This window comes from Capsicum annuum, chromosome 12 (genome assembly GCF_002878395.1).
Source record: "Capsicum annuum cultivar UCD-10X-F1 chromosome 12, UCD10Xv1.1, whole genome shotgun sequence".
Taxonomy (NCBI): Eukaryota; Viridiplantae; Streptophyta; class Magnoliopsida; order Solanales; family Solanaceae; genus Capsicum; species Capsicum annuum.
Window position 1 is genome coordinate 59,442,546 of NC_061122.1, and position 66,014 is coordinate 59,508,559.

Sequence of the window (66,014 nt, forward strand, 5' to 3'; positions counted from 1 at the left end):
AGCTCAGCTATTATGGCATATTTGGGGCATGTCGGTTAGATACTACTTCCCACAGTTTCATGTTACAGAATCAGGACTGTTAGATACAGTCAATCAATCTCAGTAAAAGAACTCAGATAGTTCTTTAGATTTTAAGACTGTCAGATACAGTCAACTCAGATATAGTACGGAACTCAGATAGTTCCATTAGATTCAAAAATGTCAGATACAGTCACCCATGTTATCAGTATTATTCAGATATAGTCCTTCATTTTATCAGTCATATCAGTTACTAGCATGTCACGTTATCAGTATACAGACTCAGAAATCACAAAATCACGTTGTCAATTACAGTTATGTATTTTCGCGTGTATTCTCACGTTCATGTTAGACAGTCAATTAGCATTATTCATGCATGTGAACCATTGCATATAGACTACCTCACATGTACACTCGGTAAATATGTACTGATGCATTCGCACTATGGTGCTTTCTTTTTATGTTACACCATAGGTTCAGAGACACGAGTTCCAGATCAGCGGTAGATTCCAATTTCAGCAATCAGAGTAGAAGTGAGTCCTCATCCTTCGAGGACATAATGGTTTTCAACAAGATAATAAAAAGAATATTCAAATTATATAACTCCTACCCGACCCCACCCCCATATGATCTGACCCGACCCGACCTAAAATATTTCCTAAAGTCGACCTAAACACCTAAACACACACAAATATACAAAAATGCCCTAAACACACCCAAATTAACTTTTCCAATCGCAAAACCCTCTTCTCCAGTGAGTGCTCCGGTGACTGCTCCGGCCACAGCTCAGCTCAGGTATGAATTATGTTGTATTTTTAGAAATTTGTGCTTTTTGAGGTAGATTTATAGATGTGCTAGTTTATAAAATTGTAAAATTTATAATGGTGAAGATTAGGTTAGTTTGAACTAGTTTTTTTAAGCTCGTTTGAAGCTCGAATTTTGTTTAGTTATTTGCAAAAATTTTGAGCTATACACATAATTGTTTGGACTAGTTTTGCTTGTTTAGCTTCTTATTTTAGATATGACTTTTTCTTGATTGAAGTTAGTGATTGTATAAATCTTCAAAGTTGGAATCTTTAATTGTGATTTTGTAAGATTCTTGAATGGATTTTATGGTTTAGCTTGTTGTTTTTTATTAGGATTTAACTTATTGTCTTTAAAGTGAATGGATTTACTTTTATGGTTTAGCACTTTAGCTTGTTGTTTTTTATATGAGTTTTGCTAAATAACTCAAAATTGGAATGTTTTATCTTGATTTTTCTAGTTTCCTGATTCGGTGACCAGTTAACTCTTTCACTTTAATTAGGCCAAGCAAAGGTAAGTTATTTTCTCTCGATTCACTATTGTTGTTATCTTCTTGTTATTGTTCATATTGAAGTCTAGTGAAGCCGTGTGTGGCCTCTTTTGATTCACTAGCGTTGTTATTATTTTCTTGTTATTTTTATATTGAAGTCTAGTGAAGCCGTGTGTGGCCTTATTCAATTCACTAGCATTGTTGTAGACATCTTATAGGTCTTGTTATTGCTTGTTTCTTGAATATGATTTTATTCTGATACTTAGTCACTTGAAAATGGTTAAGTGTAGGAACTTTAAAGGGGATTTTTTTGTTTTGAATATTGTTTGGTTGGTGACTTAGTTGGTTGAAAATGGTTAAGTGTAGGAACTTTAAAGGGAATTTTTTATTTTTGAATGTGGTTTGGTAGGTGACTTAGTTGGTTGAAAATGGTTAAGTGTAGGAACTTTAAAGGAGATTTTTTTTGTTTTGAATGTGGTTTGGTAGGTGACTTAGTTGCTTGAAAATTGTTAAGTCTAGGGACTTTAAAGGGGATTTTTTTGTTTTGAATGTTGTTTGTTTGGTAACTTAGTCACTTGAATATGGTTAAGTGTAGGAACCTTAAAGGGAATTTTTTTTGTTATAAATGTGGTTTTGTTTTGATACTTAGTCACTTGAAAATGATTAAGTGTAGGAACTTTAAGGGGGGTTTTTTGTTTTGAATGTGGTTTGGTAGGTGACTTAGTTGCTTGAAAATGGTTAAGTCTAGGGACTTTAAAGGGAATTTTTTTGTTTTGAATGTCGTTTGTTTGGTGACTTAGTCACTGAATATGGTTAAGTGTAAGAACTTTAAATGAATTTTTTTTGTTTTGAATGTGGCTTGGTAGGTGACTTAGTTGGTTGAAAACGGTTATGTGTAGGGACTTTAAAGGAGATTTTTTTATTTTGAATGTGGTTTAGTAGGTGACTTAGTTGGCTGAAAATGGTTAAGTGTAGGAACTTTAAAGGGAATTTTTTTGTTTTGAATGTGGTTTGGTAGGTGACTTAGTTGCTTGAAAATGGTTAAGTTTAGGGACTTTAAAGGGAATTTTTTGTTTTGAATGTCGTTTGTTTGGTGACTTAGTCAGTTGAATATGGTTAAGTGTAGGAACTTTCAAGGAAATTTTTTCGTTTTGAATGTGGTTTTGTTTTGATAGTCACTTGAAAATGGTTGAGTGTAGGAACTTTAAAGGGGACTTTTTTTGTTTTGAATGTGGTTCGGTTGGTGACTTAGTCACTTGAAAATGGTTAAGTGTAGGAACTTTAAAGGGGATTTTTTTGTTTTGAATGTGGTTTGGTAGGTGACTTAGTTGGTTGAAAACGGTTAAGTGTAGGAACTTTAAAGGAGATTTTTTATTTTGAATGTGGCTATGTTTGGTAATAATTAAATTTTTGTGACTTGATCTAATTAGTTGAATCTAATTGATTTCATAGATGGAACCTGATTATAAATTGATATATCAGCGAAACAATGATAATAAAATAGGTATTAGGGAGGAATTTGTTGAAGGTGTCAAAAGATTTGTTGAACATGCTAAGACACTTGATATTTGGACACATTTTAGGGCTATTCATTGTCCTTGTGTTAGATGTAATGGGTATAAATCTTGTAAGTGAAGAAGTTGCAAGGAACATCTTTATGGAAAAGGGTTTCACGAGGACTTTTTAAGATTACATGGTATTCATGGTGATGTTGCGCAAAATAACTTTATTATTGGAGAAAGTAGTAGGTCTTCAGGGCATAATGAATATCAAGATACTAGGATAACATAAATGGCGCACGATGCTTTTGGGATACAACACGGGGGCAACAATTACATGTTGCTGGTCATTCTTTGTTTGAAGGGTGTTAGCACTCTTGTTTGTCTGTTGCTGTTAGATTATTATGTATTAAGTCTGACTGGAATATTGCTGAAGGAGGAATGGACTCTATGATAGACCTAATTAAAGAGTTAGTTGACCCCGGCTTGGAGGTTCTTGATTCTTTCTATAAGGCAAAAAGATTGGTGTCAAAGTTAGGTCTCTCCTCGGTTAGAATTGATTGTTATGAAAATGGCTGCATATTATACTTTAAGGAAGATGCTAACCTAGAGTCCTATATGTTTTGTCAGCACCCTTGATATAAACGTGGTTCTAGTGAAAATCAAATTGTTATTAAGGCGATTCATTATTTACCTCTAATACCAAGGTTGAAGAGGTTGTATACTTCAAACAGCTCAGCTCCTAATATGAGATGGCACAGTGAAAATAGAAGGCCCACTGGTGCTATGTGTCATCCATCTGATGGAGAGGCTTAGAAGCATTTTGATGTAATTTATCCAGATTTTGCAGTTGAGCCACGAAACATTCGTTTGGGATTATGTGCGGATGGGTTATCTCCTTTTTCAGTTGGTGTTTCGTCATATTCATGTTGGCCTATATTTATCACTCTTTATAATCTTCCTCCTGAAATGTTGATGACTAGTCCATACATATTTCTGAATTGTGTTATTCCTAGCCCGCGTAATCCAAAAAGAGGAATAGATGTCTACTTGCAACCTTTGATCGATGAACTTCAAATTTTATGGCATAAGGGGGTTTAAACTTGGGATATCTCTCTTAAACAGAATTTCAATCTGTGTGGATATCTAATGTGGACTGTTAATGATTTTCCCGCTAATGAAATGTTATTTGGGTGGATGACAGCTGGAAAATTAGCTTGTCCATACTGCATGGAAAAAATAAAGTCTTTCACATTGAGACATGGCAGGAAAAAATCATGGTTTGATTATCATCGTTGTTTCTTGCCACCTGATCATAAATTTAGGAGACTCAAGAATGCATTCAGAAGGAATAGAAGGGAATATGATGGTCCACCTCCAAGGCTGTCTGGTCATGACCTCTGGGAGATAGTTCAGGATTTGCCTAAGGCCAGCGAAGAACCATTGTACAGGCTTAATGGATATGGTGTTTCGTATAACTGGACTAAGCAGAGTATATTTTGGGAGTTAGAATATTGGCCAGATAATTTACTTAGAAATAATGTTGATGTCATGCATACTAAGAAGAACTACTTTAACAACCTGTTCAACACAGTTATGGATGTCACCGGCAAAACAAAGGATAATTCTAAGGCCAGACTTGACTTACCAGAAGATTGCAAACACAAAAAATTACACTTACAGAAGGGGCCCAATAGGAATGTTCTTAAACCTAAGGCTAGTTTTACATTCAATTTGGACCAAAAATGTCAAAATGTGAGTGGATCCAAAGTTTGAAGATGTCCGATGGATATGCCTCAAATTTAGAAAAGATGGTTGATATGGTGCAAAGAATCTTGCATGGAATGAAGAGCCATGATTGTCATGTTTTCATGGAACAATTACTTTTATTGGTTTACCTAAAAATATATGAAAATCAATAGCAGAGATCAGTTTGTTCTTCAAAGACTTTTGTGCCACCACATTAAATGAAGAAATCTGGCGCGAATGGAAAGTAATATTGTTGTTATCCCCAACAAGCTGGAGAAGATTTTTTTGCCAACGTTCTTCGATGTGATGGAAAATCTTCCCATTCACCTTATGCACGAAGCTCGGCTAGGAGGTCCAGTTTAAACTAGGTGAATGTATCCATTCAAACGGTAAGAATTTGCAACATATTCAAATTCATACTTATCTTTTTAAAATATAGTAAACATCTAACCTTAAGATCATACAAGGCAATTGGAAAATTGAAAAGGGGTCCTAAAAATAGGCATAGGGTGGAAGGCTCTATAGTTGAGGCATATCTTGCAAGAGAAACTTCTCAATTTTGTTCATACTACTTTATTGATGAAGTTGCTTATTCAAGAAAACGACCGAATCGTCATTAGGACGATGTGAATGAGCCTTATTTGCAATCGATATCAATTATCAATCAATGTGGTTGTAAGGCTAAAAAGACCATATCTCGCCGGCTCACTCCTATGGAGCGCAAATTAGCAACTTTGCATGTCTTGCTAAATTACCCAGAAGTTGAGCCCTTTCTGAAATAAGGAGATTAAAATTTTAACATATCTTATTTGTTTACTCATTCCCTTAAAGAAACTAGTTGTGTTTCGCATGTTAGATGTTTAGTTTATTTAAGACTCAATTCCATGAAACCAAATGTATGCATCATTTGTAACATGGTTTAAAAATGAGGTTCGTAAGTGTATTAATATTTCTACAAAGTTTAAAAATTTACACATTGCTCAACTAAAATATATATATGTATAATATTTTCAGGTACACCACTCACCAAATGCAGCCGCATACGATCAACTCTTGAGAGATATTTCTTTGGGTCCAGTTGAAGCTCATGCAATGTCTCATTATACAATAAATGGGTTCAAATTTTCCACCGAACAACACTCCAGAACAAAAAAAACACTAGTGGTGTTTGGGTTAAGGGTGATGATGATGTTGATTGCTTTGGCATCATACATGAGATCTTAGACTAGAGTATGCTGGTTTTCCAATAAAAAAAATTGTCCTCTTTCGATATAAGTGGTTTGATCCAAGCGCAATAGGCACAATAGTACATAAGAAGCATAACATCATTGAAGTGAATCACAATAGGTCGTATCCTATTTACGATCTATTTGCTCTAGTGCAAAATGCTAAACAAGTGTATTATGCTCCTTATCTGTAGCGCAATAACAAGTCTGATTGGTGGGCTGTAATCAAAACAAAACCTATAGGCCGGGTGAAAGTTAAGAATGTGCTAGAGACTGCGTATCAAAATAAAATGCATATTGATCACCAGCCAGTGGACGTTGAATTAGTGGACGGTTTGAATTACCTAGAAAATATATTTAAAGAAGTTAATATTGTGGAAGAAGAGGCTGAGTAGGTACGAGATGAGTAAACCTCCGAAGAGGGTGAATGGTTTAGTGGAGAGTCTTCTGAAGAGAAGGATTAGTTGTGTAGGTTGTATTTATTATGTATTAATGTCTTTATGCTTTGTACTATATATTTACCTTTATGTTTCTTGTTTAAGAGTGATATGTAATATACTGTTTAAGATCGTTGTTTTCACTTTTCCGTGATTTAATAGTAATAAAAATATTCTTGTCTATAGCTCGTTTTGTTGGAGCGATTTGAAATGTGAATTAGTAACTTGAAATTAGTTACTTGGAATTTTTCTTATATATTCATTTTGTAGGGACTAACTACTTGTTAACTTAACATAATTTAGATGTCAGGCAGAGGTGACAAGGGTAAGGGAAAAGTTGATACTACAAAACAAAAAAAAAAGACAACCTCCACCTTATAGAAGACCGACAAGTATTCATATATCTGAGGATCGGTTTACTGACGCGACAGCACGACCCTCATATTCCAGGTTATCCGAAGATTTGATACCTACTCCTACACATGTGGGGCTACTACATGGATCTACACCGACTCATTCTACTCCTATGACCGTGCCCCCGCCAGCACGGTACTATCGGACGAACGCTGGCCCATCTAGACATCTACCATTATCGATACCCTCCTGCAGCAGTCACGCAGCCTTGCACAGTGATTTTGCTGGATCTATTAGGTTGTCGGATCTTCAGCTTGGAGGCACTCCATCTGGTGCTTCAGATCCGCCCACGCCAGTGCATCCACATCACTAATTAGGCAGCCAGGAGACAGAGACGATTATGGGAGGATTTATCTTGTTCTATTTACAAGAGGGTAAGATTTCTAAATATAATAACGTTATTCATTTTTTCATTACTGTATTATTATACTCTATGAAATTACTGTTTGATATTGTGTTGTAGGTTTAGGCCAGATGCTGGGGTTAGAAAAAAGGCGCGAATATGCACTTCTCGGCACTTCAATGACTACTGGACCATCTGGCAAAAGGTTCCAGAAATTGAAAGGGAAGGAATGTTTGAAGAATTTAAGGTAAGGATTTAACTTATCAACTACTTATTAATACTTTGTTAGAACAAAAGATTGAATATTATATTTTTATTTTAGAAATTTTACTGGTGGGATGATGCAAATGCATTTCTTATAAAAGGAAATTTTTTCATAAGATGTAGAGCCAAATTTAACGGTCTCTTGGCTTATGCCCGAACTAAATTGGTGAAACCTAAGTGGATTCCTGAAGCCGCATGGCAACTTTATCTTCGACATTGTAGTAGCCAAGAATACCAATTGTTGAGGGAAAAGAAAAGAAAGCCCGGGCATCATCCAAGGGTGGCTCCCTACATACTGCGGGTGCCAAAAGTACTCTTGTTGTGCTGGAAAAAATGGTATGTAACTTTTACAGTTTTAATTGTTTGTTTCTATTTAAATTTTTTTTATTATTTGAACATTGATAATTTTTTCATATGCAGGAAAAAGAAAAGGGTAGGGAAATACCAACTGATGAGCTATTCGAGGAGACTCATCTAAGAAAGAAAAAGAACTCGACTGGTGAAGATGTCTAGGTTGAAGCTCGTGCAAAAGTTGTCCACGTAAGAAAAAAATTTTGAATTTATGAATCTTTTTCTCAAAGTTAATATTATTCAATTATAACTACTTTAATATTTTTTAACTTTTAGTATTAACTTTACTTTGAATATAGGACGAATATACGCGTCTTGTTGGTGAGTATCGTAGTAGTTAGCTTCCTGAAAGTCAGGGTGACCCATACCCCAACATGTAGAGGAGGAGTTATGGGCAAAATTTATGGGTCCTGCAGATAGAGGTCATTTCTACGGATACCACAAAAAAAAATTGGCGATAATATTAGGTGTTCGTCCGGCACTGCATACTCTAGCTCTTCAGTTGTTAGAGAAACCATTGAAAGACTAGAAATATGATTTCTAAACTCACTGAAGAGTTTGTTGTATAGAGAGAGAGGTTTGATAAACAGAGAGAGAGGCAGAAGAAGACGGAGGAGGCAACAACATCACAAATCAGGATGCTGCAGCAGCAGTTCAGCTCTTTCATTCAGACTGCGGGGGTTATTCCTCCGTGTCCTGGTGATGCAGTTTGGGCTGCAAAAGGTCTAGGCCCCCTTGATGATTTCAGCACAGATGAGGATATGAAAGTCGAGGATGAATTCGATGATGATGACTTTTAGTATTTTGATTTTTGTATGTGTTGTACTTTGAATTTAGACATTTTGTTGTTTGAAACTATTGTTGTAGTTTTTTTATACTCACTTTTGTTGGACATTTTGTATGTGTTGTACACTTTTGAAAGTATTTAAATTTGATTTTAGTTGTTGTTGTTGCTGTATTTACATTTGGTTACTGTTGTATTGCATTGTTGTTGTTGCATGCTGTATTTGGATTTTGATTTTTATTTTTTAAAAAAAAATTTTTGCAGAAAACCGACCATAATTTATATTAAATTTAATTAATTAATTTAATAAAAACTGACCACTTGTGGTTAGTTTTCTAATAAATTAATTAATTAATTTATTAGTAAACCGACTACTTGTGGTCGGTTTAATATTAAAATTAATTATTTAATTTAATAAAAAATCAACCACTTGTGGTCGATTTTTTTTTACTAAAATTATTTTTTAAAATTTTAATAAAATAATAATGAATTTAAAATATATATATATATATATATATATATTTAAAAAAATGAACACTTGTGGTCGGTTTTTAAAAAACTACTACTACTTTACCGATCACACACTTTGGTCGATTTTGTGGTCGGAGATTGGAGAAAACCAACCACTTATGGTCGATTTTTGTGGCCAATTTTTCCCTTTTTTTTTTAGTAGTTTGTGTGCATTTATAATTAATATTTTTAAATGATAACATTTTAAAAAAATAAAAAAAAAGACTCTTTTTTGACAAACAAGGTGGAAAAAAATTTCATCTACAATAATTGTCTTTCTTTTAAAATTCATAACAAATAAACAAACGAAAAAATTATTTACATTAATTGTCTAAATAGTATATACTTACTTATTGATATTATCTTATAGGAAGTGTATAACATAGAATTTTCATAATACGAAAGGTGTAGGTGATTTGATTTAAAATACATATAGTATATTATAAAGGTATTTATTTTTGTTAATCTTAAAAAAATTTGAAATATATGAATATTAATTCCTCTGTTACTAAATATTTGTCACGTTTTTTATTTGTATGCCCTTTAAGAAAGGCACAATTTAGAGGGTAATTTGACTAAATTAACCTTATTTACTATTCATCTCTATTTAATATTTCTTTCTTTTGCTTCATATTAATATCTCTCTATTTTTATGACTAAGGGTTAAAAGTGTAAATAAACAACTAATAATATCTTGATTTTCTAAAATCATGAGAATTATGCAATATTTATTTTTAATAAGTATGACAATTAAAAAGAAAAGGAGAGTGTAGAACAATGTTTAAATTAGCAAGAGAGAATTTCGTGGATTTTATTGGTATCTTTGTACCACATCAATTGAAAATGTGAAGAAATTGGCATTTATGATTGAATGTGCAAGAAAATGGGTTGAATTGGTGTCACGATCCAAATGGTCATGAGTGACACTGTTTAAGATATCCAAAATAAAGTAAATAATCAACATAATAACAATAATCCAGGACTAATCATTATTAATGCAGAAGTTAAACGAACTACTAACAAAGATCGTGTTTAAGATATCCAAAAATAAAGTAAATAATCAACATAATAACAATAATCCAGGAATAATCATTATTAATGCGGAAGTCAAACAAACTAATTAAAATTCTCATGACCCGAAAATCATCGTATAAGAACTACTAACAAAGATAGTGTCTAATGAGATATCCAAAAATAAAGTAAATAAAGAATGAACTCTAGAGGTGAGGTCATATCTGAGCCTCTAAAACACTTTATGCACTTAACAATAGAAAAGTACAGGGTAGTATCAGTATAAACCACTATGTACTGATAGGTATCATAGGCCAACTCAATTTAATAGCATGTACACAACATAAATCAAATAACAAGTAGACAGGCATCGTCACATAACAATATTCAATGAATTAACAATACAGTCACATAACAATATTCAATGAATCAACATTACAGCAACAACAGATCAAACAGTGCTCACAAACAGCCAGATAACCATCAAGAGTATCAACCATACTGTAAACATCCATAGACTCAATACAAATATGTACACACATGCTATGGGACATATTTTTGCCTAGATAGTCATGACCTGCAGGGAACAATCTATGTTCATGTACCATATCAGCGTTGTACCCGATCCACCATATACATATTCGTACCGGAGTGGTACCCGATCCAACATATACATACTCGTACCGGTATTGTACCCGATCCAACATATACATATTTATACTGGTGTGGTACCCGATTTAACATATACATATCCGTACCGACGTGGTACCTGATCTAATATATACATATCCGTACCAGTGTAGTACCCGATTTAACATATACATATCCGTACCGACGTGGTACCTGATCCAATATATACATATCCGTACCAGTGTAGTATCCGATCTAACATATACATATCCGTACCGGCGTGGTATCCAATCCAACATATACATATCCATACCGGCGTGGTACCCGATCCAATTTATACATATCCATACCGGTGTGGTACCCGATCCAACATATACATATACGTACCGGTGTGGTACACGATCCAACATAAATAAATAATATCAATATCAAATTTACACTACCTCATAGTATACAATATGATGTACCAGTTTTATAAGTACACTTAAAGTCATAAGACAATTCCATCTAGTAAAATTTCAATAATCATTTAAACACGCCTCAACAATCCAAACATCATCAATTTCAAGTATGTCCGAATACCAATCAACACGTGTTCAATTTAGGAGCATATACACAATTAAATCGAGTTTAAACTCTAATTAAATCATAACTTACCTCAATCGAAGAGTCCGAATGTAGCTAGTCCATAAGCATCTAGCCTTTTCTCAGTGTTTTGAAACATTCAAAATTTGTTCCAATAAAAAATTCTCATAAGAGTACAAATTTAATGACACCTATTTATAAATTCTTACTCTGAAAATCTTAGACTGAAAATTCAGTTTTTCTAACACTCAAAATCTGAAGCAGTGTACGAAAGAGAAAGAAAAAAATACAGTTTTGACTCCACGAATCTCACATAAACATAACAATTCTGGAGTAATATTAGTGCCAATGAATTGGCAATCATTACCAACACATATAATATACTAACTAACTAATTATCACTTTAATCATTAGAACATTATCCACTCATCTTTATTTTGTCCTTATTAAGGATTTTTATTCAAATCATCTGCACAACCTCCAATTCTCCTATACGTATATCATTGCCCACAAATTTAACCAATCGTTTACTTTATTACATGCAATACACTAGGAATACAATTACCCTAAGGAAATAATTCGGATACTTACAGGAAAACTTCAAACTTTTGACGTGAAAACAAAGACCAGAGCAAACTGTGGCGCCTCCCTGTCTCTTCACTTTCTGATTCTATTATTATAATATATGATAAACTCTATCCAACTAAATTTATTTTTATATTGATCACATAAGTAAGTAAAATTGTGGGTTTTGACCCATTATTAATAATTACACTAATTATTTAAAAATATATCAAACGCCTAATAAATCCTCGTAATTTATTCGAAACCTTATAGAAATAATTCAAATATATAACTTGACTAAAAGTATATTCCGATTATATTGAAATCACTAAAATACTAGTCCATGATCATCTCGATTAAAGGCTGACCATAATCAAGCTTAAATATATCAAAACTCAAGGATTTAATTAATGAATTAAATCATTTTCGACCACCTCACGAATTGGTACTACCAATCATGTAAGTCATAATTCACGTATACAAACTACCAGGAGAGTTAAAATAAGAAAGATGAAAAAATTTGACAAATGACTGGAAGGGTCGTTAGAATTGACTTCAAGCAGCAACTGCGAGGTGGAGGGGGTAGGGTAGGTGGGCAGGCTTTGTATGGGAGTGAGGGACCCGAGGATGTGCAATTGTGGGAGTAAGAAATGTGTATAGCTATAGTGGGTGAGGATGTACAATTGTGGGATTAAGAAATGTTTGTGGGTAATAATTGAGAATTTTAGAAAACAATAATCTATTAGAAGAATAGTTTTACCCATGAAAAAATTCATACGAATGTTATTTTTTAACCAATTTTTACCAAATTTTTGCGGGTATTTTTAGTATTTTTTGAAAGAAAATCCACAATTAATTTACCTACAAAATCTAAATACTCAGGTAAATTACTTGAAAATTTTGAAATTCGCAGGTAATAATTACCTACGAAGGTTTTACCATCGGATTTCTTTTGATAGGTAAATTCATAGGAAACGAAATTACCTTTGAATTATTGTATATAATCCCTAAGAATAACCCATGTAATTCACACTTTTCTTGTAATGTACATAGCTAATCCACCAGGGTTCCCACAATCCTAACCAAGAAATTTAGCCGCTCATGCTTATGCAACAATCCATGATAGTCAATAAAGAAGGCATGAAATTAATTGCACAATAATGACAGAATAAAATTCAAAATCTCCAATTGAATACGAAATCAAAATATCAAGAACAAAATCTCAATGATCAAAGTATGTGAAAAATATCCAAAGTACTGTAAAAGTGCGTAACCTAATAATGAATTAACCCAAAGATATTTATAGTATCTCAAAATAATAAAGAAATCCTAATACGGAATAGAAAAAATTAAGTCAGCAACCATTACGACTCGTAAGGTCTCCTTAAGAGTCGTATGTTGTTAGTCGTCGGTATTCTAGTGAACTTTCATCTTTCGGGCTTCAAGCTTCTGTTGTCATTAAGATTCCTCACCATGAGTCATAGTCAATCCTTACGACTCGTGGTCTTCACTCGTTATCACTTGAGCCTCAAACTTCAGGACCTTGCACACTAGTCTCATTAGGATTGCTCACTTCAAGTCGTAGTCTATCCTTACGACTTGTAGTCTTCTATGACTTCAATTATGGACCTTAGCATAGCTCACTGTGGTCATTACGGCTTCACACCACAACTAGTAGCCATTATTTATGAGTCGTGGTTGCCCTTTACTTAGCTCATCAGCTCAGCTAGTAGTTACTATTCTTCTTACGAGTTGGGCTACGAGTTGTATGGTGTCTTAACGACTCGTAGCCTGACCAGTACTTCAATTTTTGCAGAGACTTTTCTTCAAATTTTCAGCTCAAGCCTACTTCTATTTCCCTGCAATCCTGCAACAAAGACATCATATCCATCGAAATAACCTAAGTCCAAGCATAAATTCTTTATTTTAAGCATCGAATTTTTTATGTTTCCAAGACACATCAGCAGGCGCATGTGAAACATCGCATCTTATACAAATGGTATGATACTTTACGGGATGTAGAAAAATTCACTTTTAAATAGTATAGGTGTTTCATAGGTCATTCCAATAGTTTAGGTGTGTCTTCAAATTTTTTAGTATAGTTTAGGGTGCAAATAATGACTTTACCCAAATAAATTTCATGATACATACAAATGTATTACTGTGCATATGTATCATAGTAGAAAAGAATGTATTTTTGTTCATGATACATATGCTTGTACTTGCATGCTAATGTATCATAGTTTACTAATTCATGTATAATATGAAGCTTATTAGTATTTGTTCATGAAACAAGTGAATGTATCTCTGTGCATATGTATCATAGTAAAAAAAAGAATGTAATTCATGTATTTCATCATAATACATGTGAATGCATCTACATGTGAATGTAACAAATTTATCAATCTTTTATGCAGACAATAAATTCGTATGTGTTTATGATACACATGAATATCCATTCACATAACTATATTGTTCTTGATATTAAAATCCATTATTTTTTTATCAAAATGAACTAATGTATCAATCACAAGTACCAAATATACATGCATCAAACATATGTATCAAATAAACACGTACTTGATACATGTCAAGAACTTATATTTCCATCTCATAATTTGAGAATGATACATATGTTTGAAGTCTAATATATGAGATATATGTTAAGATATATATATATATATATATATATATATATATATATATATATATATATATTTCTAAACTTTCGTAAGGCCCTCCTGGAATTCCTTCTAGAGCCTGTTGAATAATATTTATGGATTTTGTCATTTCACCTATTCGTACTAAATAATGAGCTAATGAATCCCCTTCTCTTTGTCATTGAACCTGCCAATCAAATTTGTCGTACGACTCATAATGATCAACTTTACATTTATATATAAAAGTTTTAAATTTTAATTTTTCTTCTATTTTAGATATTTTAAATATTCTCTTTCATAATTTACTTTCATAAATAAATGTAATTGTGTTACGTACTTCCTTATTTAACTAACTGATTGGTTTAAAATGTATCAAAGATAATATGTATCAAGGCTTAAAATACGTATATATTACTAACATGGGTTGTGGTGCAGTGGATGGGGCTGCTCCATCCTTAACCAGAGGTTGAGGTTTCAACCCTGGGTATGGAGAAAACTCTGTTGGGAGCGCTATCACCTTAATGGCCCTACAACGCCCAATCCAAAATAGTCGAGGCTCCAATGTGGGCACCGGACACCGGATGGAAAATCAAAATATATATATATAATTTGTGAAATTTTATGTAATTAGCCAAAATCATGATAAAAAAATATTAATAGCTACTTAAGTATTTAACTTATGAAATTTGCCTAAGTTACCCACCATAAATATTAGTCCCATTGATGCTAACTGCTCATTCATCAATTGCCCCAAAATCTCCGAAATATTTGGCGCCAAACTCTCATCCCATTGACCATACATTTTGTTTTTTTTTAAAAAAAAAAAAAAAAGAAGAAGAAGGAAAACAAGATAAAAACTAAAAGTAAAAAAAATTAAGCGTTTTAATTATATTTTGGGAACATTAATAAAATCAAAGTCAAACACAGAGCACAGAACAAAAAGCACACAGAAATTTAGGTAGACAAAGAAATCAAGAAAGTTTCTTGGGGTTTTCTTTGGTGTTCTCTGCATTTGTAGATTATTATTTCCTGCATTTCTGTATAAGTAATTTTTAGCCTCTCTAAACGTCATTAATTATTAGCTATATAATAATTTATAAGAGGTATTTTAGATTTGACCCCAATTTTGGAAGTGGATTTAATTTAATCAAACGTTATTATTTGAATGTCGTCGCCAACCAGCGGAGGCGTTAGCACCATAGCCACCTCTACAGCCACCACCCTTGACAATTCTGTCAAGGGTCATGAAAAGAAGAAGGTACAGTTAATTTTTTATTTTTAACAGAAATTTGTTTCTTTTTCATTTTCTTGATCTATGGGTGAAATAGAGTTTTGAATTTTTATTTTTTTTAATGATGTTGGATAATAGTCTGGCATCCCAAAGCTCTTTAATTCCAAAAGCAATACAGGAAGTTTTGAAGAGCATCTAACACAATCAGAAAAAAATGATCAAGGTTGGCTTTACATTTTACAATTATTATCTTTTCAACATTTTCATTTGGCAATAATACATCTATATACGCACATTATTTCTATGATAATGGACTTTTTCTTTTAAAAAAAAATGTCTGGATGTTTTGGGAGCAGAAGTGGATTGGAAGATTATATCAAGGAGAAAAGTTTTTCTTGAAACGTCTTCTTCAGCGAAGAGAAGTTTCACAGGTAGGAATTATCATATTAAAAAAAAATCTTTTAATATTAATAAATGCATGAGTATTAATGTCCTATAATTTATGACTCTTTTATCTGTGCATGATGGAATTGTATTCTTTAAATTTATTTGTATGTTCATGTTAAAGTAACATATCTAGCAAAGTTTTATATTTGTGCTTTTGATGAGTTATCTATATTAATTGAATCCGTATGATTCTGCAAGTTTTTTTTTTTAATCTTCGTGGTTATGTGAGGGGAAATTGATAACATCCTAGAAAGTTCTAATTTGTATGTGTATTAAGTATTATGGTACTACTTTCTCGACTTCTTCGTTACCTTTCACCCATCGTTCACACGTTCGATTAAAGTTATCAATATCGACAAGTAGTTAAGGTACACATTTAGTCTTATCTCTCTTACTTGCATAGTCATTTGAATCCAAACTCATTCGATTAAAGTTATCAATATCGACCAGTAGTTAAGGTACGCATTTAGTCTTTATCTCTCTTACTTGCATAGTCATTTGAATCCAAACTCATACTAATAGATACTTATCTGCACAAGTAGAGGTGGATTTAAATTTAATTAAGATTATTAGCATTATGTTTTTGAAATTATGGGCTCAATCCTATTATTATTGTAATTTTAGAAAAATTTTCACACAAATTATGCTTTGTATTAAAAATATCAAGTTCAAATGAACCTAACACTGTAATGGCATATTCGCCTTTGTTCATGTGGGTGTTTACCATAAACGACGACCCGCAGTTTGTGAGAGAAAATTCAGGTCATTTAATCATGATTAAATAAAAAATATATTTATCTGGCATTCATTGATTTAATGTAAATAGTAGGTAAGTTAGACGAAAAAAAGGTATGTTATTGTGTAATGTGTGTTAGCCATGTGCACCATCAAGCCAAAAGACTTAATTAGGTATTTTCTCCATACGCTGCTTAGATTCTGGTATAGTGTATTGGTGGTAGCTCATCTAACAGACGGCCAAAATGTTTGTTGATTATTTGCAAATGCTCGTGTTGTTAAATACAAAATACGGCTAAATAGTTTTTCTAGAGTAGATATTGACATGTAAAGACTTTGCTCATTGAAAAAGTTATATACTATAAAATACGTACTTTTTAGTTTCAAACTGAATATTTGGAAGAAAATCAAAAACCACACAACCATGGTACTAATTTCTTATCTACTCTCAGCAAGGCATAATAGTGCACGGATTGAAGGCCTAAATCTTTCGAATTTCGATCATTCGACGCAACCTCCTACTATGATTAAAAGTATTAGGTATGAATTTAAATATCACATCAAGGTGGTTTTCTTGCTTGAAAAATACATTTTAAACTCTTAATTGATTAACTAGGATATATCTTATATATATGTGACTGGAAATAAATTTTAGGGTATTTGCCGGGACATGGAATGTAGGAGGAAAAACTCCTAATCATGGACTTAATCTTGAAGATTTCTTGCAAGTGGAAGGTTCTGCAGACATATATGTTTTGGGGTATGATAAACTCAGCATATGTTACTCCTTTTAACTCTTTCGTCTTATTTTTCTTTCTAGTCTTCAGTAGAATGTCTTTTCTTCTGTGACAACTTTTTAATTTCAACTTTCAACGTGACATATCTAAGACTACAAGATGAAAAGACATTTTGATGCAGTCTACATATTATTAGTTTAAAACCATAAATTCAAAAGTCTTGTTAACTTTTTAAAATTCCGTGATGCTAAGCCAGACAATGAAATAGAAATGGAGGGAATATTAATTTTGTCTTCCAAGATGCGACATGTAAATATGAAGTTGGTTTTTATTTTACAGGTTTCAAGAAATTGTACCCTTAAATGCAGGAAATGTATTAGTGAGTGAAGATAGCGAACCAGCAGCAAGATGGTTAGCCCTAATTAGCCATGCACTTAACAAATCATCATATCATGATGATTCAAGCTCCCATGGCCACAGTAACTCAAAATCCAACAGCTTATTCCATAAACATTCTCTTAAAGTTGTTAAAAAGAGTTTAAAGGCTAATAGCAACCTTCTTAAGACATGTAACTGCCCTTCGACAACAAGGCGTTTGAGAAAGCTTAGTGACCCTTCTTCTTCTCTCTTGACACATTTCCGCGAAGACGATTTACAGTCCATTGCTGATGAATTTCCTTCTTCTAATTATGGATTGAGTTATCATCTCATATCGAGCAAGCAAATGGTGGGGATTTTCCTTTCAATTTGGGCACGAAAAGAGTTAGCACAACATATTGGCCATCTCAGAGTATCTTCTCTTGGTAGAGGTATCATGGGTTGTCTTGGAAATAAGGTTTGTTCAACGATTCTTTTTTACTATTTGTATACTCTCCTTTAGTTGTTTTTTTTCCTTTCTGGGATATATATGGTAGGTATAGTACTCTGGAATATCTAAAATGATAGAGCTTTCGTGTTACCAACTTTGCTTGTTAGGGAGCTGATTTCTTGGGGAAAAAGTTACTGTAAACAGTGTTTGGTTTGCTATTTAGAAAAACTCGCATAACTAATACACATATAAGTTATGAGAAATTTATTTATGATTTTTCAGAATAGTAGATAGAACAACTAACACATAAATAACTAGACCCTACATAAGATGATAGTACATAAATTTCCTCATAACCAATCACTGTATTACTAAGACATGCATAACTTTAACCAACTATCAAACAATCCCCGAGAAGTTGGGGAATATATTGATTTTTTTCATTGAATTTTGAAATTTCATATTGTTGGTGTATCTTATTTTTATTGACTATTATGGAGCACAGTGGTGGAGCCACAGCCAACGAAAGGTGGTCAGATAAAAACCCTTCGTCGGAAAATTTTTTCGAGTATATAAGTTAAATATAGATATTTATGGTTATATACATGTTGTTGCACACCCTTGACAAGCTAGAGAAGCATAGTCCAATGGTCAAGAGTGTGCATTTTTGCATCAACAACTCGGGTTTGACCTTGGCAGGTGCAGCAGTGCATTATTTTTTTTGTTTTTTAAACAGTTCTTTGCCTAAGGAAAAATATGAACACCCTTAACCAAAAGTCTGGCTCCGCCACTGATGGAGCATGACGATTTTTGATTTATATTATCATATAATTTTCTATGCAGGGGTGTATAGCAATAAGCATGTCACTGTATAGGACGAGCTTTTGCTTTGTGTGCAGTCACTTAGCTTCAGGGGAGAAAGAAGGAGATGAGTTAAGAAGAAATGCTGATGTTGTTGAGATTCTCAAAAGCATACAATTTCCCAGAATTTGTAGGAATCCCGATAGAGGCATGGCAGAAAAAATTAGTGATCACGAGTAAGTTTTTTTTTTTTTCAATCAATATACTTAGTTATTGTTATATGACTATGAGCTAGTGAATTACTGTATGGTATATTGTTTGGTGTGCAATACCAGAGGCGTATGGAGCTTCTTCGACAAATTTAATTGAAGTCCCTATTTTCGACAAGCATTATAGAAAATAAAAGAGACTTTTTTAAAAAAAAATTATAGTCTAAAACAAGTTATAGATATATTTGTGCGACTTTTGTTAATCTCGTTAAGAATAAAATGAGAATTTTAATGCAAATTGTTTTTAGAATGTGTACCATTCTTTTTGTGAACAAATTAAAAAAGCAAGTATGCTGTATAACTTTGGGAGAAAAATGTACTAAAATTTGGTCTCAATTGAGTGTATAAATAAGTCAGAACTAGATAGAACATCGTCAAATTTAAATTTTGAATCTAGCTATACGTACATCACGTCTAATACCTTGGGTGTGCATAAATTAAAAGTTGTACTTATTAAATCCAAACATCAATTCAGATTATGGCATTTTATTTATCTTTTTTTTTTATCAAAATTACATTTATATACAAGTTAGTAGTAATATTAAAAAATTTCAGGCGTGTGATATGGCTTGGAGACTTGAACTACAGAGTATCTTTGAGCTATGAAGAAACAACGCTTCTTTTAGAGGATAATGACTGGGACTCTCTTCTGGAAAAAGATCAGGTTTGGAAGCCTTATGTACTAATTAATTATATAACGTGCTTATTGACTGAGAAGAGTAAAAATTAAAATGACATTTTTTTCTGATTAGCATAAAGTCAACAGGACAGTGGACACTAGTACATATTGAAAATAACGTTTGACCTACAAGATCTTAGGGTGTCAACCTGGTTGAATTGATTAGGTCATGAAATGTAGGAGCGTAATCCTAATTATTAGAGCCTACAAAGGAGATGAGAACTGAGATCCGAAGGAATTTATGGGATTAAGACATAATAGTATTATTCTACACATATTCCGACGATGAATATTTAATTTGTATCCTAAGATTGATAATCGTATATTCAGTTAAAATGTGGGATGTAATATTTTAATTTGTATGATCTAATTATGTAGCTCTTAGTTGTAATACTTCAATTTATTTAGTATTATCTTTTTAAAAGTAAAGGCTAAAGTTATTTTTGAAACACTCCCTTCTGAGTTCTGACAGAAGAAAAAAAGATTGTCAATTTAGACTTCGGGGAAAAGACGGTGAAAAGGACAAACATGATATTGTCGCCTGTTTGATGAAATTCTTCATTTTTACTACTTTTTCTTTAAGAAAAAAACTTTTTTGTGTTGCGTCTTTCTAACTTTATTATAGCTACTCCAAAATATAAAATGTTTACCAAGTAAAATAGAAAATAAACAATGACAATGAGTTTATCTCATTTCTTATGATAGCTGAATCAACAACGCCAAAGAAACCTACGGCGATTGTCTATAGAAGTCAAATATCTACGTGAAATAACTAACTTGAAAATAAAATTCAAGAGGTCTTTATAGAATTATTTTTTTCTGATTAAATTACAAAAAGATTATACTGAACCATTTTTCTTTAAAAAGGGGGAAAAACAATTATTAGTGCTAAAGTGTGTGAAATACTACCACTATGTCAATGCTTAAAAGCACAAGAGTGAACACACTTATACAACAATACATAGTTGTTTCTAGTTTTATTTAACAGTTAGTTCGATGTAATGTATGGAAAATGGTTGATATTTATTGTTGATAAAACTTGATGTTGGTGACAGCTGAATGTGGAGAGAGAAGCAGGAAGAGTGTTCAGTGGGTGGAAAGAAGGGAAGATATTCTTTGCCCCAACATACAAGTATTCTCATAATTCTGATTCCTACGCCGGAGAGACAACCAAGTCTAAGAAGAAACGACGAACCCCTGCATGGTATTGCTCTCTCTTTACCAAATATACACCTCCACTAATTAAAATAGTATCCTAATATTATCTACCGTTATATTTGAGAGCTTTCATATCCTTCTTATAAAGATCGTATCGAAGTTGACAATGGACGAATATGCAAGCATACGCTTCATGCTTACTTGAGTAATAACTAATAACAATGAGATTTCCTTATACCATCCTAAGAATGGTTAGAATTTTCAGAAGAAGATGTCATTCAATTTTTTACGAAAATTCAACACGAATGGTGGGTTTCATATGTCAAAATACTTCTAGGAAAAAAAAAAAGGAATTTGATTACTCCCTTTATCTTGATTTATGTGATGTTATTTGATTTGCATGAAGTTTAAGAAAGAATTTTAAAATTTGTGATCTAAAATAAGCCACAAATGCTTGTGTGGTTATAAATTAAATAATCTTATGAAGGATAAAATGGATGCTTAAAGTTAAGTTGTCACTTAATATAGAAATGTGTCATCTTTTCTACAACTTACTAATGAAAGAAAAGTATGTCATATAAATTAGGATAAGTAGAGGATAATTTAAAATTATCCTTATTATACGAAATGATTTTACCAAGAGGCTATGAATGCCAAGTATCATTCATAGTAAAATTAACACTTCGTGTAGTAAATAGAGAGGTACTTTTAACCTTTTTCTTTTCTTAACCAAAAATATTCCCCACTACATAAGCTGATTGAGAAAGGGAAAGGGATAGTGGGGATTGAACTCACACCTATAGGGAGATTTTCACAATAAATTTTTAGCCTGACCTAAGCGCATGCGTTATATTCTTTCTGTTCTTTTTTTTGAAGAAAAACATTTTATTTACCTCCACATAGAACATTACATTGTTTGCCTTTCATCCTCCCAGATTTTGGTCCTCACTGTACATGCTACCCCACTCTATCTTAATACAAGCTCTATCCATTCTTTGTGTCTAGTGCTCAGCCTTCTATTCAAAAATGTTATTTTTCGCAGCCTTCCATGTTGTGTACACAAGACCTGCTAATGCTACCATCACTAGTTCTCTACACCCCTTTCCCTTAGTTCCCCTATCCAATCGCCTCCATATTCCTTTTACATCTAAAAGCTGTGTCCATTTCCCTAGCCATTGGAGAAGATTGTGTATACATTTCCTTGAGTATGCCCACTCAAAGAAGAGGCGTTTAATAGTCTCTAGCATCCCCACATATTAGGCAGCTGTCATCATTTGTAATTTTCATCTTCATTAGAGTCTCCTTAGTTAACAATCTCCCATGCATAATCAGCCAACTGATGAAGCTCTGGGATGGTAATATTCCTTTACTGCATACCCACCTGCTCCATGTCCGTCTTTGATTCTCCCTCCGCTTTATTTGTAGCAATTGCTGATCGTGTACTTCCCAGCTCTTGTAAACCAACCATTGTGAACAGGTGCATATGCGTCCCTCAAGTGACATATTTTCTTTCAATATCAGCAGCAGCAGGAGGTGCTTCATAGCTCCACCAGTCTCTTCCTTTGAGATAGGCATGATCTATCCATTTAACCCATAGATTATCAGCCTTCTGAGCTATGTTCCATACATATTTAGCTGCTGCTGCCTCATTCCAGTGAATGCACTCTGTTATATTCACTACAACAATATGCAGCTATAAAGTGCGTGACTAAATATGAAAATTTGTTTGGCTAAGCACTTTTGCTACCATTCGTTTTCTGTACTATACTTAACTAGAAGTGGCGTAAATAATAGTCAGCTACAAACTTAACTTTTCGTGCCTAGGAACTAGTAGCAATTGCTACATGAATTTTTGTGATGGGGCTATTTAGAAAATGTATAATTGCCACGAATATATATATTTTTATAGCTAATAGCTAATTTTCTTGCCACGACAAATCTACGTTTTGTAACTACTTTATACTTTAGCCACAAATAAATTTATTGTGGCAAAAAATACTTTTGACACAAATTGAAATATAGGTTAGCTACAAATTTAATTTTTCATAGCTATAAATAGTCATAGTATTTGTGAAAAGATTTTCTAATTATATTTTATTGTGACCAAATTTTTTATTACATTTAAAATCTATTGGCCAATTTTTTTATTGGCAGCGATAAATATTTCCGTTCCAGATGTTATTTTTTTCATTAATTTTTTAAAATTCTCAAAATTATATTCATTCTTATTGTATAAAAACACTAGAAACATAGTAAGCTTTGAACATCACTTAATTCATACGACGTTTGAATAATTCCAAATCTTAATTCTTAAATATCCAATTGTACATTTAAAGTTCGTGGCATTCAAATCCACTAACTATTCTAGAACTACAAGAGACAATAGAGGTTTGTACAACACAAATTGACTGAGGAGAGACTAGATGCTATTTTCAACGTTTTACGGGTACAAGAATCTGTATTTAGGCACGACAACTTTAACTCAAGTTCATGTGTAAAATTAAGAACACCTATGAAGTTGCTTAACACCTTCAACACAAGATTAAGAATAATCTTTCCAAGAAGTATGTTAATTTTCAGAAATAAGATGAAACCGAGTTTTTAAGGCCAAGTCCCCCGACTTCACGGAGTGTCCTTAATAAATAATTTTTCTCACTGTATCCGAGGTTATGGAATCTTCTTCCCAGGATAAAATGGTCTTCAATCCATTAATAGCGACACCTCAAATTATTGGATTCTTCGAACTCACGCAACAGCTAATTATCACAACGAGTGTTTGAAGATATAAAGAGTGTTTTTACTGTCAAAATTCATGTTAATACCTGAGGAATACGTTAGGTATTTATAGCCTTTATGTTTCCTTTCAGAAAGGATGCATTGGTTCGCAAAAAGGCACCTATTCAGTACAGTCACGTCACCTGCACCCAGTCTGTGCTGGACCTGTGCCTGATCTGTGGCCGCAAGTGACACTTTCTGAATTCCAGTGAGCAACTGCGTTGCACCTGCGCCCGCAGGTTATCGAAGTGCGCGCATAGATCTCCCAACAGCGTAAAATAGTGTGTCTTTTACCTTGAAAAGTCACATCTCTTCGAGATGCGTTGCGTAGCGTTAGCATGACGTTCGAAATATGCCCGCACATGGAGAAAAATAATTTCATTAGATTTTTGGATTAAAATTTCACTTGTTCATCAGAATTAAAATAATTTTTGTCTAAAAAATAACTCATCGATTATTTGCCGAATTCGAAGCCGAGTCGAGCAAGCAACGACGACGACGACGCGAGACCACCTTGTTCTTGCCTCACTTATCCATATGGAGATGTGTTTCTTAATATAAACACATTAAAGCTTCCTTCTCCCACCTATGTGGGAGAATTGAATAAGCTTTCTAAAAAGAGTACACTTTTCATTTTTAGTGACTCTCTTTTCCTCCATTGTTTTTTTCTTCATTTTCCATTCACACATACACCTTGAACCCAACAATCCCCCACATGAATAGGGAATGTCTATCTTATCAAGAAAGATACGGACAAGCATGTGATCATTGAGCAAAGACTGACTGTATATGGATAAGTAGGTTTCCCTTTGAACTTTTCGTAGTGAACATGCATCGGATGCACTCGGTCAATCGATAGATTTGATATTCTTGAACCGTCGAGCTTTAATGTACACCTATACAACACATGTCACAAAACCATCCTTTTACTTTTTATGGTTCTCACGGTGTTGTTTTTTTCAGCCATGAACACATTCTTGTTTCATGAGAGCTTAGAGAATAGGCATTTACTAACATTCTCCTTGAAGCGGCTTCCGCTTCGCCCTCACATGGGTGATTTTTAAACGTTCAATCCTATAGATTAAACTATTTGGTCAAATCTGCCAAATTTAGATAATCGTTAAAAGACTTTTCACCTTAAGTCTTATCCTTGTTTACTAAACATTGTCTACATCATGAGAATGGGTTGGTATATTGACAATGTTGAACCTGTCAGACACAACTTGTTTGATCTCTTTGAACCTAGCTCTTGGGATCTCTAGTCTGCTGGGTAGAGTACCGCCATGTTGACTTGTCCTGGGACTTAAACCCATTCTCTTGGATGTCCTCTCAACTCCTTCTCTAGATACGCCTTTTGTAAATGGATCTAACACATTATCCTTTGACTTCAATAGTCAATAGTGATAATTCTACTAGAGAGAAGTTTTCTAACGGTATTATGTCTCCATCTTATGTGACGAGATTTACTGTTGTACACATGCTCCCTGCCCTACCTATTGTCGCTAGGCTATCACAGTTTATACATACCGGTGCCATTTGTTTAGGCCAATAAGGAATATCTTCCAAGAAATTCCGAAGCCATTCTTCTTCTTCAGCGGCTTTATCCAATGCGATAAATTCAGATTCTATTGTAGAGCGAGCAATACATATTTGTTTAGATGATTTCCAAGAGACTGCTCCTCCACCGATAGTAAATACATGTCCACTTGTGGATTTTACTTCGTTCGATCCGGTGATCCAATTTGCATCACTATATCCTTCAAGTACCACGAGATATTTATTATAATACAAAGCATAGTCTTGAGTGTATTTAAGATACCCCAAAACTCTTTTCATTGTCATCCAATGAGTTTTGTTGGGATTACTCGTGTACCGACTCAACTTACTAATATCGCATGTTATGTCTGGTCATGTACAATTTACTATATACAATAAATATCCCAATACTCTTACGTACTCCAATTGTGTGTCACTTTCACCTTCATTCTTTCAAAGGACAAAGCTTACATCCAATGGAGTTTTAGTAATACCAAATTCCATATACTTGAATTTGTCTAGTAACTTTTCGATATAACAAGACTGTGAAAATGCCAACCCTTGTGGTGTTCTATGGATTCTTATTCCTAAGATCACATCCTCATCTCCAAGGTCTTTCATATCGAACTTGCTCTTGAGCATTCGTTTCATTGTATTTATGTCAGAAATGTCTCTACTGATGATCAACATATCATTCACATATAAACAATTAATGACTTGGTGGTTTAGAGTGTCTTTAATATAAACACGTTTAGCATATTCATTAATCTTGAACCCATTTGCCAACATGGTTTGGTCAAACTTCGCATGCCATTGTTTAGGTGCTTGTTTTAGTCCATAAAGTGACTTAACAAGTTCACACACCTTATTCTCTTTTCCTGAAACCACAAAACCCTCAGGCCGTTTCATGTAAATTTCTTCCTCTAATTCTCCATTTAGGAATGTTATTTTTACATTAATTTGATGGATTTCAAGACCATATATTATCGCCAAGGAAATTAATATCCGAATTAACGTTATCCTCATTACTGGTGAGTATGTATCAAAGTAATCAAGGTCTTCCTTTTATTTGAAGCATTTTACAACAAGTCTTGCCTTGTACTTATCAATAATGCCATCATCTTTCATTTTCCTTTTGAAGATCCATTTAGAACCTAAAGGTTTATTTTCTGGAGGAAGATTAAAAAACTCACACGTATGGTTGCTTAAGATTGAATCAATCTCACTATCGACTACCTCTCGCCAAAAGGATGAGTCCAAAGATGTCATTGCTTCTTTCAATGTTTGAGGCTTATTTTCTAAGAGAAATATTACAAAGTCCGATCCAAACGAAGTTAACGTTCTTTGACATATACTACATCTCAGATTCTCATCATTATGTATATCCTCACTTGGTTCATCTCGAGGTTGTTTAGACCCTTCACTAGACTGTTCATGTCTAGTTTTATACGGATAAATGTGTTCAAAGAATTTAGCATTATCTGATTCAATTATCGTATTTTCATTGATATCCAAATGTTAGGACTTATGAACCAAAAACTGACATACTTTACTACTTTTAGCATATCCTATGAACACACAGTCCACCGTCTTAGGTCTTATTCTTACCCTTTTAGGCATAGGAACTTGGACCTTCGCTAGACACCCCCACACTTTGAAATATTTCAAGTTGCATTTTCTTTCTTTCTATTTTTCATAAAGAATTGATTATGTATTACTATGGAGAACTCTATTGAGTATTTGGTTGGCTGTAAGGATAGTCTCCCCCAACAAGTTTTGTGCAAACCTAAACTTATAAGTAAGGGATTCATTATTTCCTTCAAAGTTTGGTTTTTCCTTTCCGTAATTTCATTAGATTGAGGTGAATATGGGGTTGTAGTTTGATGGACAATTCCATTCTCTACTTATATTTCGGCGAAGGGAGATTCATATTCTCCGTCCCTATCACTTCTTATAGTTTTGATCTTTTTCTCCAACTGATTTTCAACTTTAGTTTTGTATTTCCTTAACGCATCTATTGCTTCATCCTTACTATTTATCAAGTAGACATAACAATATCTAGTGCAATCATTAATAAAAGCTATGAAATACTTTTTCCCACCACGTAATGGTGTTAAATTCATATCACAAATATCAGTGTGTATTTAGTCTAAAGGTTTGGAATTCCTTTCAACGGACTTATACGGATGCTTAGCATACTTTGATTCCACACACGTTTGACACTTTGATTTATTGCACTCAAAGTTTGGCAAAACTTTTAAGTCAATCAGTTTACGCAATGTTTTGTAATTAACATGGCCTAATCGTTCATGCCATAAATCATAAGACTCAAGCAAGTAAGAAGAAACTAGACTTTTATTGATTTCAACATTCATTACATTCATTTTGAATAGGCCCTCATTGAGGTAGCCTTTTCCTACATATACTTCTCCTTTACTAAGTAAAATTTTTCCGAAAATAAATACACATTTGAATCTATTTTTATCTATACGTAATACAGAAATCAAGTTTTTTCTTAACTCTGGAACATACAAGACATTGTTGAGTGTCAACACTTTGCCTGAAGTCATTTTCAAGCATACTTTTCTTGTTCCTTTTATTTTTGCAGTAGCAGAGTTTGCCATGTAGATTTTTTCTTCTCCTTAAGCCGGAGGAAAAACATCAAATAACTCCTCATTACCACAAACATGACGGTGGCACCGAAATCTATCCACCATTCGCGAGGATTTCCCATCATGTTGCATTTGGACAGCACATCACACAGGTCGCCGACTTCTTTCTTGGATTCAACAATATTTGCTTGGTCCTTTTTCTTCTCTTTCTTTTAAGGCCAATCTTACCACAGTTAAAGTACTTTGCCTTGAATTTTTTTCTTGGGTTGATTGCTTTCATGTCCAGCTTTCTTGCATTTTTTGGAGTTGTGGTCATCTTCTACAAGATTTGCTCCATTCGTTGTAGAATTTCCTTTTGACCTTCTTTTTGTAGTCTTATTATCTTCTTTAATGCACAATCTGATGATTAGATCTTCGACAAACATCTTCTTATATTTGTGTTTCAAATAGTTTTTTAAGTCTTTCCATATAGGTGGTAGCTTTTCTATTATTGCTGCTACTTGAAACGTTTCATTCACGATCAAACCTATAATAAAGGTTATGTAAATATTAAGAACACTTTTAAATTGCTCAGCAAAGGTATTTGTAAAAATCATACCTTCCACTAGAAGATCATGGGTGATCACTTTAAGTTCCTGTACTTGGGAGACAACCGACTTGTTGCTATCATTTTATATTCTAGGAATCTTGCAATGAAGAACTTTTTAGTTCTTGCATCCTCTGTCTTGTACTTTCATTCTAGCGCTCCCTATAACTGTTTTATTGTCTTTGTTTCACTGTATACATTGTAAAGGTCATCTTGGAGACCACTCAAAATATAGTTCCTACAAAGAAAATCTGAGTGTTTTTAAGCCTCCACAATGACAAATCGCTCTTGGTCAGAGGTTTCCTCGGGCACCTTTAGAACTTCCTCAAATGTAAACCTTTGAAGACAAAGAGTTGTGAGGTAGAAAAATATTTTCTGCTACCACCTTTTGAAGTCTATACCCACGAACTTTCCAGGTTTCTCTGCTGAAGCCATTGCCAGGGGAGGATTAGTACGAATCATCGTGGAAATACTAGTTGCCGCCATAGTCATTCCAACATCATGTTGCACTTGACTATCGTTAGTCATTTTCCTATCACAACAAGACAAAATCTTTAGTATGTCAAAATACTACTAATAAAGTTGCAGCAACTTTAAACACCTCTTGTTTCTAGTTTAACAATAAAGTTTTTATGACTTCCAATCGTCAACCGAGTGATTTTTAACTTGTGATGAAGATTTTATGTTTTTAAATCACTAGCTAAGTTCAAATAGAGTAGAAAGCGTATAGCTTTAATCTCTAGAAACCAAGTATTACAGATTTTAAAAGATTATTCCTTAAGATTGTTATTTTCAATGTTTTACGAGTACAAGAATCTATATTTAGGCACGACAACTTCAACTCAAATTCATGTGTAAAACCAAGAACACCTATGAAGTTGCTTAACACCTTCAACACAAGATTAAGAATAATCTTTCCAAGAAGTATATTAATTTTCAGAAATAAGATGAAACAGAATTTTTAAGTCCAAGTCCCCCGACTTCACGGAGTGTCCTTAAGGAATAGTTCCCCTCACTATACCCGAGGCTATGGAATCTTTCTCCCAAGATAAAATGGCCTTCAATTCAATAATAGCGGTACCTTAAATTGTTGGATTCTTCGAACTCACTTAATAGATAATAATTACAATGAGTTTTCAAAGATATAAAGAGTCTTTTGCTATTAAAATTCATGTTAATACCTAAGGAATCCACCAGGTATTTATAGCTTTTATGTGTCCTTTCAGAAAGGATACATTGGTTCAGCAAAAAGTCACTTATTCAGTATAGTCACGTTATATGTACCCAGTCTATGCTGGACCTGCGCCTGATCTGCGGCCGCAGGTGACACTGTCCGAATTCCAGTGAGCAACTGCGCTGTACCTGCGCCCGCAGGTTATTGAAGTGAGCGCACAAATCACCAAACAACATAAAACAATGTGCCTTTTACCTCTAAGGGTCGCATCCCTTCGCGATTTATTACGTATGCATTAGCATGGTGTTCGAAATATGCTCGCATATGGAGGAAAACAATTCCATCAGATTTTTGGATTAAAATTCACTTGTTCATCAAGATTAAAATAAATTTTATCTAAAAAATAGATCTCATTGATCGATCATTTTCTAAATCCAAATCCAAATTCAAAGCCGAGAAAGCAACAACGATGACGGCGCGAGGCACCACCTTGTTCTTGCCTCACTTATCCATATGGAGATGTGTTTCTCAATATAAATACATTAAAGCTTCCTTCTCCCACAAATGTGGGAGAATTGAGTAAGCTTTCTAAAAAGTGTATACTTTCTATTTTTAGTGACACTCTTTCCCTCCACTATTTTTTCCTGCATTTTTCATTCACACATACACCTTGAACCCAACACTAGATAATAAGAAAGGGCTCAAATATAAATTCTTGTCAAATTAAAAATTATGTACACCATATTTGATATTTTAGCTTTAATCTATAATATTTTGGAGGTTCCACATCAAAATAAAAAAGAAGCTCCAAGCAATGGTGATCCTACTGCATTCATGAATGAAGTAGTTCCACTCTTTACTTCTAGGTTGAATCAACAAATATCTCACATCATATCATATTCCTAATTTGAAATGTGTACTAGAGTGAGGAGAGCTGATTAGCTTAATCGAGTAAGGAATTTGCTAATTAGTCGAACATAGTTAGTTAATTGTTGGTTTGAAAGTCAGTTAGGCGTGTGGACTACACGCGATCCGAGAAACAGTTGTAACTAACTTTCCCTCCAAATTCCAGCTCCCCTATTTTTTGCTTCCTTCATTAGCTACATTGAGATTCATTTGTAAGTAAGTTTTAAGTAATAAGAATTATAGTTTTTCTCTTCCAATTTCTCTCTCAAATTTATTCTTATTGAGTGAACTGGTCAAGTTTAATTCATCAATTTATCCTTTAGGAACACTCATTTTCATAAAAGTGATCTCTGAATTCAGGAGGTCACATCATTGGTATCAAAGCCAACACATTCTTGGACCAATTTCATTGGGAGATCACAACACTCATATACAGAAGCTACCTAAATAGGTCAATAACCTAAAGGGTTCCATAGATACAGTTGTCAATTCTGTGTTGGATTTGAGGCAATAGATGGATGCTAAAGTCACGCAAGCAATGGATAAAATTAAAAGGATGTTAATGGGCAACGGAGCTTATACTGCAAGAGAAAAAAGGCAACCATCTGCCGTTGTACCTGATGGAACTCCAGCAGCTAATCCACCTAGCCATGAAAATTATCGATTACCCACTCTAAATTATCAGGTATATTTCCTAAATTTAATGGTGATGGATTAAAGGATTGGTTGTACAACTGTGAGCAATTTTTTGATGTGAATGAAACACTTAAAGTTCTAAGGTGAAATTGGCTTCTTGTATAATGGAAGGAAAGGCTTTGCAGTGGCACCAATCTTTTATGAAAGAAAGATTGTCCATAGTTTAGACAAGGTGGAGTGAATATGTAGGTTGCTTGTATGTTAGGTTTAGAAATGAACTTTCTGATGATCCTATGGGGGATTTGAAGGACTTGAGACAAACTGATTCTGTTCAAAAATATGTGGATCTTTTTTATGAAGTGCTCAGTTGACCTTCCTAAGCATTATGTGGTTAGTTATTTTATTAGGGGATTGAAACCTGAAATTGGGTTTCCAGTAAATATGTTGAGTCCTAGAACCTTGGCTAAGGCCATAAGTTTGGCTAAGATCAAAGAACAAACACTTGAACTGCAGAAACAAGTTTTCACACATGGATCTATCTAGCTACTCCAAGAAACCCTCCTAAATTCCCTAATTTTGTAGTATCTTCTTCTTCTTATTCTAAACAAAAATTTTCTTCCAAATAAACTAATTCTGTTATTGGAAGCTCCAACACAAGTTACAAGCCTTCTAGGCTACTAAGTCCTACAGAAATAAATGAGAGAAGAAATAAAGGGTTGTGCTTTAATTGTAATGAAAAATACAGTTTTGGACATGTATGTAAGAAGAAGAGGCAGTTGTTTTGTTTGAAAGTTGATAAACAAGAGGTTCCGGTAGAAGTGGAAGAAGATGAGTCTGATTTGATTGATCCTACTGAGCTTTTGACGAGTTATTAAATTATAAATATAAATAAGCTAAAATAGTAAATATATGGAATTAAATTACGTATGAAAACAAAAAGTATAAATGTATTATTTATATCAAGTAAAATAGAAAAATATCAACTAGTATTTAATTATAAAATAGAAAAATATCAACTAGTATTTAATTATACTTATGATAATTTTTGTTCTCTATGATATCGAGTTATTAAAATACTATTAGACTATTACATCAATAATTCTTATACTCAACTTATAAAAACCTTTTCTTTATTAAATTAACTAACTTCCTCAAAACTTTTCAAACTTACAACAGACGTGTACAAGAAAAGAATTAAGTATTAAATACATTCATTTCTCTTCTTTTTTTTTTTTTTTGTAATTATAGGATTCATAAAAGAAAAAAAAATAGAGAATACAACACACTTTAAATTATTTCAATTAATCAAGTATTTTGTTATTTTTCTTTTGATTTTTAGTCATCTTCATCAAATCTATACCATAAAAAAATGCAATCTCAATATGAGGTACTTATTGAATTTTTATTTTTAAAATAATTTTAATATTGAATAAAAATATAAATTAGTTATTTTCTAAAATTAGAATTTTCACTTTTTTATAAGCTTCATTTTGTATTATAAGTTCAATTAATGTTCTTTAAGTTATGAATTATATCAAAAGATTTTTTTTTAATATAACTTTGATAATAATCGTTAAATTACATGTGCAAAGCACGTACTCTACACTAGTATGTATAAATACAAGCAAAGAAAGTCACCCGCAACATTGCATTGCACCTAGATAGTCAAGTTTTAAATTTTTTCTTAGGTTTGTGATGAAAGTGAATAGAAATGGAGGAAAGAAAAATGAAGGAAAGAAAATGGAGGGGAAAAGTGAAAATATGAGTTTACTTTAAGAAAAAAGTGTTCTCTCACATTGGTGGGAGAAAGAAACTTCTTTATGCTTAAATTAAGAAGCATTCCTTCATGTGGATAGTGAGGCAAGAAGAAGACAAGCCTCATGTCGTCGTCATCATTGCTCAACTTCGAATTTAGATTTGAATTTGATCGAGAGATTATTTTTTGGACAAAATTCATTTGAAACTTAAAAATTAGTGAATTTTTAATCCAAAATCTGATAAGACAAATTTTCTTCATTTATGGACGCACCCGAGCATGTGTGATGAATGTTGCAACGCGCCTTGAAGGAACGCAATTTTTTGAGGCATTGTTTCAAAACAAGAAGATGACCAACATGCGCACCTGACCACCTGCGGATGCAGATGCCAACGCATGTGCCAACGCAAGTCAGCCTATGCACACTGATTTATACAAAAAGCTGACATGCGGACGCATGTCATGACCTGCGGCTGCAGATGGAGTCTGCAAGTCATCCCAACATTTTAGAAAGTTATAAATTTTCATGAATCATTATTTTTTTCAGAAGCTAACATCTTTTGATTTTAAATACCTGATTTTTTCCTCAGGTAAAGTAACGAAACTTTTGGAGTGAAAAATATTTTTTTTAATCCTAAAAACTCATGTGTGTTTTACGAATTGTTGAATGTGTTCGTAGTTTGACAGAGTTTGAGGTACCACTATTCTATCAATGTGATTCATTTTATCCTGAGAGAATATATTTCATAACCTCAAGTACTTGAGAGAAATAATTTTCTTAAGGACACAACATGAATTCGGTGGACTTAAATGTTTCAATCTTCATCTCTTTCAAACATTTGATTTTGCTGTTTTTCAGAAAATAGTTTGAACTTCATCTTGTTGATATTCATAAGTTGGGGTATACTTTATACTGGAGTTCAAAAGTTGTGAATATAGAGTTATAACTTCATTTAATTGTTCATATGTTAGTTTGAACATGTGTTTGAAGTTATTATTGAAAAATACAGATTTTAATAAATTGGGAGAACAATAACTTTTAAAAAATTAAATAAGTACTTGGTTAATCTGTTTTGAGTGTGATTTTGTGGAAACTAAAATCTTGTGATTTCTACTCCCTCGGTTAGAAGAATATAAAAACTTCACTAAGAAATTAGATTGTGCATTCGATTCGAAGAATATAAAAACTTCATTGATTCGTTGAACTCTCTGTGTTGGATTCTGAAGCTTAAAACTTATGAATTTTCACTCTATTTGAAGTTGATTTTGATTTGAAGAACATAAAAACTTCGTCGGGTTTCAAAGTTCATTCGATTGATGATTTGATGTCATAAAAACTTCATCGTTGACTAGAAACAAGTTGTTTAAAGATCAAGTCATTATAGTTAGTATTCGGAAATACTGAAGTGTTTGTCAAAGCTTGACAAGAAAATGATGAATGGAACTGAACAACAAATTAATTCGGTTGTGAACAGTGTTTTTTTGTTGACAACCAATGCTGCATTATTAACTTATTCAGATGTTGCTCTAGCAATGGCAACGATAGAGAAACTAAAAAATATTCTGGTATGAACTAAAAAAAATGGCAGCAACTGATTTTCTTTTGACTGACCATACATGAAATAAAAAGATTCACAATTAGAGATCCTCATGTTTTCGAAGAAAGAAAATTTGAAAACCAACTGTCTGGTTTGAAGAATCTTGTGATTCATCCCAAGATAGAAGAGGATAATGAGTTGAATGAGAAATCATCAATGATAATTGCAAATTTTAGTAAGGATTATGCTCTAAGTAATAAGAAGAGGAAGAAGTCTACTAGCCAAGAGAAAGAGCAGAACAAGAAAATATTCAAAGGCAAGTACTATGATTGTAGTGAAGTTGGTCACAAAGCTCTAGATTGTCAAGTTTTGAAGAAGAACAAGAAAAAAAATCAGATGAACATATTTGAAAACAACTGAAAAGATTGAAAATAGATGTGCTATGATCACTGAAAGCAATCTAGTTTGATTCAAGAGTCACTAGATATGTTTGTGCAAACAAAGAAGCTTTTGCTACTTATGATACTGTTGGTCCCAAAAAATGATCTTCGTGGAAAATAATACAACAACCAAGGTTGAAGAAAGTGGAAAGATATTTCTAAAAATTACTTCCAACAAGGTGGTGACTCTCAACAATATTCTCCATGTTCTTACTATTAGAAAGAACTTAGTGTCGACAACACTTCTCATTAAAAATATATTTAAGTGTGTGTTTATTTTGAAGAAAGTTGTAATAAGTAACAATAAAATGTATGTAGGAAAGAACTACCTCAATGAGGGCCTTTTCAAATTTGATGTAATGACTATTGAAATGAGTAAAGTTGAGGCTTGTTCTTACTTGCTTGTGTCAAATAATTTGTGGCATAGTCGTTTAGGACATGTCAATTATAAAATCTTGTGGAAACTGATTAATTTGAAAGTGTCGTCTAACTTTGAGAGCAATAAATTTAAGTATCAAACATGTGCTGAATCAAAGTATGCTAAGAATCTGTATAAGTCTATTGAAAGAAATTCAAATCCTTTAGACTTAATTCACACAGATATTTGTGATATGAAGTCAAATCATCTCGTGATAAAAAAGAATATTTAATAACTTTTAGTGATGATTGCTCGAGATATTATTATGTTTATTTGTTGAATTATAAGGATGAAGCAATAGAAGCAATTATCTAATATAAAATTGAAGTTGAAAATCAATTGAATAGAAAGATTATAATGATGAGGAGTGATACGGGTGAAGAGTATGAATCTCCTTTTGTGAAGATATATTCAAAAAAATAAATTTGTCCATCGAACTACTACCCCGTATTCACCTCAATCCAATGAAATTACAAAAAATTAAAAAATTAAACAGTGAAGTAAATGATGAATGCTTTATCTATAAGTTTAGGTTTACCACAAAACTTGTGGAGCAAGCTATTCTTTCAGCTGATTGAATACTTAATTGAGTGAACATAGTAAGGCACAATATAATTCATATAAGAAATGAAAAGTAATGAAATCCAACTTGAAATATTTCGAAGTGTGGGGATATCTAGCCAAAGTCCAAGTTCCTGTATTCAAAAGGGTAAAAATAAGGTTAAAGACTATAGATTGTGTTATCGTCGGATATGATATAAATAGTAAAACATGATGACTTTTAGTTCATAAATACGAACATTTTAATATCCGTGATATTACAATAATTGAATCAAATAATATTGAGTTCTTTGAACACATTTATTCATATAAAACTAGATACAAACTATCTAGTGAAGGGTCCAAATGACCTAGGGATGAACCAAAAAAGAATGTACTAATATAGAGAATTTAAGGCGTAATAAGTGATAAAGAACGTCGACTTCCTTTGAATCAAATTTTATAATGATTTTTCTTAAAAATGATCCTCAAACACTCAAAGAAGCTATGTCATCTGCGGACTTATCCTTTTGGAAATAGACAGTTAATAGTGAGATTGATTCAATCATGAGCAATCACGCTTTGGGAGTTGGTTGATCTTTCTCCGAAAAATAAACCTTTAGGTTCTAAGTGGATCTTCAAAAGAAAAATAAAAGTTGATGGTACTATTGACAAATACAAGACAAGATTTGTTGTGAAAGACTTTAGACAAAAAAAACTTTATTATTTTGATACATACTCGTCAATAACAAGGATAACGTCCATTCAGATATTGGTTGTATTAGCAGCGATATATGATCTTTAAATTCATCAAATGGATGTGAAAACAACCTTCTTAAATGAAGAATTGGAGGAGGAAATTTACATGAAATAATCTGAGGGTTTTGTGGTTCCTAGTAAAGAAAGAAAAGTATGCAAACTTATTAAGTCACTTTATGGACTAAAACCAGAACCCAAAAAGTGGCATGTAAAGTTTGACCAAATCATGTTAGCAAACAGATTCAAGATAAATGAATGTGATAAATGTGTTTATATTAAAGACACTCCAAATCACAAAGTCATTGTTTGTAGTATGTGAATGAAAAATTGATCATCAGTAGAGACACTTCTGATATAAGTGCTACAAAACAAATCCTTGAGAGTAAGTTTACTATGAAATACCTTGGAGTTGCTGATGTGATCTTATGGATAAGAATTTATAGAACTCCACAAGATTTAGCATTGTCACAATCTCATTATATTAAAAAATACTTGACAAGTTTAGGTATTTGAATTTTAATATTGTGAAGATATCATTGGATGTGAGCTTTGCAATTTAAAAAAATGAAGGTGAAATTGAATCACTATTGAAGTATGCAAGAGTTTTGGAAAGTTTAATGTATATTATGAATTGTACATGATTAGATATAGCATATGCTATTAGTAATTTAAGAAGGCACATGAATAATCCCAATCAAACTCATTGGATGGTAATGAAAGAGTTTTGGGGTATCTAAAACATATTCAAAACTATGCTTCGCATTATAACAAATATCTTGAGGTAATTGAACAATATAGTGATGTAAATTATGTCACCGAATCAAATGAAGTAAAATCCATGAATGAATATGTATTTACTCTTAGTGGAGGAGCAATCTTTTGAAAATCATCAAAATAGACATATATTTTTCGCTCTATAATGAAATTTGAATTTATCTCGTTAAATAAAGCTGGCGAAGAACCTGAATAGCTCTAAAACTTCTTGAAAAATATTTCTTATTGGCCCAAACCTTTGGCACCAGTATGTATACACTGTGACAGCCAAGTCGCGATAGGTAGAACAGAGAGCATGATGTATTATAATACCGTTAAGAACTACTCTCTAGTGAAATTATCAAAATTGACTATGTGAGATCAAAGGATAATGTGTCAGATTTACTTACAAAAGACCTCTATAGAGAGGGAGTTGAGAGATCATCGAAAGAAATGAATTTACGATCTATGACAAGTCATCACGGTGGTAACTCTATCTGGCAGTTCAACATTGCCAATTAACTCAATCCAATCTCATGTTGAAGACAATGTTCAAAAAACAAGAATAAGGCTTATGATTTGAAGTTTTTAAATGATTTTTAAGATTGGCAGATTTGATCAAATAGTTTGATCTATAGGATTAAAAATTTAGGAATCACTTATGTGAGGGAGAAGTGAAAATCGTTTCAAGGAGAATGATAGTAAAGGTTTATTCTCTAAGCTCTCATAAAACTTGATCGTGTTTATGGATAAAAAGAATAAATTGTGACAATCATAAATAATAAAAGACTGATTGTGTGACGTGTTTTCTAGGTATACATTAAAGTGACGATTTAAAGACATCACATCTACTAAGTGCATCCAATGCAAGTTAACTATGGAAAGTTCAAAGAAAAACTTACTTATCCAGATGTAATTAATCTTTGATTGTGGACCACACATTTGCTTATATATTTTTTAATGAAATAGTCATTTTTCATTCATGGGGTGTTGTTTGGTTTTTGATGAAAGTGAATGAAAATGGGGGAAAAAGTGAAAATGTGAGTTCACTTTAAGAAAGAAGTGTCCTCCCACATTGGTGGGAGAAAGGAACTTATTTATGCTTAAATTAAGAAACATATCTTCATGTGGATAGTGAGGAAAGAAGAAGACAAGTCTCACGCCGTCGTCGTCGCTCGGTTCGACTTTGGCTTCGAATTTGGATTTGAATTTGAATTTGGATTTGGATTTGAAATTGAAAAATAATCGATTGAGAGATTATATTTTTGGACAAAATTCATTTGTAACTTAAAAATTAGTGATGAAATAATCTAGAATTCGATAAGAAATTTTTTCTCCATTTGTGGACGCACTCGGTCGCATGTCGCAATGCACCTCGAAGGAACGCAATTCTTCGAGACATTATTTTGAAACGAGAATGTGACCTAAGCGCACACCTAGCCACCTACAGACACAGGTGTCAGTACATATGCCAACGCAGGTCAACCAACGCACAGTGGTTTGTGCAAAAAGGCGACATGCGGATTCATGTCATAACCTGCGGTCGTAGATGGGGTTCACAAATAGTCACGACATTTTAAAAAGTTACAACTTTTCATGAACCATTATTTCTTTTCCGAAGCAACACCTTTTTGCTATAAATACCTGATTTTTTTCTTATGTAAAGTGACAAACATTTTGAAGTGAAAAAACATCTTCTTTCCAAAAGCTCAAGTATGATTTATGAATCGTTGAGTGTGTTCGTAATTCGACAGAGTTTGTGGTACCGCTATTCTGTCGATGTGATTTATTTTATCCTAGGAGGATATATTTCATAACCTCGGATACTTGAGGGAAATAATTTTCATAAGGACACATCGTTTTGGTGGACTTGAATCTTTCAATTTTCATCTCTTTCTAATGTTTGATTTTGTTATTTTTCATAAAATAATTTGAAATTTATCTTGTTGATGTTCATAAGTTGGGTTGTACTTTCTATGAAGTTCAAAGTTGTGAATACAGAGTTACAACTTTATTTGATTGTTCATATGTTAGTGTGACATGTGTTTGAAGTTATTGTTGAAAAATAAAGATTTTACTAAACCCAGAGACCACCAACATTTTTCACTCGCATAATCCACTATTTTTTCGTAGCAGTGTTTTAAAAGTTTGGTATACAACATTATACAAACTCAATTTTTTCAAAAAATAATGTTTACAAATTTGATATACAATATTATACACACAATATACAATATTATATAAAATTATGAGAGGTATTTCTACGTCGACATACATGATTATAAAATAATTTGCTTCATTTTTTTTGCATTAATACGTTGAATTCCTCCTCCTCCTTTTTATTTTTTTAAAGAAATTTTATAATAAAAAAAATTTAGAAGTACTACTTATCAAAGTAAATTATTTTAAAAAGTAAAAACTCTCATTTTCATTATTTGAGCAAATATTGCATTCATTGTTAGCATTAGTTGTTATTTTTTGATAATCTATTTTTGTATGTATTTTGTGCTAATTAATTGGGTAATATACACATGTAACACACGTTTACTAAAATTATAAGAACAAATTATTTTCATTTAAATGAATATAATAGTAGTATATTATAACTTCGATTGCTATATTATATATTTTATTTATTTTATATGCCATCTTTTATATTGACGGGCATACACCTGCCATGCATGTAGAACTAAGCTAGTGAGTTTTGTTAAATAATAATTTATCTATAATATCTTTTATATCTTATTGTGGCTAAAACGTTATTATGCTACGATGAATTTTTAGTCGTGGCAAAAACTAATGATAAGCTACAAAAAACTATTATAACAATAAAATTGTGGCTAATCATTTTATTATTGCAAAATTATAATTATTTGAAGTAAAAATAATTATTTAGTTATAATTTTTTATTTTAAATAATTTTATTGTGGCTAAAAAGTTTTTATTGCTACGATAAATTTTATCATGTGACAACAATTTATGATTAATTATGAAACTTTATTTTAGCAATAAATATATGACTAGCCATTTAATTATTGCCACAATTTTTTATGGCTTGCTAGCCATTTAATTATTGCCACAATTTTTTATGGCTTGCAGAAAAATAATTTATTTAGCTATAAAAATTTGTTTCAAATTATTTAGTGTAGCTAAAAGGATATTACTGCTATGGTAACTTTTATTACGTGACAACAATTTATGTTTGCTATGAAATTTCATCGTAACAATAGATTTGTAGCTATTAAGATAACTATCGACCCAATTATTTACAATCAAAGCTAAAAAAAAAAAAAAAAAATAGCTTTGCCAATTTAATTTTTGTAGCTAAATTTTTTATGAATTTATAATAGCCATGAATTTTAATTTTTATGGCAGTAAATTAAGTACTAGCCGCTATTCTTAAATTTGTAGCTAAGATTTCATAATTTTATACGTAATGTGTTGCAGTAATTCTTGACTAATCGTGTTATTAAGTATTAGCTACGGTTCTTAAATTTGTAGCTAAGATTTCATAACTATATGTGAAATGTGTTGTAATGATTCTTGGCTAATCGACTAATAGGGTAGGGTGAGGGATATTATAGAACTTTGTTTAACAATTAAGTGGTGTACCATTCCAACTGCAACTAATTTACCTGCGTATGAAAAAAGTATGTGATCCTTACGATGTATTTTACTAATTTCAGGTGTGATAGAATACTGTGGCGAGGCAAGGGCATTGAACAATTATCGTATATTCGAGGGGAATCGAGATTTTCAGATCATAGACCAGTTTGTTCTATATTTGCGGTGGATGTGGAGGTGGAGGCCGAGCTAGTGAAGAAGAATAACTCCAAATTTAGAAAGGGTTTTTCTTGCACTGCCACTAGAATGGAGTATGACGATTGTATACCCCTGAGACACAGCTTTTATGATTATTGAAATACAACACTCTAAACTAACTTTAAAAATTAATCTTCATTGTGTTACTTGAGGGACAAAGCTGGATTCCACCTATTATCCATCAAGTTACACTACCTTTTATTTGCACCTAAATTTCAACTAGTAGGCAAATAACCCAAAGAAAACCCAGGCCTAAAATAATCAATAAAGCTTGATAACATCGAAGGGGATCGAAAACATGAGCAAAGAAGAAAAAGATAAAGTTCAGTAGTAGTTTATTTATTTATTTATATAAGTCCATAAACTGAGTCTAGAACAAGAGAATGAGTAATCTAGGAACGTAACGAACATTTCGAAAGGGCAAAAGAAACACTAATTATCCGTTTTAGCTATAGCCTTATCCCGATGTATCCTCATATCCCAAATCCCAAACAGAAACTGGAGCTTGATAATGTAGAACATCTTCTTCTGGTGATGTAACATCTGTGTTCATGTTTCCATAAGTGGCGGGGTCAAAATGAAGTTGATCAAGGACATTGCTTCCCCAAAATTCTTCGAAATTCTCCGCAACTGATCCTGACGCTAATCCAGATCCATTAGCATTTTGTGCAATATGGTAGTTTTCGAAGCTCTTTTTTATATCCATGTTCATCCAATCATGTTCGCCATGGCCAGCCATTATTTCTTCGTGTAGTATTGATTGTACTTCAATCAAGCTAGAAAAGTTGTTGATGGAAAGATTATGTGACAGGTCTTCCTGCTTGTCCATACGTCTTTGGTCATCTGTAGAGCACTTTCCACGATAAAAACAACTTGTCTCGTTGTCCATTCTTGAATTCTTGTAGGGAAATCCAACCCCGAACTCACTTTGGGCGCAATTTAAGTTTTGATAGCTTTCAAACACACCCTTCCTTTTATCGTTTCTCCTCACAGTGGAGCTGCCATCAAACAAATTGCTAGCATGACTTGCAATTTTAGTAAGATATTCATCTTTTTTCCCCCTGACATTTTGTTGGTCTTCTTCCTCCTCTTTTGATGCTGAAATCTTGAGAGCTTTTTCAGCCAGCTTGGCAAGGACTTCTTCTTGGTTAACCACTTTGGACCAAGTAGCTGTTTCTTTTGCTGTCATCTTGTTTTGCAAACTCTTTGATTGTTTCACCAACCTCCTCATTTTGTCCAAATTAGTAGACATGTGTTTGATAATACCAGACAAAACACTCACCTTCCATGCTTTTTTCAAGTCATGAGGCTTCTTGTAAGGTGGTGGTCCTTGTTCTTGTGAGAACCCTTGATCACCCCACCAAAGTTCATTCCCTGTGGGCCACCATGGTGGGGCCAACCCTTTATCCAAAGGGAACCTTCTTTGTGGAGGGACGCAATGTTGCATAAGGGAAGAAAGGAGTGAACCCAAGGTAGTATCTTGCAAGTCTTGAAGAAGATCAAGGCATGAATTAGGATCCAAAGCATTTTCTTCCATTAGTACTTTAGGCAAGAATTTAGCAATAGCAGTAGGTGCATTTTGTTCAAACCTCACCTTATCCTTCCACCATTCCCTTAAACTATCCGAAGACCCCGTCACGGGCTTCCCCTTTTCGGGTACGATCCCATAAACGAAGCCTTGACCTTTGCAAATCTCCATGATCTTGACCATGTACTTGAGGACAGAATCTTGAGCTCTTGACATCTTCTTGCGGCGAGATTGTTCTTGCTTAGCTTGTGAGGAGTCGTCGTCGAGGTCGACAATTGATGATTCTTCACTAGAACTAGCTGCACAAATACTACTGTTGATCATGTCTCTCTTGTTGTCCTTGAACGTCTGCATCCGCATCCGATCCTTCCACATACGACGTTTGAGATCTTCATAGCTGATTTCTTCATCATCTAATTCTTGATTCTCTTCGACTAATTCACCCGTCATGGGACTCAAAGGCTCTACAATTTCTTCAAATTCCACCATTATCTTTAATTTCTAGATACTGATACGAGGAATTATGTGAATCAAATTAAGAATGTGAATTTATAAGTAGTCTTGAGAATGTGGTCACTGGTGAGACCTATAGAACGTTTTATATTGGTGAAATATGGCGGCGAATAAAATGATGGAGGGAGACAAAATGTGGCTCTTCCCAAGAGTGAGGGATGATTTTGGAGGAAATCAGGGGAGTGGGGAGTGAAGGAAGAAACTGATGAAATTTCGGAAATGGTTGCAGCTCTCTTGTGGAAAAACAGCCAAGTACTGATGCAAGAAATTGACACCGCACTTTGTAATTGGCTTTTAAGCATTCTGAAGCGTTTAGATATATTTAAAAAGTACTTGTAAGCATTTAATTTTAAATTAAAATGCTAAAAATAAGTCAAACATTAATATTAAATATCTTATATTAATTGATCATTTACTAAATCAAAATAAAATTAATTATACTTTTTTTATTTTACTCGTATAATTAATTGTATACATTAAATATGAACAATTACAATTTCAATGTTTTCTATGTCCAAAATGAATATCATTAATATTATAACAGATAAAATAATAAAATTTATCATTCAATTTATAATTTTTAATCTCCATGTAAAATAAAATGTACTCAACTAAAATGAGATGAAGGAAGTACAATTTATATCCTTAATTTTTCCTTAAGAGGTGTGACATATCCCAACAATTCACTTAATATGGAATAGCTGGAGTACAGTATTATTTTCTTTGTCCATCTTTATTTGTCCACTGTTCTATTTTGAAATGTCCAACCAATTTATAAAATTAATGATTAACTTATCTTTTTCTACTCATTTTATCATTATCATTAAATATAATTTATTATCTAATAAATTTTTAATAGAATTAAATTTATTATATTTAAAAAATAATATGATAAAATTATCTTATTATTTACTGTATCTTCATTCATGTGTTAATAGAAAAAGTAAATAAATAAAAATAGACGAAGAAAATAAATATTAAAAATAATTTAAAAATAAATAAATATTACAATAGTGTAGCATAGAAAAAAGTACTGTAATTGTTTTTTTCTTAAAATGTTAATAGTGAAAGTTTAAAAGAAATCTATTTTTGCTCGTTTGTCCTACTCTCTTTAGTTCATTTAACTTAGACTCTTGTTGATTTTATATATATTTCAGAGAATTTTAATTAAAAATTAATTTTATTAATAATATTTTAACACTCTAAATTTGATATTAAAAATTTTAAAAATATAATAATTTTTTTTTAATTTTATAAATTTAAAAAATTATATTTAATATAAAGATCATCTGCCGGCGTATGCTATACCTTGTGCATGCGTGTGACAATGCATGGCTTTCATGCTTACTCACCACCAATTGTCAAATTCCAATAAATTCAACTCTTTAAAGGTATTATTTGATAGAATGTATAAAAATAATATGAAATATAGTATAGTAGTAATACTTGCATTAATAATATTTATATTAGTTATGTTTTTATTATTTTTATACATTATTTGATTTGATGTATAAAAAATAATATATCTTACATAATTTCTATAAAAGAAAAGTTTGTTTACAAAAATATCCTTCTTTGACTCTGTACACTTTTTTTGCAACAAAGTTTTTTTGTCATCTCAAATATAATTAGTATTGTTGAACTAATATATAGAGATTTAGGATTAATTATAAGATCTTCGTCTTTGCGTGTGAAATGTTACGCCGACGGATTAACATAGTCGAAACAAAACAAAAATACAATGTAAAATTAAGGAGTAGTCTCAAAAAATTTTTTTAGTCTTTTTAAAGATCCTCGAAGCAAAGCAAAAATATGTTGCGGTTATTTAAATCAATTATTCATTATTGTAAATTAAAATGGCAGGAAAAGAAATTGTGAAATATTTTGAGAAGATTCATTATTGAAAATTAAAATAGCGAAAAAAAATTATGAAATATTTTGAAAGAGAAATTAAGGGGTATTAAGGTAATTTAATAAGTTGATGCATGTGTTAAAAGTCTTTGTATTACTAATACATAAAAAATGAAGTATTTTATTAATACACACTTCAACACACCATAAAGTGTATAATTAACACTTACATAAATAAAAAAAAATATCAAATAAAATATTAATTATACACATTAATTAATGTATGCATTATATTCTCTAATACACCCTTTCAAACAACTCCTAAATATTTTATAAGGGCGTTTTGTTGCACACTATACCTCCCAATTTAGGTAGTGATACTTTTGAGTACCGTGTTCTTTTTTAAAGTAAGAATTACAGATATTTAAACGGTGATAAATAATTAAATTATTTTTAAATAAAAAACAACAAACAGACTAATAGAATGCATCACATAGATTGAGAAAAAAATAGAGTACTCCATTTTGTTTGTATTATTTTCTTTTTAATTCATTTAAAAAAGTAATTTTTTTAGATAATTTTTTAATTTCAACTCTCCACATAACAAGTTTAAGATGACAAAATTATATAACTTCAATTTAAGATTATAAAATTTAAAACTTTCTTTACTTTTTTCTTGTTGATGAATTAAAATAATATTACAATTGAAAATTACAAATGAAGAAAATAAAAATTATCTTCTTCTTTGTCTTCGGCTGAGGCGCGAATATCTCGCTCTCTTTAAGGAAATTCAAGCTCACTGCAGCAAATATTTTCACCGGTCCAGCAGTAATCTTCTTGACTTGTCCCCTCCAGGATACAACAATCTTCTCAGAAAGAACAACTCAACAACTCTGGATAAGAGTTGAGTTCAAAGTTCCACAAAAAGAACATCTCCCTTCAACTAATAAACTCTCTTTTTTTACTAACTTTTGTGAACTCTCTATTATCTTGTGTTTTTTTCTACATGCATGCAAGAATACCTCTATTTATAGGTGAGAAATATTTCATGCAATGAATAGAAAGATAAATGTGGTAGATGAATAATATAGAAGTTACAAGAATTACAAAGATTACAACACATAAAAAAGTAGGATAGTACAAGAATAAAGAGTGAAAGTTACATGTAACTTATATCTACATTCTACCGTTACTAACCAATTGTGTTTAATGGCTCAAGAGTTACAAAAATATGGGAGTTCGAAGGCTGAAAGAAACAGCCATGCAAATCGTATGAAAAGTGCCAAATTATGGCATTAAAAAGATGGAGTAATGTGCATATGGAGTAATGCAGCAAAAAATCAACGAACTCCCAGACATTAAAGTGCAAGTAATGCAATACATTTACACCCCATACTAGACTTCTTAATGCCTAAAACCAATTCCAACAATGAAACAAAAAATGATTAAGGCAGCAATATAATGTGAGACAATAATATATTGTAAAAAATAATATTAAAATGCTCACTAATAACAAGCAATCCTCCTGTTATTTTAATAGTAATATAAGAGAGTTCAATCTCATCCCTCAATGTGCTCCAGGCTTTCTTTCTTGCTAAGGTCTTAGTCAATGGATCTGCAAGATTATCACAAGATTTGACATAATTAATAGTAATAGTATCATTTGTCGAATATGATCTCACATTACTGTGTTTTTTCCTTATAGGTCTGAATTTATTATTGTAATAACGGTTTTGGACTCTACCAATTGCAACGGTGCTATCACAATGAATTAATATAAGAGGAATTGATTTTTCAAAATAAGATATTTGAAATAACAAATCTCTCAGCCAATTCGCTTCTTCACTAGCTGAAGCTAAAGCAATTAGTTCAGCCTTCATGGCAGAGTTAGCAATAATTGTTTGCTTTTTAGACTTTCAACTAATAGCACCACCACCCAAAGTAAAAACATAACCAGTAATGGATAAGGAATCACCTGAGAAAGTGTTTCAATCCACATCACAAAATTCTTCAAGTACAGCAGAATATTTTTTATAGAACAAACCACAATTTTTCGTTCCAATTAAATATCTCATTAATCTCATTATAGAATGTCAATGTTCATTATCTGGCTTGCTAGTAAACCTGCTAGGTGCTTCTACTGCATATGCAATATCAGGACTAGTGCAATCAGTCACATATCTCAAGCTTCTTATTATGCTAGCATATTCCTTTTAATTTATAGCATCATTTTCACTTTCAACAGGAAACAAGTGAACACTAGAATCAAATGGAGTTACAACGTTCTTGCAATCAAGGAAATTATATTTTTTAAAATATTTTCTCAACATAATGTGATTGGTCAAGGAATATTCCACCACATATTTTAGTAATTTTTATTCCTATAATAAAATTCGCCTCACCAAGATCTTTCATATCAAAATGGTTTTTAAGAATATTTTTAGTTTCACCAATAACATTTATGTTAGAGCCAAAGATCAATAAATCATCAACATATAGGTAAATAATAACATGTGAATTATTTCAAGACTTATGGTATATGCACTTATCACACTCATTTATTTTAAACCCATTATCAATCATGCAGGAATCAAACTTTTCATGTTATTGCTTAATTTGGTGCCTATTTTAAGCTATATAGGGATTTATTAAGTTTACACACTTTGCTTTTTTGGCCAGCCTCAACAAAATACTCGGATTGTTCTATGTAAATCTCCTCATTTAGGTCTCCATTTAAAAAATAGTTTTTACATTCATTTGATGAATTTATAAATCAAAAATTACCGTAATAGCAACTAGAAGTCTAATAGACGTAATTCTAGTTACCGGAGAAAAAGTATCAAAAAATTCTAGGCCTTCTAGTTATTTAAAACTTTTAGTCACTAGCCTAGCTTTGTATTTATCAACAAATCCATCCGGTTTTAAATTTTTACGTAAGACCCATTTACATCCAATTATTTTACAACCCAGTGGTAAATCAACTAGCTTCCAAGTTTTATTGAGAATTAGTGATTTCATTTCAGCATTTACAACCTCTTTCTAAAAAATAGTATCATGTGAAGACAAAACTTCTTTTAAAGTGAGAGGGTCATTTCCAACGTTACATACATAATAATCAGGACCAAAATCTTTTTCTACTCGTACATGTTTACTTCTTCTTAACTCAAAATCATCATTTTCTTTAATTTTCAAAGTAGAAGTAGAAGAACTAGGTAGTGACAAAATATTTTTTTTAGTCCCATGACCCCCATTATTTTTAGAATCAAAAGGAAAAATATTTTCATGAAAAATAGCATCACCTGATTCTATTATCACACTATCTTCAAGATTAAAAAATCTATAGGTCGTAGTTCTGTACTGTTTGAAGCATAACTAAGAAAAGCACAAGTAGTAACTTTTTTACCCAACATAGAGATTTTAGGATCCATTAACCTTACATAGGCTAAGAAACCCCAAATTCTTAGATTTCTCAAATTTGGCTTATGACCTTTTCACAACCCAAAATGTATTAGTTTGGTAATTTTATGAGGCAAACGATTCAACACATAACAAGCAGACAAAAGAGCTTCACTTTAAAAACTTAAAGGTGCACAAGACTCAATTAACATAGCATTATTTAACTCAACCAATGTTCTATTCTTCCTTTATACTACACCGTAATTAACATAGATTAGTTAACTCAACCAATGTTCTATTCTTCCTTTCTGCTACATCATTAGATGCAAGCGAATAAGGAGGAGTAGTTTCATGAATTATACCCAATGATCTAACAAAAGAATTGAATTCATGTGACTCATATTCACGGCCTCTATCATTTCTAATTCTTTTTATTTTTTCTATTAAACTGATTTTCAATTTCATGGAGAAAAATTTTAAAGTTCTCAAAAGCATCACTTTTATTTTTCATTAAGTAAACATACATAAACTTAGGAAAATCATCAATGAAAGTTATAGAATATCTAGTTCCTCCACGAGTTAAAATTCCTCCAAGTTCACAAATATCAATATGAACTAATTCTAATAAATCAGTTTTTCTTTCAACTTGAAAATAAAACTTTTTTGTGATTTTGGCTTTACTACAAGCCTCACATTTTTCAAAATTCTTTTTTATCACTGGAATTAATCCTAAACTACTCATTATTTCCACATAACGATCATTTATATGACACAAACAAGCATGCCAAAAATTAGTAGAAGAAAGTATGTAAACAGAAGTAGATGTTTTATTCGTTTCAATATTCAACTTGAACATACCATCACATGCATACCCCTTTCCCACAAAAAAACATTATTTTTTACAATCACATACTGGTCAGATACAATAATCAGTTTGAAACTTGCTTTACTAAGAAGAAAATTTGACATCAATTTTTTTTTCATAGAAGGAGTATAAAGTACATCTTTTAAAATTAATACCCTTCTAGAAGTGAAACTCAACTCGACATCTCCCATTCCAAGCACTTGATTGGTATGTGAATCTCAAAGCATGATGGTTTTGGTGTAACACCCCGCACTTTCAGGCTAGAATTTAGACCGTCATTCCTATGCATATCGACCCGGACTAAATGATTCCATATTAATATATGTGTAGTAATCAATCCTATAGTGTGGGAATACCATTGAATATGAATTGACATCACAAAAATTCCCAAACTCAAAGACGAGTTGAAAACATTTCTATCGATTAAGTCTTAGTGGACGTTTCAACTTGAGTCAACTTCCATCAACTATAAGTTCTTATATATAACAAGTTACAGGGCCTACTATATATCAAATGAAATTTCTTCGAAGTAGCTTTCTAACGATACCAATTTCGCCTAAATTCAATACCCGAGAAAAAAGTTATGACTTTGGAAAGTGGAGTGCGTCACCTGGCAAATCGCCTAAAGCTACTGAAAGCGTTGTGCCATGGGTAGTGCGTCGTCCAATCCATGTTGGGCGATGGAAATGTGATGCCCATCCCATTCTGGGCGATAGAAAATTCTTGGCACTACCTAACTTAGGCCATAGGCAATGCATTGCATGCCCTATGGCCCAAGGGCGTAAAAACTTTATTTTTAAGTCATTTTAAAGGCAACCAAGTCTTTTTACACTTCAAAACCGTCCCTAATCATTTGTTAACAAAATTAAGGTCATTAGTAATGTTTTAACTCCTCAAAAATCCTTAAATCATCTTCCAAAACACAAGAGGAGAAAACAACTAGGGTTTGGGCAATCAAACTTAAAGGTCCAATCTTTTCAAAATTTCTTCATGATTTTTTCGCTACTAAGGTACATGGGATTTTTCTAAACTACATGGGCATGATTAAATCATTTATATTAACGTTTTGAATATTGAGAAATCATATATTTAAGAAGGGTTTTAAATTACATCAAGAAATATGCATTGTGAATGTTTTGGTCTTGAAGCCTTCCCATAAACTTGATTTTGCTCTTATTTATGTATGTATACGGTTTGAGTTTGAAAGTTGAATTGATATCATGAATATTTATACTTCCTCTATTGTTATGACATCACTCGATTTTCACGTGTTATGAATTGATGAATTTCATATTTAGAAGCATGACATAAACGTTTTTGACTATTGTTTAAGGCTTGAAATTGATTATAAACTGAAGAGAGGGTGTCTTTCTTAATTGTATAAATGAAAGTGATGATTTTAAAGAGAAGTGAATAATTTGTTACAAGACACTTGACCACCATGTGTTTGTGAATTAAATTGAGGATCCTTGACTCTGTTTTCATGAATTTCACTATACATATCCTCTTATATTATTTGACTAGTTTGGTGGTCTGAAAATAATGTTTTAAAAGAGAAGACTGTATCATGATGTTGTATGGCTTAGAAATATGACTTGCAAGTCTTGGTATGACTATACCAATTCAGATAATTTCATAGCAGATTTAGAACAGACTAAAGATACAGATTTCATTTTAGATTTTTAGATTTTGAACTCAGACAGATGCATGTTTAGAACAGATTAAAAATGGGCACTAAGAGAGTTAGGTGGTTACCCAAAGAAGGCGCGAGTTCAGAGAACTCATTGCCTGAAATCGTGTTTTGTCGATAAGGGTTTATTATTTTCCAAGAGGGATTATACGCTGGCCTAGTACCCTGGGGCGTATCAAATTCAGATACTTCAACCCTTGCAGCAAACTTGGGTTGGGGGCTTGGCCATCAATTTAATGACAGATCCCATATTGCTCGTGGGAAACTTTCAAATATGTAGGGTGTATCATTTAGCTAAGAAGTAATACAAAGAATAGAACTGCATTGATCAGATTGTTTTATGATCATTTAAGATTTGCCTATGTATTTTTAAACTATGCATGCATAACATATTTTATGACTTGCTCTCACCTATGTTTTATATGTATAAATTCATTATTTTAGGTTGCTCTGTATACCAGTACAATCGTACTGACCCCCTATATTTTAGGGTCTAAGGCTCAGACTAGAGGTCTTGCTAAGACGTAGAGTTATTCAGACAGAAGTGAAGTGTGAAGTTGGTGATCCTTCTTTATTTCGAAAGGCCTATTTCTTTTTCAGTCATTTGTCATTTATTTTGGTTTAGATCCACTGGGGGCCTTGTCTCAGATTCAGACAGTTTGTTGATTTCATATATAGTAGAGATTTTGCAGACTGAAAAAGATGTTGTCTAGATGTTGATAAATTTATTTACGTATTGTTAAACAGAACTCAGAATATGACAATGATTTCTTTTATTATATTTCCACATTTTTTCTTTATTATACGAGTATTGTGTGTGATTACTAGATGTAGAAGGGCGTTCGGACCTCTATGGTGCGGGATGCTCGTCACGGCCAAGGTCTCGGCTAGGGTTGTTACAAACTTGGTATCAAAGCACGATTTATGGTCCCAAGATGTCTGCAAAATTATGTTGGGTAGAGTCCTATTTATGGGTGTGTAGCACGCCATACTTATAAGCAGGAGGCTACAAGGCGTTTAGAAATGTCTCACTTTCTTTATGTTCTAGTTCGTGCTATGGAGTCAGAATATTCCTCTTTCATACTCAAATTTGTGCTATGGTGTCGCCCCTACGAAAGTAAAGTTATCCTAAATCTTACTCTGATGTTCTCAGATATGTCTCGTTATTGAGGTGATTCAAGTGTAGAAGTGTAGAATCTAAATGGTATGGTCCTTTCTGATTGAGTCATGAAAGATTATAAAATTGTTCAAGGACTTGAGAGGAATCCGTTAGTGATTAAAGGTGCTTTGATTCAAGTGTAAACTTTGATTTTGATGAAATCGTGCTTTTCAGCCTGAGGTATTTAAGTGTATCCAGTCCCTTTCAAAATTTTATTGTGAATGTCATGCATAAGTGGAATGATGTGTAGCAGAATATTGGAACTATACTTCCACCTATGTAGTAGTGTATGTTAAAGTGTCATGACCTATTGGTAGTGAGATTGAGACAAGAATTTAGTGATATGAAGTCACACAGTTAGAAGTCGGAGTGAGGGGGACTTTTGTTTTGTGTAAATAATTATTTTTTTAGTTGTATAACAGTCGATTGACGGATGATTTGTCATTTTATATTGATATACTAATGTGGTAGTAATATTGGTAGATTATGAGGTATTCGATAGAGAAAATATTTGGCTATGATTATTATCTATTCAAAACTAGGGAAGGAGCCTAGAGTGGATAGTCATGGTGGTTATAGAAACCTCTTATAGGATGTGAATGGAAATCGTTAGATTAGACAATAAGTTATAACTATAGATTCATTATTGTATGTAAAATTTGAAGGTAGTCTAAATATATGCTTGGGCAAGTAAGTATGAGGTGAGAAAGAGGAATATGTAGATAAGATTGAGTTGGGTTATGTTATATGATTAGAATCGAATATCCCTATTATGACTTTACCCCCTTTTGATTGTCTTTATTTTAGTAGTCGTAAACTATTACTTCATGCGAGAAAGTATGTAGTGGATTTTGAGATGTAATAGTAATGTCATGGAGGGGTTACGATTGTAGGTAGTAGCTAAATGAAATGAATATTTTAAGTTGATTTCCTAATTTGATAGACTAGTATAATATGTTGCATGCTTCACCGGTGGTACGTGATTATTGCTAGACTATACTCTTGAACTTTAGATGTAGAATGTGGTGGTAAGAGTAGTAGCTTAAGGTTAATGATGTATGTTTTGTGAAAATGAACTGGTAGGCTTGATGGGATTTGTGAAAGAGTCTAGGTTGGTAATTTATGAAAAGTTAAGTGGTAATTATAAGGTATATGTGTATATGAGGACTAGTGTTAAAATGATGAATTATGGGTGAGTCATTAAGTAGATAAAGGCATAAGTATATATGAATAAGTTGCACCCCCTTAGTAGTATGGCGTTAGGTAAGATTTTATGATATAAGTTATGCGATTAACAATCTAATATTAGAAGGTTAAGTAGTGGAGAGTGGATTTTTATATGATAAGGAGTGAGGATGTATATGCTCATGAGACAACGAGTTGTAGGTTAATGACGATAGAGGATAGTTGTAAGTTATGTGATTAGAGGTGTAATGTGAGTATTTTAAGGAGTTGAAGATAGAGTGTTAAGTGTTTAGAAGGGTGGATGTCCAAGCCCATAATGATGTTAGTCATGAGTTGATGATTTTAGGGTTAGAGGAAGTTATGATTAGTATCCCTGAAGGGGGATGTCCCAGAAAGAATTTAGTGTTTTTATGTTAAATTATTGAGGAAAGTTTGTGTCCATGTGTATACCGATACCCCCCTATTGTATTGAGAATTGTGATTATAGATTAATAAGAAGTTATGTTCTCAAATCTAGGATTGTAACTTTGATCTAAGAGGGAGATGGTGAGTTAAGGTAGTTTCCAAATTTTCTCATTGTGGCAAGTTAGGGAAGAGTCATGATAAACCTACTCCTATTCAAGTATTTCCTTCTACTTCAGTTTAAGAGTTCATTCTACAAATGTCTTATGTATTCAAGTCCTGCCGATGTCTAAGGTTTAAGTTCTCTGTGTAAGTCATGTCATGTTCTGACTTCCAAACAAAAAGGAACAATGTCCTTCAGTGACCCAATATTCCAAGTAGCCAAGCCATATGTTATGTTGCTCATGATCCAAACCTATGTCTCACAGCATGCTTCGTCCTAAGAAAATATGTTTCTATATTGTCACCAAATCATTTTATACCGGAATTAGCCAAAGTAATAAAGTTGTGTGAACTTATGACTGCCTCAGCTCTGAAAATGAGAAGCAATAGCTTCAAGTATCAATCTTTGTCTCAATCAGTGACTTTTTAAATTCCGACCTTATGCTATACAAATCATGAGATATATGTACCCATGTTTCTCACCGTAGTTGTCCTAAGAAATCATGTTATGTTGTAGTTATGCCGAACGGCCCTTTACTTATGATCCAGACACTTGATATCTGAAGCACTTCGTGTCTATTCTATCGTATCTTCACTTCATGTCCCTCTTTGAGTAGTGCTATAAGTATAAGCTATGAATTGACAAGTGTTGCATCCATTCATGATGTTTAGGATCGGGTCCCTCAATGTCCCTTCGTATGTCAGTATGACGGTGGTTGTGAAATCATGGTAGTGTGTTGGGTGGGGGAATAGATATTTGTGAAGACGGATATTTTGATATGACTTCTAGAGCTAAGGTTATAAGAGAAGGGGGAAAAGGAGATGAACTTTCGTTACGTGAGATAGTTAAGAAGGAGTTATGTGGTGAAAATCTTAATAAGAATGATTGAATTGGTGGGTCTTAGTTGTGAGATCCATGAGGTGAGTGTAGTAATGATAGGCTTAAATTTTGTGATTAATGAAAACACAAACTAATGTGTCGTGTGGTTAGTATTCCTTGACTAAGACTTGAGGTTGTTGGGTTATAGTGACAGGGTGAGATGATTTCTTAATGTGATATAGAGTGCAGGGTTCCGTAGTTTAAATTAGAACCTCTTTCCTCCGAGTTAGGTTGAACATAAAAGTATTATACGGCAAGACACAAATCAAGTGGTTAGATGTGTTATAGGAGAATTGTAAGTTGGAAAAGATGAAGTATGTTGATTAATGTTGGGGCATAGATGAGTAGTGTCTCTAAGTTTAAGTCTTTTCGTTGTATCTTGTAAGATGGAGAATGCTAATATTCTTATGTCCTACGAGAATCTCATCTCATATATCATAACAATCTTAATCAGGCCGTGGATTCTTAGGAAAATCCATGTCTTACAATGTTTTGATCATGTGCCATAAAACACTGCCAAGATCATGTCGACGTCAAGTTTCGTTATCTCATGTTTCGTGCTTACACGTTTCCCTAAGGGTTATCATGAAGCTTATTATCTGCCTTTACATATTTTTGTTGAGTAAAAATGTTCAATATGATGTTACGTTCTTTATTCTACACTATTAGAGCTTCAAAAAGTCTCTACCCATCATTCGGGGACGAATGATCCCAAGGGGGAGATAATGTAACACCCTGCACTTTCGGGCTAGAATTTAGACCTTCATTCCTACGCGTATAGACCCGTGCTAAATGATTCCATGTTAATATATGTGGGGTGATCAATCCTATAGTATGGGAATACCTTTGAATATGAATTGAGGTCACAAAAATCCCCAAACTCAAAGACAAGTTGAAAACATTTCTATCGATTAAGTCTTAGTGGATGTTTCAACTTGAGTCAACTTTCATCGACCATAAATTCTTGTATATAACGAATAAAAGGGCCTATTATATATCAAATGAAAGGTCTTCGAAGTATCTTTCCAAATATACCAATTTCGCCTAAATCCAATACTCAAGTAAAAATTTATGACTTTGCAAAGTAGAGTGCATCGCCTGAAAAATCGCCTAAAGATACTGAAAGTGTTGTGCCATGGGAAGTGCGTCACCCAGCCCATTTTGGGTGATGGTAAATGCGATGCCCAGACCATTTTGAACGATGGACAATGCATGGCACTGCCTAACTTAGGCCATAGTCAATGCATCGCATGTCCTATGGCCCATAGGCGTAAAAACTTTATTTTTAAGTCATTTTAAGGGCAACCAAGTCTTTTTACACTCCAAAATCGTCCCTAATCATACTTTAATGAAATTAAGGACATTAGTAACATTTTAACTCCTCAAAAATACCTAAATGATCTTCCAAAATACAAGAGGAGAAAACAACTAGGGTTTGGGCAATGAATCTTAAAGGTCCAATCTTTTCAAAATTTCTTCATGATTTTTTCGCAACTAAGGTACGTGGGGTTTTCCTAAACTACATAGGCATGATTAAATCATTTATATTAATGTTTTGAATATTGAGAAATCATATATTTAAGAAGGGTTTTGAATTACAGTAAGAAATATGCATTATGAATGTTTTAGTCTTGAGGCCTTCCCTAAATCTTGAATTTTTACTCGTGTACTTTTATATAAGTGTTTTCAGTTTTGAAATATGAATTGAGAGCATGAAAATAGAAATTTCCCTCTCTTATTGTGTTATGTTCTTGATGTACAAGTTATGGGTTACTAAATTGCATGTCTTAAAGCATGAACCAAGGGTTTTACTATTGTTTATGAACTACTCGATTTCATATTGAAACGCATGATATAAATATCTTCAATATTGTTTATTGACTTGGTTTTGATGATGACTTGAAGAGAGGGTGTCTTTCTTTATTGCATAAATAAAAGTGATGATTCTAAAAAGAAGTGAATGATTTGTTACAAAACACTTGACCACTATGTATTTGTGAATTGAATTGAGGATTCTTGACTCTGTTTTCATGAATTTCACTATACATATCCTCTTATATTGTTTGACTAGTTTGATGGTCTGAAAATAATGTTTTAAAAGAGAAGAGTGTAACATGATGTTGTATGGCTTAGAAATATTAATTACAAGTCTTGGTATGACTATACCAATTCAGATAATTTCATAGCAGATTTAGAACAGACTAAAGATACAGATTTCATTTCAGATTTTCAGATTTTGAACTCAGACAGATGCATGTTTAGAACAGATTAAAAATGGGCACTAAGAGAGTTAGGTGGTTAACCGAAGAAGGCGCGAGTTCAGAGAAATCATTTCCTAAAATCGTGTTTTGTCGATACGAGTTTATTATTTCCTTAAGAGAGATTATACTCTGGCCTAGTGCCCTGGGGCGTATCAGATTAAGATACTTCAACCCTTGCGGCAAACTTGAGTTGGAGGCTTGGCCGTCGAGTTAATGGCGAATCCCATATTACCCGTGGGAAACTTTCAAATATGTAGGGTGTACCACTTAGCTCAGAAGTAATACAAATAATAGAACTGCATTGATCGGACTGTTTTAAGATCATTTGAGATTTGCCCATGTATTTTTAAACTATGCATGCATAACATATTTATGACTTGCTCTCACCTATGTTTTATATGTATAAATTCATTATTTTTGGTTGCTCTGCATACCAGTACAATCGTATTGACCCCCTATATTTCAGGGTCTGAGGCTCAGTCTAGAGGTCCATCTAAGCCATAGAGTTATTCAAACAGATGTGAAGTGTGCAATTGGTGAGCCTTCTTTATTCCGGAAGGCCTGTTTCTTTTCATTCACTTGTCATTTATTTTGGTTTAGGTCCATTGGGGGCCTTGTCCCAGATTCAGACAGTTTGTTAATATTGTATATAGTAGAGATTTCGCAGACTGAAAAAGATGTTGTCTAGATTTCGGAGATGAATTCTTAGTGTTCTTGTATTGGGAATCCTTAATTTTGGATTATCTTGGAGGACGCACGCCATTATCACGCTGGACCTCTGCAAATTGACAACTGGGAAATTGGCCCTCTCCTCGATGCACCAATATCGCTGATGTCCACTAGAAAATGACAATTGGGATTCGACACTGCTCCGCGGCGCGCTAAGGATCTAAATGATGGGGTTTTGTGACTGAAACTTTAAATAGCCATAACTTCTTACCCGGTTATCGGATTTAGGCGAATCTTATATCGTTGGAAAGCTAATTCAATTTAGTATGTAATGAAAAGTCAAAATATAAGGAATTCCACACGAAATGAACATCACTCATTCTAGAAGCTAATCCTTTATATTTTCGGGACAAGTTTAAGCTAGAAAAATCGCGGGGTATTACAACTATTGTGGGTGAGAAGTCGACCCTTCCTGAATGCTACGCCCTAGTTATCCAAGAGATTTTCCACCTTAGTGGCTTAGTATATAAGAATTTAAGTTCATGGGATACCCCTTGAGAAACAGAGGAGAAATCAAGGGCCCAACAACCCAAAATCACATGTGAAGATGCCATCACCCTCTCCAAAAATAGATCGAGAAGATACACCAAAATAGAAATAAAACTGATTAAGGTAGCTATCTCTTATCATTGTTGTAAACTTAACTATACGGTCTAAGCCAAAACAGTTGAAACCCTTCACACCCTAAGAAGGGGGAGAGATCCATTTTTATAAATTCCTCCTGTGAAAAAAAAGAAAATAAAGTTTCGAGCCTCTCCCACAGAAAAGTTGGGCTAGTAAGTTTGACCTTCTAAATATGGGGACAAATATGGACTAGATGTCCCAAAATAAACAAGAGGTGATCGCCCTTGTCACGACCCAAAAACAAGGGTCATGATTGCCCTTATCATGACAAACCTTGACAAGTAAGCCTCTCACCTAAACTAATACACACATGGAAAATACCAAAATACCTCCAAGGTAAGGCTTCTAGAATGAAGCCGAACTACATAGATATAATAAAAGTGTAAAGAATAAAATCAACGCATGCATCTATAACTCCCAATACCTGGTGTCAAAGGTTTAAGAACTACTGATACTATTCAGGAATCAAATACATCAAAAAATAATCACAAAGGAATAATATATGTCTCCGAATACTAATAAAAGACATACCTAATACAGAAAGATAGAGGTGAATTCTGGATATATGAATTTTCGATCGCTACCCTAAGTAATCTGAAGGCGTCCAAAATCAATCAGTCTGAGACACACCCAAACCTGAAGCTAAACTGAAAGGGTGAAATAGAAGTGTGTTCGGTCCACTTGTACTCAGTAGGTATGATAGGCCGACCGATCAAAGTAGAAAATAAAGCATACGAAATACACACTAAGGGCACGTCACTTGCAATCAAAAAATGTCCAACAAAGGTAGCCCATACCGCTTGCACTAATATTTCTAATATATCACATATATTACAATAACACACCAAGATAGAACACAAGTATACATTAAAAAATGGATCAACAACATTAACTTGTGTATTTGAGAGATTGTCCTCGGGCTGAGGAGTGTCCACATGAGTTTGTTGAGGTGTTTACACAGGCTTGTGGTCCTCTTTTATATTCTGTGGAGAGTTCAGATTTCTCCACCTAAGTAAAACGAAAAGAAGGAATTGGAAAAGAAAATGGGGAGCTATTGTGAAGCCTAGAAAGGCAAAATCGGAAAATCTCTTATACCGAGTTCCCCAACAGCAGTTTAGCTTAGTAGCAACACTCTTTATACTGTACAATGTGGCGTTATGTCACATCTAAGTAGAACAAGGGAGAACATGTAGATACAAGATCACCAAATGCAGGTAAAGGAAGGTAAAACAAATACATAGATGACAAGTCAATATGGCAATACAACACAACACAAACACAATAAAGTAAGTGCAATGTATATGTTGATGATGAATATATTGATGCACTAGGTCGTCGCACAACCTTCGCGATCGTCGCACAATCCCTCTATACATATACGGAGCTAAAGCTTTCCAAAGTAGGACCCATGATGGGTTTGTCATCCCATATGTACTCCACATATCTCATATCTCCTTTCCGACACATCCCTCGAAAGTGGTTTTACAACATGTTATGATATATCTCCTTCCCGGAACATCCATTGGGGAGGGTTTTAAAAAGGTGTTGTCAGTGTTTCTCATATGTTGTCACTATGGTACCAATGTTTCATGAATGAGTATGATATGAGAATATAATGCTTACAACCAATCACAATGAGTATTTTCACATCCAACCACATGATATATTTCCATAGCCAACGACAATGATATATTTCCACAACCACGTGAGCCAATATTCACTCATTATTTTAATTTCATCTATAAATTTCCACATCTCATATTACAATAAAGTATGAATATAATCACAATACACCAATGATACCATATTAGGCATCTTAACAACATAATATAATTATTCACATGTATTCAAGGCTATCAATATCACATAGGACCTACATGATCACACATATCACATAATAACTCAATTTTGATAATTACATCATATAGAGGCCCCACACTCGCACAACACATAAATATACATTTTCATGATTAGTTTCCATCCATAACATGAATTTTGTACCATCACTTACTACTCAGTCCAGTCTGAAAGAGTTAAGCCATAACCTACCTCAATAGCCAAAATCGGTCTGCAACACTTCGAACCCACGACCTTACTTTCCACGAACAATCTTGAAATCCTCTAAAAACATCAAATATGGAATTTATGCATTATAATAAAATCAACGATATCCATATTAACTACTTTTGGTTCGGGGTCAAAACGGACCCCTGAAATGGATTTTCAAAAAAGAAGGAAAAAATCATAACTTTACTTCAAAAACGTGTTTCCCATATTTTTAGGAACCTAAAGATGAAAACCCAAGTCAAATCGAGCCAAAAATAAGGTTCAAATCGAAGAAAAATTATTTTTAAACTTTACCGGGTAAAATCTTTGAAATTCGGGTTAAAATTAAGAATCAGAGTTATTTTGAAGGTTAAATTGATTAAAAAAGACCTAGTAATTATAAGATAAAAATATTGTTCAAGATAAAAAGAGTGAAATTAGGATTTAAAATCAAGCCCTAAGATTTTTTGAGTTTTGAAAAATTAATCAAGAAATTAGACTAAGAAAAGACGAAATCTTACCTTAAATCCATAATAAAATAAAAAAAAATAGGTGTTAATCTAGCTTCCTAAGCTCCCACAAGTTCACTTTTAATCTCCCAAACTATTTTAGGGTTTAACTTTCAGGAGACAAGATGAAAAATGAGCAAAATAGGCCAAAAGCAGCTATTTATTATTGCAGATTTTTCAACACAGCTATTGCTAAAAAGTTGGGGTTTTTTAAGTCATTCTGGACTTCGACGGGGTGCCTGAGATTCATTAAGAGTTTGATATACCAAACTAACTATGCAACCACACTAAATTCGACATTCCAAATGCGTTGGCGAAGTTAGATTTTTGAAAAACATTATTTTCACAAAGCTGGCCCACGGAATTCGAAATCACAATTTTTCAAATCGAGGGTTGAAATGATATTTAAAAGTCATAAAATTACACCAAATATGTTACCACCCTAAAATCAATATTTTGGATCTGCTGGCGAAGTTGGATTTTTCATTCGAGGTTGTTTTGACCGAATGTGGGTCCCACATCTAAATTCCCAATTTGCCAACTTTCTGATCAATAGGTCAAAATGAGATCGGGTGCGTAGGACTCGAACCAAAGGTATACCTAGTCTAAAATTGATATTCTGGAGCTGCTGGCGCAGTCCATTTAGCTATTCATCGCATGGATCAAAAGATATCCACATAAGTCCAAAATTAGGCTCTCGAAGCCATCAAAAACCACAAAATCGCATAAATGGTACCAAAATGCATCGAAATTATGTCAATCACTCCCACACCCTATAAATACCATAATGCAACTATGGAGAAGGGGTAAGATAGTTAAATCACACAAAATTATAAATTTCACATATTTCATCTAAATTTTCAGGTCGTTACAACCCTATTCTTTTAAATTAGTGATAGCGAGAGATGAGTTGGTAGTGAAATATCAGCCATACTACCATATCCCATCGTCACCATGAATAAAACCTAGAGTTTTTTTTGTATTGGTACATATCTCTTTAAACTCTTGACAAGGAATGAGGTGTAATAAGCTGCAGCTTTCATAGAGCATTGCTATTGATCGAGCAACATAAACTAATATGGGCACTCATGCAATGGTAGTTACAAGACTATAGAATGCAAAGAAATTCAACCAAAGAAGGAAGTAAGTCGTTCAAGTGTGAGTAAAAAGGCAAAACGATGCATCAGAACATAAAAATGTGACTTTCTTTATTCTAAAAGCCCAAAAATATGTTTTTTATGCTTAGCGCTCCATAAAGGAAGCTGAAAATTACAAAAATTATCCCCTCCCTCGAGAAAACGGGCATCTACCATCAATACTAATTTTCTATATTTCAAGAGAAAGGAATTATTTGAGCCTTCCAAATAGAGGAAAAACTGCTTGTTCCACTACAACTCGACGATGCACCAAGGATCTGGTAAATCAATCAGCCGAAATAAGGGCCATCAATAAAAGGGTCATTTAGTCAAAACTCAGTTACGATAGTCCAAAGTACAATACAGCTCCTTCACCACCTGTGCGCGAAAGAATGTGACCTTCGGATGGCCATCAATTATGTAATCACAGAAAAAAGGGGCAAACACAGATATAAGAAGACACGTGAGGATAAGCTTCGATAAATATCACCCATTTTCGCTCATTTCACATGATCCACCCCTATACCAGGGAGAATAGGAATTGTTAGCGTATGAAACTGCCCTACACCCTACTAATCCCCCAAGGAAAAATGGTAGAAGTGTATCAAGTGGTGGCAGTTGCCTTTGGGACAGATATACATTCGAAGTGCGAGAACTTTGGGATACTAGAAAAGTCACCAAAGGGAAAAAAAAACACCAAGCAACTTCTACCACTACTTCTACCACCTTCCATCTAAAACCTATCCTAGCAACGACCTTATTTTGCCAAAGTTACAAATGACCAATGGCGAAGCTCAGTATCTAGGTCAAAAGAAAAAAGGGTAAAGGGGAAATCCCCCTTTGCAGGAGGAAGATTATCGCTTATTTTTAATACAATAGATAGTGGAAGTGAATATGGAGAAAAGGGCAATGCAAGAAGAAGATTTTAAAGGCGGGAAGTCATAAATGGCTCCAGTGAACTGTCTTAGCCCCATAAATGGTCGAGAGCTCATGTTGATACATTAAAATTTAAAGGAATCACTTTGGTTGACCATCAATAAGAAATGACCACATAGTCGTGTCAGATAAGTTCAAAATCATGTGAACTAGCGATTCACAAAAACCGAAGTGCCCAACACTGTCCTTCCCAATCCTCATTGGAGTACACGATAGTCGAGCAAAATCTTTTTCAATTTCCTTGCACCTTGAGGTGGTCTTAGAGAAAATAACAAAGAAAATGAACAAAGTTTTTCTTATTTAGATATTGAAATCCCAAAGCGGTATGTACAAAAAAAGTTGGAACTTCTTTAAAACATCATAAAAGCAGAGTCTCAAAGAGGAGCCGTCACTCGATAGATGCCTCTTCGTCTGAAAGGTCTTCATCATATATGGACACAAGTTATTCCAGAGGTGAAGAATCATAAGCAAGACATAATAAGTGCTGGTATTCAGAGATTTTTTGTCAATATTAAAGTCCTCAAGGATCTAAAGTTGGTCTTCAAAACTAAGAGTGGTTTGTCCAATTCTGATTTGTGCCTTCATTGGCAAACCTTTTAACTCTTGAAGTTCACTTTCCTTTCCAACCAATATATCTTATTATGAGAAGCTAGAGAAATATGACGAGATGCACCATCTCTGTCTCTCGCTTTGAGATGTTGTATCCTCTTTCCAAAAGTGGACATATTTTTTATGAAGGCCTCAATATGTTTCTCTTGAGTATATTTAAGCCCTTGATGACCTCATATGCATGGCCATCTATCTTTCCATGAGCCACATCAAGTTCTGATCACTGAATTTTGAAATGTCAGCAGATCGGTAGATGTCGAAGGGTCATGGTATAAGAAGATTTTCTTTTCTAAAGCATCAACCTTCATAGACAACACTATGTTTTCCTTTAAATAGAGCCGAAGGTTGTCAAAAGTCAGCGTGTGGACCTGCAACGAAAAAAGAAGCCTTAAATATGGAAGTGCAGAACAAAAAAATAAAAAGCCACAAGGATTTGAGGAGTGAGTACCTATGGGGTAACTTGAGCATTATTTTTCAGAATTCGATGGCAACCCGGTCAATATACTTCATGTCATGTCGAAACAGGATCAGATGTGAGTAATTAGTATCTTGATCTGGCCTTGATAAGAAGTCGACCTCTAGAGAGACCTTTAGATGAATTCAGGAAATATTGCAGGCGTGAAGTACGTAAAAAAAAACTTGAAGTAAATAAAAATCATACCATGGGTCTTGACTCTTCACCCCTGGCCAGAGGTAATTTTTACAAAAATCTAGCTGTCAGCAGTAGAAACCTCCAAGATTTTAATGATCCATGTTCTGGTTCCAACGAAGAGCACGTTTAAGAATGATGTACCTGATTGTCATTTCGAAATAAAAATAAAGTGAGAAGGTTAGAAAACACTATGTAAGAAGTCAACGCATAAAAAAGGAATAAAAAATCATGTACTCACGGGTGGAAGTTCCAGCGAAATACAAAAAAAATCCTGGACAACTCTTCAGTGGCCATGATAAAGAACCTGGCAGTTACTCTCTATCATGAATATCGTCCAAGCTCGAGAAGAGGGGTTTTTTTCCCCCAACACACTAGCTTGACCACCTCTCCGTAAAACAGATGAGGTGAATAAAGTAAAACGAGATAATCCATGGATAGGCTTTCTTCATCCATGAGCTAGTGTATGTAAAGATTGGTTACCGTCCTCCACACGTCAGCAAACCTACCCAAAACTTAGTTGAAATCTCATGCAAAAGGCTGCAACCAACTTTATGATAGAAGGGTTGAAGTCAAGAGTGAATGGATGGGTGTAAACAAAGGAATAGCCTAGCTTGGTTCAGACGGCACTCTTTAAATATCAGTGAGATAGCAATAGGAAAGGTTTTGAAAAATTCAGTCATGACAGATGGCGGGGATATTGATGTCTTTTACCAAGGAGCCTAGATCGCTAATCGATCGAATCTTAGTATCTTCAACTTTAAAATCATCTCTAAATCGAAACGTCACCAAAAAAATCTGGTGGATAGGGAACTTAGATGTTGCAGAAGTCATGACTAATCAAAAGAAAACGGTTATGGTTGTAGAAAGACTAAGTGTGTGGAAAAAAGATTAAGACAAAAGGATTGAAGATATTTAAAGAAGAGATGTTAAGTATAAAGTAAAAAAGAAGATGCAAGAAATGAGAAACGTCTCTTTCCATGGAAACATACCATATTAGATTGCAGATATTTTGGAATACATGCCTTGAATACGAGCAATGACAACATCAATTCAAAGCTAAAACTTGGGGTAACAGTTAGATTTATTTTTTTGCTCCTTGATCACCTCTATCACGACTCGTAAAAAGCAAAGGGACTATTTGTATTAGATGAAAACTTGAGAGAGGGGGGAGCTATAGGGAACAAAATGCCCTCGTGGTTACAAAAGGGCTAATTACCCTTATAAAATCGGAAGAGGACTTGTGAAATGACACTCTTACACCTCGAGAGAACCAAGCAGGTTAAGATATAAGGATGAGGGGACAAATGTGTTAGATACAATTGAAATACAGATGTGTATTGTACCCGAAAGAGGCTGCAGGCATAGCCTGACACCTATAATAGGCAAGACACTTGGTACTATATTATTAGTAGTGATACTATTAGGA

At 33.2% G+C, this 66,014-nt stretch overlaps 2 protein-coding genes and 1 long non-coding RNA gene across 3 annotated transcripts; 1 reads left to right on the forward strand and 2 right to left on the reverse strand.

Annotated features, from left to right (window-relative positions):
• The first annotated feature begins 15,172 nt into the window (after positions 1-15,172).
• Positions 15,173-41,587, forward strand: LOC107849721 (type I inositol polyphosphate 5-phosphatase 5). The gene is made up of 10 exons (XM_016694282.2): positions 15,173-15,597; positions 15,709-15,793; positions 15,927-16,001; positions 17,205-17,292; positions 17,408-17,512; positions 17,829-18,324; positions 19,141-19,334; positions 19,923-20,031; positions 21,102-21,250; positions 41,320-41,587. Exons 1-10 carry the CDS (start codon positions 15,505-15,507, stop codon positions 41,552-41,554), a joined length of 1,629 nt encoding a protein of 542 aa, XP_016549768.1. The 5' UTR covers positions 15,173-15,504; the 3' UTR covers positions 41,555-41,587.
• A 19-nt stretch (positions 41,588-41,606) lies between these two features.
• LOC107849257 (putative ETHYLENE INSENSITIVE 3-like 4 protein) lies at positions 41,607-43,780 on the reverse strand. Its single transcript, XM_047401030.1, has one exon. It carries the CDS (start codon positions 43,470-43,472, stop codon positions 41,913-41,915), a length of 1,560 nt encoding a protein of 519 aa, XP_047256986.1. The 5' UTR covers positions 43,473-43,780; the 3' UTR covers positions 41,607-41,912.
• A 19,858-nt stretch (positions 43,781-63,638) lies between these two features.
• LOC107850018 lies at positions 63,639-65,947 on the reverse strand. The gene is made up of 3 exons (XR_001668405.2): positions 64,827-65,947; positions 64,385-64,729; positions 63,639-64,304 (listed from the first exon to the last, which is right to left on the reverse strand). It is a non-coding gene; the product is annotated as an uncharacterized LOC107850018 (long non-coding RNA).
• Positions 65,948-66,014: the final 67 nt, after the last annotated feature.

Excerpts from the sequence above, each read along its gene's own strand:
- LOC107849721 (XM_016694282.2), top strand. The coding sequence starts at position 15,505 with ATGTCGTCGCCAACCAGCGGAGGCGTTAGCACCATAGCCACCTCTACA. Across the intron at positions 16,002-17,204 it reads AGCGAAGAGAAGTTTCACAG|CAAGGCATAATAGTGCACGG; the intron begins GTAGGAATTATC and ends ATCTACTCTCAG. Across the intron at positions 21,251-41,319 it reads AAACGACGAACCCCTGCATG|GTGTGATAGAATACTGTGGC; the intron begins GTATTGCTCTCT and ends TACTAATTTCAG.
- LOC107849257 (XM_047401030.1), bottom strand. The coding sequence starts at position 43,472 with ATGGTGGAATTTGAAGAAATTGTAGAGCCTTTGAGTCCCATGACGGGT.